Source organism: Eucalyptus grandis, chromosome 11 (genome assembly GCF_016545825.1).
Source record: "Eucalyptus grandis isolate ANBG69807.140 chromosome 11, ASM1654582v1, whole genome shotgun sequence".
NCBI classification, from domain to species: Eukaryota; Viridiplantae; Streptophyta; class Magnoliopsida; order Myrtales; family Myrtaceae; genus Eucalyptus; species Eucalyptus grandis.
In genome coordinates, this window is record NC_052622.1 from 21,256,855 (window position 1) to 21,328,943 (window position 72,089).

At 39.6% G+C, this 72,089-nt stretch overlaps 3 protein-coding genes and 1 long non-coding RNA gene across 4 annotated transcripts; 1 reads left to right on the plus strand and 3 right to left on the minus strand.

Annotated features, from left to right (window-relative positions):
* Positions 1–209: 209 nt before the first annotated feature.
* Positions 210–1,298, minus strand: LOC104425342 (probable calcium-binding protein CML35). Its single transcript, XM_010038028.3, has one exon. It carries the CDS (start codon positions 1,141–1,143, stop codon positions 466–468), a length of 678 nt encoding a protein of 225 aa, XP_010036330.2. The 5' UTR covers positions 1,144–1,298; the 3' UTR covers positions 210–465.
* A 7,967-nt stretch (positions 1,299–9,265) lies between these two features.
* Positions 9,266–14,058, minus strand: LOC104425341 (triacylglycerol lipase SDP1). Its single transcript, XM_010038027.3, has 3 exons — positions 11,667–14,058; positions 10,690–10,833; positions 9,266–10,474 (listed from the first exon to the last, which is right to left on the minus strand). The coding sequence occupies exons 1-3, from the start codon at positions 13,083–13,085 to the stop codon at positions 9,602–9,604; spliced, it is 2,436 nt and encodes an 811-aa protein (XP_010036329.2). The 5' UTR covers positions 13,086–14,058; the 3' UTR covers positions 9,266–9,601.
* Positions 14,059–32,742: 18,684 nt separating this feature from the next.
* On the plus strand, positions 32,743–39,558 carry LOC104427414 (calmodulin binding protein PICBP). Its single transcript, XM_018864860.2, has 3 exons — positions 32,743–33,374; positions 33,515–39,026; positions 39,183–39,558. The coding sequence occupies exons 1-2, from the start codon at positions 33,171–33,173 to the stop codon at positions 38,957–38,959; spliced, it is 5,649 nt and encodes a 1,882-aa protein (XP_018720405.2). The 5' UTR covers positions 32,743–33,170; the 3' UTR covers positions 38,960–39,026; positions 39,183–39,558.
* Positions 39,559–55,676: 16,118 nt separating this feature from the next.
* On the minus strand, positions 55,677–57,777 carry LOC120289317. The gene is made up of 2 exons (XR_005547243.1): positions 57,345–57,777; positions 55,677–56,052 (listed from the first exon to the last, which is right to left on the minus strand). It is a non-coding gene; the product is annotated as an uncharacterized LOC120289317 (long non-coding RNA).
* Between the last annotated feature and the right edge of the window lie 14,312 nt (positions 57,778–72,089).

The window sequence follows — 72,089 nt, forward strand, 5'->3', positions numbered from 1 at the left end:
TTTGCACCCCTTCTTCGTTGGTAAATTCCATCATATTTATATATTTATTTATTTATTTATTTGGGATTGGATCATATTTATATTAGTAGTGTGATTTATCGCGTCATATTTGGACCAACAGCATTTTAGTCGAAAAACCATTCTAACATATGCCCGAAGCATCCTCTGAGTGAAGAGCGCCAATAATCAATTCTTGATTTATCTGTACGGAAAAAAATCAAAATGCATCTTCGTTCTCCGAGATCATTTGATCTCAGCCGTCCGATAAATCAGACGGGTTTCATCAATTGTCTTACTTCGAGATCTCCAACAAGATTAAAAAAAAAAAAAAAGAGCAGGAAAAAAGGGCAAAAAAAAATATTTAAAAAGAAAAATAACCGCGGAATTTAAGCATTAGAAGTACTATGATGATCCAATCACATAATCACATCTTTTTCTCTTTTCTTGATAATTGAACTACAACGGTTAGATCTGCAGCTGCATCATACGGCTGAAGTCCTCGAAGCACACGAACCCGTCCCCGTTGCTATCCACCTTCGCTATCATGTGCCGGCACTCCCCCAGCGTGCACCGCCCGTCCCCCATCGCCTCGAACGCCCCCAGCAGCTCCTCCGCCGTGATCCGCCCGTCGCCGTTCCTGTCGAAGAACTCGAACGTCCGTCGCATCTCGACGTCGCAGCCCGCGTCCGCCTCCTCGTCCCCTCCCGCCGAGCCGACCCGGCTCACCAGGTCCTCGATCTTCACCCCGGCGACCTCACCGTCGTCGGCGCACCCGACCTCCCGCAGCATCAGCGCCTTCTCGTCGGCGCTCAGCGGCTCGGCCCCGAGCCGGCTCAACAGGGCCTCGAGGTCCTCCCGCGAGACGACCCCGTCGTTGTCGCCGTCGATGTACGTGAAGGCCCGGACGAGCTCGCCGTTCATCTCGGACGACGACGCCACGTCGGACCACTCCCCCGAGAGCTGCGGGGGGAGCACGCTGGTGGGCGTCGTCGCCTCTCCGCGCTTGTGCACCGACGACGCAGCCGAGGAGCAGGCCGACGACGACGACGACGACGACGACCGGTCCGACCGGTCCGACCGGTCCTTCTTGGACCCGAAGAGGCGTTTGGGGCTGAGCCGGTTGATCTTGACGATGAGCTTCATGGGGGGCGGCGAGGGAGGAATGGGTAGAGAGAGAAAGAGAGGGAGAGGGAGAGGGAGAGGGAGGAGAGAGAAGGGCGGTGGGAATGGGCTTGAGGGAAGCAGAGAGGAAGCGGGGCGGGGGTTAAATGGAGGAGACGGGGTGGGAGGGACAGACCGCCATAGCAGCTTCCGCGAAGCTTCCTTGCTCAGAATAACCAGGGAAACGGGTGCCACTTTTTGTTCCAGTGGCATATTTAAATAAATACTATAAAAAAAGGGTCATGGTAATTTGTTTGTAAGTTCCCGTCCGCATTATAATATTATCTTAGTTAACACTAGGAAGAATCCAAATTGGTATACACCTAATTGAAACTTAATTTTTTTAACTATCAAAACCCTAAATCGATATGTCTCTGATGATGTGATAAATTTATCCTCGGTAACTTTTTATTAAATCGAATTAATATCACGAAAAATTATAAATCAGTATAAATGTGATAAACGAAAGGAAAATAAATATGTTATAAATGTATTAATATGAGATTTTCGTGATATTAATTTTATTTTCTCCTGTTCATATGTTGTGCGGCTTCGACGACGGGGCAGGGGAAAAGCTTGTCTCGGTCGTCGCCATTGTTTCCAGGAGATTGGTTGGGGGAGATTGGGTCCGGATTTGACAGTGGGGGAGGGGTAAATTGGGAAGGATCTCGACTTTTCGCGGACCTTTCTGGCGATTATTCGCATCCTAGTTGGGGCCCAAGGAAATTGACGACGCCTTTAACAGAAGAAACAAGGAAGTGGGCATATTAGAAAAAGATTGGTAGGTTTTTTTTGTTCAGACGATTCCTGATGTTTCCGCGCAGCTTCCTTCCTTCCCAGTTGGAAATGGCCATCCCCAATCGCTTTCGGGTTTTGACTTAATTTTGATCTAGCAAGAGTTAGATCCGCCCGGAAAGACTTAGGCTCCGGAGCGGAAATATCGATGACGATGCCCGAGAGAAATGCCGAGACATACTAGTGTAGGGCATTGATTGATAGGTTGACTGAACTTGCGACTTTAACTTGACGTCTTAGGAGGGAACGCCGGGTTTTGATTCGGGCTCGACGCAGCTTCTTCTGGGAGGAAGTTTACCTTCTTGTGAATGTCCCGCGAGAAATACTGGGATGCACATGGGAGCACCACATTAGCACACGATCAAAGCAATCGAAGATCGGTAAAAAGAAGTTAGGGAAAAGCCACAAAAAATATCAAATTATACTTACTATACTACATTTATCCTAAAAAAAATTTGTGACATTACAAATCTCAAACTATGCCAACCGTTACACATTTACCCTAAAAAAAATCGTAACATAAAAAACCTTAAAGTATGCCCACTTTAATATATTTACCATAAACTTTTTCTTATGACGTGGAAAACCCCGAACTTCTACTTATGTAATACATTTACTATCCATCAATTTTAATTCAAATATTTTTCAGTTAAAACAACATCATTTTTATATCATTTAAGTTACGTGAGAGTGATGTTAATACAATTTGTTTTCCATGTCCATATATGTTAACGAACAAAAGATAAATGTGCCACACAAATATAAGTTTATGATTATTTTGTATCATTAAAAAAAATTAGAATAAATATACCACAGTGAATATAATTTGGGTTTTTTAGTAGTTTTTCCCAAGAAATTTAAGAAATCATAACTCTTGGGGCTCAATGACATGTTGGCATTAGTTTATGATTGGATCGGACTATTTCAAGTACGATCTTTTTCCATTTAAAAATTGTACTCAATCTCTCCAGTATATAGTAGTATATTGTGCTCCAAGAGCACCAAATGATTTTTATAGATGCTGATGGCTCGCCTCTAATGGATTCAAGAACTGATTCAACCTGGTGTGAAACTCGAAATATTGATATTATCAAAAAACAATGAAGAAATTAATTGTGGTCCCCAATTAATTAATTACTCAATGTGATCACATAATCAATAAGAAGATCAAAAGATTGAGGAAATGATTTGATTCATGCCCCTTATCAATAAAAACTAACACACATGCCGCCCACTTCTTCCCCCTCTATCGACCACGCATAGTCTATTCTATTCTCAAGGATAAATCCCCTAATCCCTTAAATGATTATAAATTCACGAGACTGCCATCGAGCATAGTTAAATCTCTTTTTTAGTTTTTTTCTTTTTTTGTATTGTCACCTCCTAATACTGATTAGAAATCCGATATTAATTTCTTATTCCAAATCTTTCTTTTTAATTTTATATCATGGAGCAGATTTGGCATATCTCATGGGCACATGGGGGATGGTGGCAATCATTGGGAAGAAGAATATTTGTTGGAATATTAATAATTTTTTAACTATTTTAATATTCTGTGGATATACATATTCTCAGAATTGGAAAAAAATGATTGGGTGGATGGGCTTCTCAGCAGATCGACTTTATTTACTCGCAAATCGAGCGTGGATCGATGTGGGTTTTAACTATACAGTTTTGACGGGTCAAAGCTATGATTAAAGTGAGTTCTTCTAGGTACTTTATATGTAAATTGTAATAAATCCAATCGGATTTCAATTATATATTTTTAATTATTTTTGTGCATTTATTAATTATTTGTGAGTTCCGCATATTCTAGTGAGCATGAGATTGGACCTACTCGAAGCAAGACAAGAGAGGGATCAGCACATCACATGGGGGGTTCTGCGCATATGAATTATAAAATCTGACCTAAGAATAGAATTACTTGCGACCCATGTTTCATCGGAGTGTAGTTTGTCCCACAGTTTGGAAAGAATAATTTAGCAGCAACTAGTGGAAACATATTGTTGCCGGGGAGATACCCGACGTTTTGTTTTTTTTTGTTTTTGTTTTTTTTTATAGCAAAGGGAGATACCGACGTTGACCAATCGCAAATTGGAACATCGCCGATGGTTAACGTTCACTTTCTCTGCTTTTGGTTAGGGGATGCATGTTAAGAGATTGATAGTACCTGCATGAGATTGAACATGCCCTACACATCTAACTGGTCCATGACAACGTGCTATCTTATGCTCTCGAGTCAACTGGATCTTCAGTAGATAAGGCATCTAAATTCGTGATCCAAATTGGAACTCCAATACTTTGAATCAATAGGCAGAAGAGAATGAGATGAATAAAGTTGATAGCTAGACCCAAATGAAGTCTCTCTCTTTGTCCCTCGTTTGTTAAGATTTGGCACAATCACGGGAAAATAGAGAGTAAAATACAAGAAAGAGAATTTGAAATATAAGATTTTATCTTGATTCGTCCTAAATTAAGACAACATCCAGCAAATGATTCAACTATAATTAACACATGGCACCACTCTATTACATCCCTTAATTATAAGAAAAAGAAATTATATATACCCAGTAACTATTCATAACTGCTGTCCTCGCGACTACCACCGTGGCAACTCCCAAACTCCTATCCGTTCACTGGAGAGCAAGATCCCCGTATTATCTTATTGATGAGAAGTATGAATCACACATCAATATCGCTCTCATCTTTCAATGCTTAAATTGATAGGTGGAAGAGAATAGAATGAAAAAAATATGATAACTAGACCCAAAATTTAGTCTCTCTTTCTTCGATATTGGATTATCTTGTTACGTAGATCCAACAACTCATTAAATTGGCCCTAAGACCCATTCAACACTATGGGCAATTGAATTTTTCCAAGACAAAGATCAAGCTGGTCAAGACAAAGATCAAGCTGGTCTAGCCCCATTCTTTGGGGCTGAGTTGACTTAACAGCACTCTAAAACGTGTTTGGGATTCTGCCTGGTCAGGATCAAATTGACTTGCAGTCTAAGTCCATTAGAGCTCTGTGAATAACCTGTTGCGACACGGGACCGTTCTACGGCCCGTCGGAAACGGATCCTCGGATCACGACGCACCGTAATTTGTGGCATTTTTTCTGGTTACTTTCTGTAAAAAGTATCCTATCCTACAAAATCTTAAAAATTTTATAATCAATGGACCTCCTTTTAAGGCAGGGATCATTTTCTTCCCCAAGCACGCCTTCGGAAAAAGTGTGACACCCCTCTGCCCAAAAGAAGAAAAGCGCGACGGCAGGTCCCACGCTTCAGGAATTTTGGTAGTAGACGACAAGTTAGCTTTCCCACTTTCACGTTCTCTCGCCAATACTGCTAATGATTGAATCTATATCATGCGTCTAATCTATAAGTAAACATCGATTGCTTAAAATCCTGATCTATACTTTCGTTTCTAACCAAAAAGAAGCACAGAAGCACAAACAATCCGACATTCAGTATCTCCCATGTTACTCGGCTTGTTGACTCAGCTTAACTTGCCTTTCATTGAGTCAAGATCCTCTCTTTAAAGTGGGATTGAGATTCTAACACTTTGCTAATTGCCCGATTGCGATATTGTAAATAGAAACTGGTTCCAAAGTGGTTTTACCAATTCGTCAAGATTCTTCTTAAGTAATGATTCTTCCCAAGAAGGGGAAAAGGTATTTTGCTTCTATACCACGTATTTCACCTGCGCATTAGTGCTAAATCGACCAAGCATTCCCGTCCGGTACCCATAGAATAATAATAAAAACAGTCTGATTCCCTTAAAAAGTACAAACTTCAGCTTTAGTCTTACTTTAATCCCTAATTTTGTTTTGTCTCGGAAAAAATCAACTTTTATGTCAAGTTTCAATTATAGCCTAAACCTTTTTTTTGTCTTACAAAAAGACACCAATTTTACCTCATGTCCCAATTATGGCTTACATTTTTTTTTTTTATCTCATTAAAAAGTATTAACTTTTATTTCATACCCAAATCTGGCCTTGTCAAGTTTTCATAGAGTACACATGAAATAACACATGCAAAATCCTACCGCCGTCTACGATGGCCACGATGGTTAGAGCTTTCTCCCCCACCAAGGGGGGAGGGATTCGAAACCCCACGTCCCCATTGCGCAACTCAAGGTGCGTGGTGGCGGCTTCCGTCCGAGTTTATCTCGTGAAACTTGATGGGTACGAGGGTTCAAAAAAAAAAAAAAAAAAACACATGCAAAATCCTTAACGACGTGATCGGATTGAAACTTGATGGGAGCCAGATTTAGATGCTGACTTAAAGTTTGTGCTCTTTTATGAGACAACAAAAAGTTTGGGCTACGGCTTGGACTCAACCTAAAATTGATGTTCTTTAATGAGATGAAAAAAAGTATAGGCCAGAGTTGAGGTTTGATTTAAAGTTAATGCTTTCTCATGAGACAAATTAAAAAGTTTGGATTAGAATTTAGACTTGAATTAAAGTTGGCACTTTTTAAGAGAAATAAGCCTAACAAAACCATGGGTTAAGGACATTACAAATATTAAAAGTTGCGTATGGCAATCACTTTAGTGCCAATTTTTTTTTTTTTGATCACTTAAGTGCTATTTAAAAAAAAAGATCATTTAAGTGCCAACTCCAATTTGGGTTACTGGAAATTTGACGTAGCAATTTTTTATTAATTTTTCAGTCCTATGTAGCTTGCTAGCATACTTAGTCGGCATATAACCTCTAAACCATGTTGTTTAAAGGTGACAAATAATGATTGTTTGAATACCAAATTTTGTTTAAAGTGATCACTTCAATACTATTTGTTAATAAAAAAAAAAGAATTACTTTAGTGCCTAGCATGCCATGTGAAAAAGTCACTGGACTGGATTTCTTAAATAATATACCAAGTCATATAAAAGTTTTAATTATAAAAGTCATGTCTTATTTTGGTCGGAATTTCTTGCCGTTGACACTAAAGTTATCATTTTTTTCTCAATTTGACACTTAAGTAATTTGACAAAAAATTTTGACACTAAATTAAGTACCATACACCACTAGTGATACTTCTAGTAATTTTTTTTATCCAAAACTGCACACACGGGGCAAATGAGAACACTTTATTATTTATGTCCGTATCAATGGTACGTTATGTGGTATAAGCATTACATATTAGGCTTTTTATCCGAACACTGGGGTCAATATTCAGAAGTTTTAGAGGGGCCCGTGGAAAAAGTTGTGCTCACATGAAGATCCTGTTAAATGTGTGAAAAGAAACGGGGCCCCTGACCCATTCAAAACACACTGTGTCAAATTGGAAAGAGTTTGCCCTTTTCTACTGTCATTATGATGTGCCAGTTGTTATCTATGGACACCATTGACAGGGAAATGATGTCTGACCAATTCGCATCCACTCCTTTTCTGCTCGTCCATTGCCGGTTTTGGTCTGCAAGTAGATCCACATTTATGGCCCAATTGAATTCAATTCATAGCTGCTTCCAGCTAATTTTAGGTCTCTTTTGACGTTTTATTCATTTCCATAAAAATACTAGAGAGGTACGATGCAATTTAACTGCAATTCAAGACGGATCATCAAAACAAAATAAGTGCCAAATAAAAAAATGAATCATCAAAATAAGACTAAGGATCACATGCTCAAATAGTAAATTTGTAATGTTTTCAAATCAAAATTAGTGGTCGATCATTGGATCCGTCTTTAGCAATGAGCATACATTGAAATATCCATTTATTATAACTGCTTTGCTTTTTGGTGCGCTTTGGTACAATGTCCCCAATATTATTTGCCATTTAGAATATAAAAAAAGGTCGAATGAGTATAAATGTAACACTTGTACACTAATGAAACTGATGGGAAGCGAAACTCCAAAATCATACATGCAAAAAATACTTAAGTCTAAACAAGATCGAGATAAAACCCTTCTCATAATTAGAGAGAGAAACTTCCAAATCTACACTAGATCGGAAGAAAAGCTCCCAAATGGGAGGAAAACAAGAAAAAGAAAATAGAGAATCAAAATAATCAATTTAGTCCTAAATCTTTTGAGAATTTGCGAATATAATACTTCTATCTAATTTTGACCGGAATCACTAATATAGACGTGGTGGCCAGTATTTCACCCCACTTTGGCAAGTGGCTAAGTTTTCTATTTTAATCACAAGGAAAAGGGTTCTGGCGGGGTCCAGACCTACCTCACCAGCTGTCGGAATGCTCAGTTTAAGGCACGACGAAATTGTACCTCAACATATGTCAAGACCGACATGTAGAGATAAATGTAAACAGAGTTATTACATGCCGACGAACTAATATCGATTTTCTAGCTTGTCCTTTTTATAATTTTTTATGAAGGTCGAGACTCAATGCATTTTTAATATAATTAGTTGGTCCCCTCAAGTTAGATAAACCAAGGTTCTTCGTTGAACAGTGGGGCGGCCCCTGCAGAAATTGAAGTCGGAAGAAATTGCTCGTTTTGCTTTGAAAAGTTTGGCCAAGGGCCATACAAGAAGCACCAAAGATTGGACCAAGAACATGTGTTTTGACGAGGGAAAAAGACGAAGATACTATCCGTTTGTCTTCTGGTCCGGATCAAAATGCTCCGTGAAGGTTCGTCTTTCATGCCAGTGAGTGTGTAATTGCCTCTAAGTTCCCACCTTGGCGGGCTCACAAAACATGCCGAAGTTCATACAAAAGTAAACAAATGGCTGTTCCCATTTTGATTTAGACTTTTTCCTTCATCCATTAGTTTTTGGTTTTTCTAGAAACGAGTTCTAGAGAAGTATCTGTTGTCGATTAAGACGATTAAGAAGTTATTGTTATTTTTGTCGACATGTGGTGTGCATATGGTTGGTGTTGTGATGTATTGAAATTGCATCATCTGTCGCATGTCAAGGTCTCCTCATGTATCGCCTTCATCGACCGATGGCGTATCAAACTCACTAAGATTACCCTATATGGTCGGAAATCTTTGTTCTGACCTTGCAGCGTGATCTCCATATGATGGATGCTAAACAAATAACTAAAGAGCGAAGCAATTCCCCCTTAATTTTACCTGCGGGGATTGCTTGGTAATAGATTGATGAAATGGGGGATTTAAGGATGAAGGTGACGCAAACTGGTCTCAAGAAAGATGGAAGTACAGGAGGGATAAGGGGAAGTGAAGACATGATGCTAGAAAAGTTACGCCGTCACTCGGGGATGAAGAAAATGAAAAATACGGACGGTCACTCGATAAAGTGCAACTTCTAATGCCATCGTAAAACTTATGTCACGTGCATGTGCGCCCGCAGGCTAGAGGGGGAGAGAGAGAGAGCCATCCTTGGCTGCACAGTGAAAACAAGATTACATATTGAACATGTTAACGTATTTACAAGCCAGGGCTTTTCCAGAGAACCGTGCCGTATCCTGGTCTAGAAACTCAGCCACAGCTAAATTACAATTCTATACAACGCTCTGATATGTAGTAAAGCTCCCCGTTCTCCTGTCAAAGGTAAGAGAAGTATTGGAACCACTAACTATTGTGAATGCTGAATAACAAAGGCGATGCAAAGTAGAAACCAAACTGTCAGGAGATTCTCTGGTCCTTTTCAGCTATACCTATACCAGAACCAATTTGAACCATAGCACTATGAATCCCTCCTCTCCTTTTATCGGCTTAAGCTGTTTCCACATGATCTCCGCCATCCCCGCATTCTGAATCCGAGCTACCGTCCATCTCCTTTTCTGGACAATCAAGTTGCAAACATTCGGCGACTTCATAGTTGTAACTCTCAGTATCATGACTCCTGTTTGGAAGGTTCTCTCTCCTGACAACATTAAACACGATACCCTCCTGAACCTTCTCAGCATGCAAGAGATCTCCCTCAGACACAGTGATGCTTGAGCTGCTTCTATTGCTCGAGTCCCGCAGGTCGAACTCCGTGTTTTCTGAAGTTCTATCAGGTGTTGTCACCCTTGAGCCCTGAGAGTGTGTTTCTCCTCCCATTTGAACAACATTTGAGTTTAAATTAACAATCTTACTTAGGTCAACTTGTAAGTCCAAGCTTTGGATGTAGTCAATGAACTTGTTAGCGGAGCTACTCCTCATCAAGGGCCCACCAGATCTTGTCCAAGAATGATCTACACTCTCGGATTCACTGTCACTTCCATCATGCCCACCACGATAAGGCCGGGAATTCTTACCTAAGGATCCTCCAACTCCTTGATGTGATGAGGAAGCGGCATCTGTCAGGAAATCTTCATCAAGAGACCCAGTTGAGTTCTCTCTAGCAAGGCAGTTCCATGAAGGGATCCTTCTAGACCCGCTGAATTTGGCAGTGGCGGCAAGGCCAAGAGAAGCAGCTGCAGCTCTCTTTGCACTCCTCTTGAGCCTGCGCATATGGTTGAGGATCGTAACACATTCATCAAGTGCAAGCTCAATGCCACAGTTTGCTTTGATGGCGGAGAGCTTCTCCCAAGTGCACCTTCTCCCCTGATTGGCAGCTTTCTGAAGCTCCATATGGGACGGGTTTTGGATGATCTTTGAGTACTATAATACAAACACCAATCGACAAATGCTTAAATCAGTTGCCACATAGATATAAATATAAAAAGGAGGTTGGCAATTCATGGGCAAGCAGAAGTGCAAATGGGCCAATCAATCCAGAAGCTTAGGGAAGAAGAAAGTCCATAGTTTACAAGCTCCTATCAAAAGTGCTTCGTAAGTTTTCACAAGGAGGTCTAGGGCCATTATATTGCACGTACCTGAGCAAGTGTGGCAGGCATAACAATAGTGACATCACCCTCCCATTCTTGCGCAAAGAGCTGAGCGATACCCCCAAGAGGAAAACCAAGCTCCAATACTTGGTTGCATCTATGTTTCACCTCCAGCTCAATTAATTGAGCAAGCTACAAAGTTCCACAAGAATTTAAAAAACAGATCATTCCTGTGCCTTTATATACAGAGAAGATTACATCATATAGCACAAGATATCCAGTTATCCACCATCAAAATCACAAACCTGAGTTCCCATTCCTTCCTTCTCATGAACCAACAAAAGATTAAAACAAGTCTTGGAAAGAGTAACAATCTAAACACCCGAAAAGAATTGTTCCAAGGTTGACATAAAAATGAGAAGAACACTCCATTGTTTGAATCAATCATAATCAGAATCCTTGAAACTTTCCTTTACTTGTTTCTTTCTTTCGTGAGGGAACCCCTATTGTACCATTTAGAAATGGTTTGTAACCGACTTTCAGATCAGCTAGTAGATAAACATTGTTTCATTTATATAGGTTACTTAGAAAATTTTGAAATAAAGATGTCAAGTTACAATCTCTCTGAAGCACACAACATTATCTTATGTTATACCCCAAGACAGGGGGACAACTGAACAACTGATGAGTAGAGGAAGCATTCTTCAATTTTAAATAGTACACAGGGCTTTCTTTACCTAGAGAGAGTTTAGGATGTTGAATTAAATATATCCAAAGTAAAACAGGTGCAAAAACATCTTCCTGTCAAACGTTAGAAGGCCTATCTCATATTTTTAGTAATCAGGAACTTTGATATTGTAACCGAACCTGCTAAACTTATCGCCTTGAACAATTTAAACCATTTGCTCAAAAAAAAAAAAAAATGGATCAACAACCACTAGAGCAAACCATTTAGGAGAAAGCGATAGAGATATGAATTAAAGATGGCATTAAAGAAAACTGCCAGTAGATCTTAGAGATGATACCTTGGCAGCAAAACTCCCGCCATAAGCTCTCACAAAGTCCTTCATTCTCAATAGTGGTGCGATATGAGGATTTGCTTGACTCACTATAAAGTGATTCACATTGAATAGTTCCTTTAGTTGCATCATGGGCAGATCAATTTCCAAGCTACCATCTCTCCATCGACGGCCAGGTGCCCCAGAGTTCTCCTCAGGGTCCAAATTGAATGGTGGATGATAGGGAACAATCTCTCCACTTCTATCCTTGGCCATTAGTTCCTGGGCTTCAAAAAGGCCAGGAAAGGCACAAGAAGCGGTCACCGCACTCCAAATGACAACATGAGGTGAGGTTAAGTAGTTAAGGCACCTAGGTGGCTCATGCTTCCGCGGAGAGCACACTGTTATCCCAAGAATGCGTCCTGTCATGTCATAAGCTTCTTGAAATGTAAGATTACTGGTAAGGTGCCTCAACATCCACTGCAATTGTCTGATCTCATGCACAGCTCCTTGCCTCATGACCCTCCTGACAATGGCAAAAATGCCTCCCAGCTGATCAAAAAACTGCAATGAGTGCCAAGAATCTTCGAAGAAGCTTTGAAGCTCGGGCCAAGACCTGGTGGCAACAACAGAGCACATTATGGATCCCACGCTGGAGCCAGCAATAATCCTAGGCAAAAGCTTAAGTTCAACCAGTGTTTTAACCACACCAACATGAGAGGCTCCCAGAGAAGCTCCCCCACTCAAAAGTAAAGCTGTCCTACCAAAGGCATGCCTAGTCTCATGCATGAAAGAAAGCTTCTCCTCCAAAGAGAGCTCATCAGAATCAGAGTTGCAGACCATTCTTAACTGAGTTGAGACCTCATCAATGTACTCCTTAATGAGCTTGGGCACCTGAAGTCTACCCTTGTGAAGCTGAGGGTTACACATATTCCCGAGATTCCTGACCAGATCAGCTCGCAAGTAAAAGATGATATCTCTAAGAGACCCCTCTTCGCGACGCTGGCGGAGCTCTTGAAGCTTGTTTCTAACCAGTTCCTCATCATAAAGGTCCGATTCATTCATCTTCAGTGTCTCTTTATCAAGCATCTTAGCAGCATGAGCCCATTCCTCATAAGTCAATGCAGCTCTCATCATGTTCCGCCAAAATTTCCTCCTATAAGCCATTTCGGCCCTCACTTTCACAGCGGTGTACCGTCTTAACAAGAATGCTATAACGGTGACCATTGCCAATATCCCTTGTGGATTCCTAGGATGAAACCACGATATCACGGTGGCAACAAAGTTCCCAGTCCTAAACGCATAATCTAACACCACATGAAAGAGCTGCCGCGACAGCTGTGACATAGACTGAGAACACAGGATTCTGAAAGCAATGGTGCGACCAAGAATGGTCGAAGGGCCGATGGAGAACGGATTAATGTTCGCCTCATTACTTATATCCATGTCTTGAGTAACAACCACCCTTGATCTCCAGATGCTCTGGTACGCCAAATTATCAAATGGGTTCCTAAGGAACGAAAGAATAAATTGCAGACTTCCACTACCCACAGCTAAAAAAGGTAGGGAAAAACCTCAATGAGCACAAGGCGCAAAGATGGTCCCGAGGGGACAATGGAATACCAAATGGAAGGGAATAAATCAATTTCACAGAAGACCAGAAAAAGACGCTATTTTAAGCAAATTAGCAGACCAAGATTCCAGAGACGGATCGTGCTTCTGAATGTCCAGCAAGAGTCGACAACATTGACCCAGACAACAGCATAATTATTCAAGCTGACCTGCAATTCGTGATATTTATCGAGTTATCATCAAGAACCAAGAAAGCTCCTAATCAGCAGAATCAAGGTGCCAAAGATCCTTCGAATCGCAAAAAGGCAGGGTCCTCTCAGGCAAAGGGATTCTCACTGCAATCCCCAGCTACAACTTCACAAGACACAGAGACTAAAGAAGGGCGCAAGATCAAATTCCAAGACGTGGGCCCGAAGTGGAAGAGGCGAGAGAGGCGAGAGAGGCGAGACCCAGAAGCTGAAGCCAAGAATTTAAACCAACCCAAGAACGATGGCGAATCCGGGAAGAGATAGGGATTCGCTCGACAACGGGTTGATGACGCGGAGCCGAATCAGCAGCGATGGCGACGGATCGCAATTAAGAAGATGGATAGGATAAGAGAGAGGGGAGAGAGAGGGAGAGATGGCGAGCGTCGCTACGGTACGGAGGAGCTTTCTCGGAAATTATGGCAGGGAGCGAAGACGGAATGGACGGGAAGAGAAGAGGAAGAAGAAGACAGGAGAAGGGTCGAGCGCTGTCATTATTATATCGCAGGAAAATCGGGAATTCGGCATTGTGGAAGTCGTGGGGTGCTGCGGGGAAGGCAGGGCAAGGTTTTCCGAACTCGTGTTTCTTGCTTTACTTGCGTCTTGTGTGTACGCAACCGCAAGTGTCCTTTTTGTTGCTTGGAAGGAAGACAACGAGATTGGTGGCGACAGGCGGAGGCGGCGGCGGCGGAGGAGTGGAGGAGGGGAGGAGGGCGGAGGAGGAGATGGCCCGGAGAAGAAACGACACGGATGAGGGAGATGTTCGAGCCCAATGGGCCTAGCAGTCGACCCGGGATTTGCTGACTCAGATCAACTGCATCGGTTTCGTCGTGTACTGGGCCCAAAAAGTTCCAGTCGCATCTTTCCTAGTTTGGGAAGGGAAGAAGTTGTGTTTGAAAGCAAGTGGAGAAGATTTCAATTCAATTCCGAAAGGGAAGCTGATTTCTTAAAAGGACGGTAGAGAGTGGGCTTTGTCTCGAAGAAGGGTCTGAAATGACAGGCTTGATCTCAAAAGGGCTCGAGCGCACTGGCCGGGCTTGATCTTTAGTTACATCCGGTTCGGCTTTTCCGAAGGAGTTTGGGCTATTGAAGCCCCTGGATTAAAAGGTGAGTCATCGGTAAAAAAAATTTGAAGAGCTTGAGTGAAAGCCAACATTGGCAATTCTAGAAAACTTGAATATGTGCCTTGACCTTTCAGCATTTTTGAAAGTCAACTTTCAAGCTTAATGAACTTTTTTAACTTCAGGCTTTGTCCCCACCGACATTTTCGAATTCCAATGTTGCTTTATCGTCTCTCTCAACATCCTTCGCTCCAGATTCCCATCGACGCGAGCCTAGAGTTGACGATCGCCAGGGGACAATCATTGAGAGTCGAGTATCCCCGGGGGTTGACGGTCGTCAAGATCGGGGGTTCAATTGAATTGGGTTCATCTTCTCCCTCACTAAACCCAAGTCTGGACGTCGGTTTGACACCCCTCATGCTGAGGGTCGTCGACAATCGCCGAGGGTTGCCAAGAGTCTACATTTGTGCTTCTGGGTCGACGGTCATCTAGGTTTGCGTGGGTCTGGGTCGCCGAAGTCAAGCGGGCCTTGGCATCACCTCTCTTAAAAATTCTCCAACATGTAGACTGCTTCCTTCTATATGCTCCATTAGAGAAAAGTTTAGTTTGTGTAGGCTTTCCTCTTCGTCTTCCCAAAACAAATGATATTTTGGGTCGGTTCGATTCTCTTTGCCCCTTTTTTAACCTGTAAATTTGATACCCTCAGAGTTTGCATGGACCGTTTCTTGTTTATGATTTTACTTTACCAGAGCTATGACAGTTTTGGTATGTTTTCCATTGATTGCGTACCCATTGAAGTGAAACCAAACAAGCCTTATACTTACAAGCGAGATGGGTTAAGGCTTCACGTCTCCCAGATAAAACTTTCTCTGTTCATTTATTTTGGTTCATTGCAACATGGAAAAGTCCGGATTTCATCTGGTTTTCATTGGTTTTCCTTTTAATTGGATGGGTTCGAGGAATTGGGTTTGGACAATTTGGTAAAACGTAGATGCGGTTGTGTGGATTTAGTGAATGAACTGGTGGGGAGGAAGAGAGGTTCTAGTGGTAATGATTGATGTCTTGATTTTGTCGGTTCAATTATGGCATTTTTGCTGTGGTAGTACTAGTAGAGGTTCCCATTTTGAGTGTTGGAATGAGCTTGGGAGAAGGTCAAAGATTTTCGTAGTGGAAGTCGTTGTCGAGAGATTTCTTGATCTCAAAGTGGCCTCACCCGGCCTCTTCGGCAGCTTGTTCCTCACCCGTCATTGTTTTTTTTTTTTTTTTTTGATCGAAAAAGCTGCATTTCATTTCAACTTAAGTAAAGGACATAGAACATGAACCCATATGGGCTTTAGAACGAAAAAAATCAAACAGTGGTTGCGGTGGACTCGAAACCCAATTGTTTGGGAGGCGATGGCTGAGCTGGGCTTTAACAACCCAATCGGCAATTTTGTTTTGTTCCCTAAAGCAATGGGTAATTTTTATGTGAGGCGAAGAAGACAGAGAAGCCCGGCCCATTTCGATTTGTGTTGCAATGTCCCACGGTACTTGTGCTTCCCCCAACAAAGCGTGAACTGCAACAGAGGAGTCAGATTCAACAATTGTACTTTCACTTTTGCCTTTTCCCTTCTCCCATTCGTGCGCAAGCTTCATCCCCTCAAGCAGAGCTAGGGTTTCGGCTTGGAGTGTAGATTGCACTCTAACTTGGCGTGCAAACCCTCCGAGAAGAACACCTTCCGCGTCCCTGCATACACCAGCAATCGATCCTTTGGTTTCGCCTACTCGGAGACCTCCATCGACGTTGATTTTCAGCGATTTCGGTGCAGGGGGTTCCAGTTCGTCGTGTAGGTACCGTCTCTCCCCTCACGCACATCCTATTTTGAGTTCCAGATTTTGAATTCTTCATGTTTTGCAAGGGCTTCCGAGATAACTCATTGCGGATCCAACGCTTTCCCTCTAAAAATGGCCTCATTTCTTGCTTTCCACATGAACCAGAGCAGTTCAGCAACTTGCTCGAGGGGTGGTGCTTCTGGTAAGGCTCGCTTATAGTGAAGGATCCACCGATCTATGCTTGTTAGTCCCTTTCTTTGAACCGGTATACTGATGCGTGGGTCTGACCAAATCTTGGTTGTCCAGGGGCAGAGCAAAAACATATGTTCCTCTGTTTCGGAGTTCTTTTTACAACGCTAGCAGGTCGACTCAGGTGCGATTTTCCTTCTACTTAAGTTTTCTGACGTAGGGAGCGCATTTTGACAAAGGGTCCACATAAAAACTTTTATTTTTGGGATAGTCCGCAAATTCCAAATTTTGCACCATAGTTCTCTTGGCTTCTGGTATGAAGTTGATGCTTCATTATGTGCTAAATTGATCTCTGCTCTCCTTAGTTGATTATACCCACTTTTGATTTGTGTAGTTGCTGATGTTGTTGCATTCCACACTAGTTTGTCTTTTACACTTGTAGCTGGGATGGGAATGGCCAGTATTTCATCTGTAATGCTGTCTTCGAAGGTGTTTTGTACTATATCCTCTTTCCATGAGCCAATCTGCCTATCAATCAACTCGTTAACACGCTCAGGGTCTTCTCTATTAGCAGGTCCGATTAGTATACCCCGCTTTAGCCATTTATCCTGCCGTATTCTGACTGATTGTCCATCACCTACAGACCATTGGGACGATTATGAGATAGCTTCCCTCCCAATTAGGAGACTTTTCCATCCCCATGAAGCTCTTTGACCCTGTTTTGCATGCCAGAAATCTGCATTAGGAAAATATAAGCCTTTAAAAAGTTGGATCCATAGTGTGGGAGAGTTTTTCACTAGACGCCATGCTTGTATTCCTAGCATGGCTTTGTTGAATGTAATGAGGTCTCTGAAACCCATACCGCCATGATCTTTCCTCATTTTCATTAGATGCCAAGTTTTCCAGTGAATTCCAGCTTTTCTTTCATTGTTTTTCCACCAAAAGGAGGCTATCTTTTGTTTTATTGCTTTACAAATAGATACTGGGATTTTGAATATCGACATTGCATATTGTGGGATAGCCTGAACTACTGCTTTCAAGAGGACTTCCTTTCCTGCTTTAGACAACAAGTTTTCCTTCCATCCTTCCAGCTTCATATTTACCCGTGCCAAAATCCATGCAAACATTTGTTTTTTTGAACTACCCCAATCAGAGGGGATACCCAAATATTTCCCTATTTTGTCGATTTCTGGGACTCACAGCTCCCTTGCCATATTCCTCCTTAAGCTCTGGGGACAGCCCGCACTAAAAAGGATTCCTGATTTGTTCAAATTCACTAGTTGCCCAGTAGCTACACAATATTGATTCAGCACCTTAGCTAGATTTTGGCACTCATTAATCTTGCCATCTAAAAAGAAAATAGAATCATCTGCGAACAGTAAGTGCGATAGTGTGGGCCAGTGAATGTTCAACTTAATACCTTTTAATCTTCCCTCATCAACTGTTTTTTTCAACATTAAAGATAAAACATTCGCCATAAGTATAAACAAGTAAGGGGATAGAGGGTCTCCTTGTCTAATACCTCGAGCTGGTTGAAAATAAGGTAGGGATTCTCCATTTAATTTCATGCTGAATGAGGTGGTTGTGACACATTGCATGATCTAAGTTACCCATGTAGTGCTAAAACCCATTTTCTTCATGCAAGCTTCAAAGAAGTCCCATTCAACTCGGTCATAGGCCTTCTTCATGTCTAGTTTGAGCACGACTTGGAATTTCTTCTTTTTATCCTGATTCTGAGTTGGTGAAGGACTTCTTGAACTATGAGGATGTTGTCTTGTATCTGTCTTCCACTTACAAAAGCGCTATGCTCTATTTCAATCAACTCAGGAAGCCATCTCTTAAGACGATTTGCCAACACTTTTGAGATAATTTTATAGGAAAAGTTGCAAAGGCTGATTAGTTGGAATTGGTCTAATTTTTCTGGGTTTGGGGCTTTAGGAACAAGTGCAATATGTGTTATGTTCAGATTTGGATTTAGGCATTTAGTCTCCAAGAAATCTTCTACCATTTCCATAATGTCTGTCTGAATATCTTTCCAGTGATGCTGATAAAACTGACCATTTAGTCCATCTGGTCCTAAGGCTTTTAACGCACCTAGTTGGAAGACTGCTTCTTTGACTTCCTGTAGCATAATTTTTGCTGTTAGAGCTGTGTTCATCTCTTCCATCACCATAATAGGGCATTGGTCAATGATGGGCTGGATATTGCGAGGTTCCACTGAGGTGTACAATTCAGTGAAAAAAGCTAAAGTTTCCTCTTTCAACCTTCCTTCATCCTGGGTCCACTCTCCACTGGAGATTTGGAGCATAGATATTCTGTTCCTTTGCCTGCGCTGTATAGTGGTAGCATGAAAATATTTAGAGTTCCTATCCCCCCATTTCAGTCATGAAACTCTCGATCTCATCCCGTAGAACATTTCTTCTTGCTTCCATAACAGTTCTATTTTTCCTTTTACCTCTTGTACCCTCTTTCTATCATGCTCAGCCTCTTGATTATTTGTGATGGCTTCAAGTTCTCTTTTTAAGTCTCTGATTTGAGTTTGTGCATTGGCAAATTTTTTGCTCCATACCTCCAAGGATGCCTTTATTTTCTGAGTCTTTGCCCCCTAGCTTAGATTTTTCACTCCAGGATCCTTCAACACCGTATTTACTATTTCCTCATATTCATGATCTTCCAACTAGAAAGCTTCAAACTTAAAGTACCTCTTTCTCTTCCTCCTTTCAACCATGAGTGATACTAATAAAGGACAGTGATCTGAACCTATTGCCGGAAGGGAAAATACTAGAGCTTCTAGGAAGGAAACCCTCCATTCAATGGTACATAGGACCCTGTCAAGTTTTTTTTATATAAATTCATCTCCACCCCGGTTGTTTGCCCACATGAACGCACAACCTTTGCCTTCTAATTCCATAAAAGAACACTCATTTACAATTTGTCTAAATGCTACCATTTTGTGATACTCAGCTAATCTTCCTCCTACTTTCTCCCAATCATATAGAATTTCATTAAAATCACCAATACAAATCCATGGTAGAGAATTGTGGGACTTAATATATTTCAATTCCTCCCATAACAACACCATTTTTTGGAAAGTATAAGGGGCATGCACAAAAGTACTTCGCATCACTATTCTATTTCCTTCCCATTTGCAAGTCGCATTTATAAAATCAGCAGAGTATGATTCAATTGATACCTGAATTTCAGCGTTCCACATTAAGGCTAGCCCGCCTGCAGTCCCAATTGGGTCCACCACAAAGTGGTTCTGAAACTTTAAGTTCTTCTTTAACCTCACAACCATCTGTTCTTTGTTCTTCGTCTCCATTAGGAATACTAGACTTGGCTTGTTTTGAGCCACTAAGGCTCTTAGTTCCTGAATTGTTAGAGGATTGCCCAGCCCCTGACAATTCCAGCTTAATATGTTCATTTGTACCCCGGTGGCTTATTAGGGCTAGCCACCAAAGCCCATGTGCCCTCTCCCTTCTCAATTTGGATTGGGGTCTCTAGGAGTTGAGTCTCATCCAAAATCTCCTGGTCTTGCTTCTCATTGCCATAAGGACTTAACCTTTTCTATTTTTTGCTTGTGTGCCTAGCTGCTTTCCCTTCTTTTCTTGGATACAATCCCTTCTGGATGTTATGGTTGAGAGGTGCAGAAGAGGGTTCGTTTTCTGGCCACGTTAATAACAGGAACGAAGAACTTGCCTTTCCTTGTACATCTCTTGGTTTTTCATTTTCCATCTCTTTTCTTTTTTCAGGTCTATCCATGCGGCTACTGTTTAAAGGGAGGTGCTGGACAATATCCATCTGGCTTGGATTCTCTTGAGTTTCAAGTACAACTTCTTCTTCTACACTATCCTTTTTCCAGATCTTCATAAAACATCTTACATATAGGGCTAAATTCTTTAGCTTCTGCCTTCAACCAATACCCAAATCGTAGCTCATTAATTCTCTCTAGGTTAACTTGGTTTTCAGCACACTAAGTAGTGTAATGTCCCAATTTTCCACATGCATAGCAGAAATGAGGAAGTCTTTCGTATTTGTATTCCGGCCAGATTTTTTGTCCCACTCGTTTAACCACACTTCCTTGTTTTAAAGGCGCAAAGAGATCCAACTCTACTTTCACTTTCCCTGATACAAAATTAGCGCCACCTTTGGGTTCCACTTTGATTTCTAACACCTCTCCCAGATCCTACGCAATTCTCCTAACAGCTTTCGCATTACGCCATTCCACCGGAAGGCCGAATATGTGGACCCAAAAAGCCTTTTTTGAGAAATTGTAGTAGCGAGAGGGGGTATTTGGTTCCCATGGTTTCAGTAACAGACAATGATTAGCAAAGGACCACAAACCGCCATTCAATACACGTTTTGAGTCCCCTTCTGTTTTGAAAGCAAATAAAAACTGTCCCTGCTCCAAGGGGGTAATATCAACACTTTCTATTTTCGAAGCCTTCTTCATAGTACTCTGAAAAGCTTGAACATTAACATTTGGGTTCATAAAGAGCTTTCCTATCAACATTGCACGACAATCTTTTTCCTGCTCACTAGTGTCGATATCCTCCAGATTGATTATATCATCTTCTGACCACATATCTCCCAACCTTTTGCAGAGAAGTTCCATCCGAGGATCTGCGCCTTTGTGTTCCATGGAGGCGAAACACTCTAGTAAGCAGTCCAAGAAGGTAGTAAAACAACCACAAGCTTGCTCGACGATGCCTTAAGACCCGTTCTTAATACTTTAAGGGAATAGACCAACCTGAGACAATGGATTGCGTTTGATACCAAGATGAAGATGGTGGGTGTGTTGCGCCTGTCTTATCATAACCATTTTGAAGTTGTATTGATCATCCCGACATCTTAGGCAACTTGCATAGAGCCGGTTTGAAGCGTGATCCAATAGTTGGGAAAGGGTTAGGGTTTTTGTAGTGTTGGATATGGGAACTGGATGATTTGTGGAAAGGGTTATTAAGGCTAATCTAGTGGATTTTGTAGATATTTGGTTTATGTTTTAGTGGAAAAAAGCTAAAAAAAAGGCTCATTTTGTGAGAAGGAGGATGGACACGCCATGGATGATAGCCCCAGTTGAATGGAACAGTGCTCAAAGAACTTCCATTTTCACAAGGAGGCTCATTCTGGGATGGAATCTCAGGGAATGGAAACTAGACGGAAATGGGACAGTGGGTGTTTCGGTTAGGGTTTTGATTTGGGAGTAAAGAAGCCATTACCACACCAAGCGTGGAGAAACTCTTCTTGCGAGAGAGAAGCTCCCAGATCGGGAGAGCGTAACCTCATGTAGGTGAGTCCTCACTCATCATCGTTTGCTTTGACGGGTTAGCTTCCGCAATGGAGATGATGAACAGTCGTCGTGCCCTTTGTTTTCTTTTTTTTTTTCTTTTCTAACTTCATAACTAATTTGTGAAAAACATACGGAAAGTCACTTAACAAATAGTATGTGTTTTTGACTAAATGCACCTTTGAGCCAAAGGTCTTTGGAAAAACTACTTTGCATTTCCCCAAAACTCACCAAATGCAACTCTCACCGGCCGGCTTACTTCGGGGCAATTTTGCTCCACATGTGCTGATTTGGCCCATATCGAAGCTAGGGTTCTTTGAGAGCATTTGTCATCCTAATATCACTGAAGTAGTTTCTATGTTCCAATCATGTCTATCATTTCTGGTTCCTCGATCTGACTAGGGTCAGATTTGTTCAACTCACCCAACAAGTTCATACGATTTTAGTGGATTGGGTTAAGTGAAATTGCTTAAATTTGGGGGCATCTTCAAATGGGAGAAAATTAGAACATTTTTGACAAATTTGCCCCTACTGTTGCCATCGGAATAAGCATGTGAGTCACACTCGAAATTTGAAATTAAATCAGCCACTTCAACCCCTTATTTAAGATGAAATTTATTCTATGCACTCTTTTGTGAAAACGATCTCACTTTAGATCCCTTTTTGAAATTTTTCCGAGCAACTATACTTGTACTTGTGTGTAGGATTGTATATACTGATCATTTACCAATCTTCTATCATTTGGCTCCAATTCTCTTGGTGTCGTTAATATCGTTTCTTGAAATAATATTACTTGGACGACAATATTTTGGCCTTTAGATTAGAATATTTCTAAGGGAGCAGTAGTGATTGGTGATTTGTGCGCGGCAACGGCAATTGGTGATCAAAGATCGGCAACAACTATTGAGGTCCAGAGATCAACGGTCGTGATTACAGTAAACAATGTGGCAATGATGGTGATGGAATTCGGTTGTTGATAATTTTGCAATTGTAGAAATTTGGTCTTATTAGGCAATCTAATCACACAATTTTCGAGGATTTCTATTTTATGCGAAATCCAAATCTATGGTTTGATTTCCCTTAACTATGAAAAATGTAGGAGTTGGAATCTCATTCTTGGAGGAATCTAATCCCGTCTTGAACTAAATAAAGTCTTTAATTTCATAGTTCATCACTTTTAGAAATTTTCCTATATTATAAAGAAACCATAGTTTCTAAACTGTTTTAAGTTGTTCAATCTAAGTTCCAAACTTTTCTTTTGTCTGATTGAGTCTCTGACCTTTTTTTTTGTTTTGTTTAATCGGGCCCTTCTATTCAAAATACACAAACGGTAATGCTGGCATGGCAGCCTTGTCAACTGGATGGGGGCAAATTCTCCCGCAAAAAGAACGGAGGAGGCAGAAGGTGATGCGACGAGACGGGAACATCACAGGGCAAGGCAGTAATCCTTGAACTAGACGAACCCTTTAATTTCTTAGTTGTCTCTTTTAAAATGTTCCTACCATTGGAGCTAGCACATGCAACGAAACCTATCAATGTTATGATTCGGAGCACAATACAAGAAAATAGAGTAAAAGTAATAAAAAGAATTTGAGTTACAAAATTTTATCCTATTTCATTCTTAAACTAGAGCTACATCTAGTAACTAATTCCACTATAATTAGCATCTTGTATCTATCTGTTACATTTCCCAATTATAAGAGAAAGAGACTATATATATCAAGTAGTTATTGCGAGCCCAAGTTCGAACTATTAATGATGACTTAGGGGTCCTACTCAGGGCTGTCCTTGGGCCCTTACCCACTCTCTTGGGAGGAGGACCTCCATCAACGGGGAAAATAAACCACACCCCAAAAATCAAGAGATGATAAAAGAAATCAGCACTTCTACCAGCTGAAGCATTGAAATTTGAATGGTCTTTTGAAATTCAGGTCTTTGTTATACTGTATATTCTACCATCATTCGCTCACCCCCGCCTTCTCTATCGCAGAAGTAAGCCACTTCAAGGAATTTAATAATCTATGGTCCCCGTTGGAACACAGGACTGCTCTTCTCGACTCCAAAGTCTTGAATCAACGTTGAAAGAATGTACAATATAAGCAATTGAATGGTTCGCTAGTGAACACGTCATATGTCGGATTTGACGTCAAAGTCAAAGTTGTCGCCGCTGTCGCCAGCCTTGTCCAGCCTTCTTCTTTCCTCCTCCTGTAATCCCCTGCGGTGGGATAAACCGGGAGAGGTGGGACGAGATTTGTACCCGGGCTCTTTTCTTGGTTCATGGCTGACACATGCCTTGTCCACTTGCACACGATTCTTGGGAGGACTTTCGTTGGGAATAACGGATCCCCGAAAACCGGATTCGACATTAAATCGAACCCCTAAATCAATGCGGAAGACAAAGCCCGGGAAAACACGTATCACCGATCGTAAAGCACACCACGGATTCGAGCGTACCTTGTTAGCCACAGATTAGACACCGACGCCGATAAGAGGAAGATATTTGGCCCTGTTCGATCCAATTAAGCCTTGATGGGAAGAAAAACGTGCCGTATGCTTTTTGTTTTTCTTTGGAGAGGGAGAGCGCGCGGGAGAGGAGAAGACGTACGTGAATTCTGATTTCCAACCGTTGTCTTCTCTCTCTCTCTCTCCTCCCTTTTATACCTTCCCCCATCCACGGGCCATATTCCCGTGGGCCGGGCCTTTTGGGCCCAGCATGGGCGGACGGGCCTTAAGCCCATCACCAATTAAAACCATCATCTCCCACTCGCACATGGTGGGCTGAACAGGATTCTCTTTACCTCTCTTCAACATTCATACCGGTGAATAATCCGTGTGACCAGCATACTTTGAGAGCTCGTTGCTATACATCTATTAGGAATATATATCAGCTCATAATGGGCATCACACTCCGAGTAAATTTAGTATGCAGTACCCTAGATCGATCGATCACATTTATATATCTCTTAATCTCTTTTAAACAATGATATATATATTGTATTCACAATTATGATTATCTCAAAGACAATCATAATTGGTTAACCGGTGAATACAAAACCACAATGTGATTCTCCAAATTCGATCTTCCTCTTCCCTTCAAACTCTCAATTTCAGTTCAGCTTGCTTTTCTAGAAATGCCCCATTAGATCGAATCAAACTCATGACCATTGGCAACATCCTAAGATAGCAAACACTAAATAGAAATCTTGAGAATAAGTAAAAGTCATGAGGGGACTAAAAATTGAGAAACTCTTTTCCTCAAGAGTCTCACACGTCATAAAAGTTGAGATCAAACTTTTTGCCACTCTTATTGGTCGTCTCATGCATACGTAGTATGAAATATGTATTACGGTATTAACTCCTTTCCCATGGAGCGTATGTCTACACCTTTCAATACCGTACAGATGATAGTTCAGACATACCCAATGTCTAACTTGAGTTCACGTATCTACTCTTTTACAAAAATCATCAGAACTCACATCTGGTATCTTAGACAGATAAAGTAAAATATGTGGGGTATTTTACTTTCGGACATAGTAAGTATTATGTCCTCATCTTAACACTCAGTTAAGGCGACATGCGTATTTTAAGCTTGAGCTCTCGATTATCACCTAGATAATAAGCTTAAAAACAGTCTCATCTTTATTTATCACATAGTAAATAGAGGCGATTACCCATGTGAGTGGGCTAATCTTATATCTGTTCGACATACTTCTTTTAACTTAAAGTAATGCACTGAGCATTAAGATGCATAAAGATCAAACAAAGATTCATAGGCATTAATGATGAAAACACAAATTCATCAAATATGAACACTTAGGGAAATTACAATATTCAGTACATCAGCCTCTACGCAATCCTAGAGATTTCATATGGCCACAAAACACATCTCTAGGTATTGGCTTTGTCATAGGATCTGCTACCATTCTATGCGTAGTATGTACTCTAAGTTCACATCTTTTCGTGCAATCATATTCTTGACAAAAGTATACTTTGTATCTATATGTTTGGTTTTGCCATGATATTTTGGATCTTTGGTGTACGTTTTTGCTGCTTGGCTATCACAGTTAACCAACAATGAATCTACAGCACTTCAAATAACATCTAAATGATCCAATAATCTCTTAAGCCAAACATCTTCTTTTATTGCTGCTGATAATGCCACGAACTCAGTTTCCATCGTGGACAAGGCTATACACTTTTGTTTCTTACTGCTCCAACATATGGTGCCATTATTCGGTAAGAAAACAAATCCAGAGGTAGATTTTCTTTCATTTAAATCTCCTCCCCAATCAACATCAAAATAGCTTTAAAGTCGCAAATTCTTTCCTTAATAACTCAACGTATGATCAGCAGTCCCCTTTAGATACCTTAGTATTCTCTTAACGGCTTTCCAACGTGCTAGACATATGTCAAGTCTTGTACACATCATAGCGTACATCAAGCTCCCAATAGCACTAGCATAAGGAACATGTTTCATTTGTTCCTTCTCTTGTGGAGTCCTAGGACACAGTCTATGGCTCAATCCTTCATCTTTTGCAATAGGAGTGTCAATGGGTTTACAATCCCATATCCTTTAATTCAAAATTGGAAGACAACCAACTTTTGACAGTATTGACAAGCTCCATATTACTTCCGGCAATTAGTATATTATCAACATATAATGATATGATCACAAATTGATCATTGGATCTTTTGATATATATATATATATATATTATATATATATATATAATGATCATCATCTATCATTGTAAAATCATATGCCATTATGGCATTATGAAATCGTATATACCATTAAGGCCATATATCGATCTCAAAAGTCGACATACCTTTTCTTCTTGGCCTTTCACTATGAAACCAGCAGGTTGTTCCATATATGTTCATTCATCTAATTCTCCATTGAGGAAAGCAGTCTTTACATCAATTTGATGTAACTCGAGATCCAGACTAGCCACTATTGCCAGAATAATGCGAATTGAGGTAAATCTCACTACAGGAGAAAACGTATCTTCATAATCAATTCATTCCTGTTGATTATACCCCTTCGCAACAAGGCGAGCCTTATGCCTTTCTATCGAGCCATCAGCCTTTCGCTTTATTTTGAGAACCCACTTGTTCCCAATAGCTCTCGTCCTTTTGGAAGATCAACCAGTTCCCAGACTTAGTTTGATTTCATTGACTCCATCTCCTCTTTCATTGCATAAATCAATTTTTCCTTATTAAAGCAATTTAGAGCCTCATTAATATTTCTTGGCTCATTCTCATCTCGTGGAGTAGTCATAAAAGTTTCCCCTTCAATGTTAAAATATCGACAGGGAATACTTTGGCGACTTGTTCGCTATATGGGAGATTGTACACTTAGCACATTATTCCCCATTATGCTCCCACTCGGATTAGATAATGACGATATCATCTCATCATGTGATTGTAATTGAGAATGAGTTGAATTCAATTCATCACTTCTCATATTACTCCCACTTGGACGAACTCCATTAATATCATTATCTTGATCCAAGGTTTCAAATAGGGGTAATCTTCCCCTATTTCGCCCTTCTTAGGAATTTCATCCACTAAGAATGTGACATCCCGTGATTCAAATTCAGTTATACTCCCACTTTCCTGCTCACCTACAAACACATACCCTTTCGAATGTTTGGAGTATCTCATGAAAATACTCTTCTTTCATTTGGGACCATATTTCCCAAATTTGTGAGAGGACTCATTAGTATAGGTAGCACAACCCCATGACTTAAGAAAACTTAAGTCTGGTTTTCTACCTGTCCACAACTTATATGGAGTGGAAGCAACTGATTTGGAAGGCACCCGGTTAAGTATATAGGCAGCAGTTAATAACGCATCACTCCAAAAAATGATATGTAAGTTAGCATGCGCCATCATGGACCTAACCATTTCTAGTAGGGTTCTGTTTCTTCTCTCTGTAACACCATTTTGTTGAGGAGTATATGGAATAGATAAATGTCTTTCTATTCTTTTTTCATCACATGATTTTCTGAACTCATCAGATAAATGTTCTTGACCTCGATCGGATCTAAATACTTTTATTTTCTTGTCTAATTGATTTTCTACCAAGTTCACTAAACCTTTTGAAACAACTTATGCTTCAGATTTATGAGAAATCAAATAGACACATCCGAATCGAGTATAATCATCTATTAAAAGTGATGAAGTAAACAGTCCCATGCCTTCCTCTCACATTCATTGAACCACAAACGTCAGAATGGATTAAATGCAGAGGAACGTCAGCTCTTTTACCTTTTCAAAATGGTTTCCTTGCCGTTTTCCCTTCTAGGCAATGCTTACATATGGACAAATCGATTTTTTCAATATTGCCCAACAAGCCCTCTTTGGCTAGTCTATTCATATGTTGTTGGCCAATATGACCAAGTCTAGCATGCCACATATTCACATCATTATCACATGAAGTAAAAGATGTGAAACAAGGGAATAACATATTGACATCACCACAGTCAACATTCAGTACAATGAAACCATCCAGAAAATGACCATAACCATAGTAGTTTGTATCCAAATACAAATCTACACCTCTATTATGGAAGTTCATATATATATAAAAAAAAAAATAAGTTTAACCAACACCAAAACAGACGTTAAATTTCAACGAATCTCTAGAGCATATGGAACGTCATGTAGGAACAAGATGCGTCCACCACGCATGTTCATTTGGCAGGTGCCAATCCCTTTAACTTCATTTCTGGAGTTATATCCCACATAGATCCACTTAGTTCCAGTCGGTATCGTTGGAATTCCACGAAGGATTCTCTATCCTTCGCTACATGGTCTGTCTTTCCTGAATCTACAGTCCACAAAGGATTGGTTCAGCCAATTATTCAGAACTTGACACATAATCAAAGTTCTCAAATGTACAAGAGGTGTTTACCTTCTTTGGCTCATGACAGTCGCGAGCATAGTGACCTCTATTGTCACAATTGTAACATCTCACCCTTGACATTTTCTTCACTTGAGGACGTTTTCCTCTCTTGTGTTGGTTAACTCTTGATCTTTTGCAATAAGGACTTGATCCTTTGCATTTCCACATATTGAACGAATCAATACGTTTGCGCTTAGAGCTCAAAGCCATTTCTGAGCTAGAACCAGCATTGCAAATATCTATTTTCGGCTCACATGTCGTCAAGCGGTCCTCTACCAGCTTAAGGTGGCGCACATCATCTTCAAGATCTTCCATAACATGGTCAAGAGCTTCTAGTGCTTCTTGCTTTTCCAGCACATATTGAATCTTCATATTCAATATTTCACAATTGTTGCCGTTCATATAAGCAATTACGTTCTCAGTTGCTGAAACCATTGATCTGAACACATTAGACATATATGCACGAATAATTAATGCCTATCATTTATGTATCAACTTTGCACAGACCCATCATATCAATGAATAATTTCAAGTAAGGTTTCAGAATCAAAAGGTCACTACGTTTCCAATCATCCTCCAAAAATCCTAACTTAAAACTATCATTAATATAATTGTCTTATGCAAAATAAATTCTATGAAGTTACAAAAACTTCTATAAATTACCCACAGCTAACTACCCACAGCAATCAGCAATAACAGAAAGCAACGGATAATTGATATCCAATAAAACAATAATGCTTTCAACACAATACAACAATCCATTACACTAAGTAATATACACAGAAGAAAATATCAACATAGAAAAAGATATTCACACTCAATAATATCTCAAACTAATCTAAAAAATAAATAGGGAATGTCATTTCTAATCTATTAGTCAAAACATCTGAGAAAACTGAAGGCACATTTGCCAACCATGGAAAAACTTTTGGAGAGCTCTCATGTCGCCACCAAGGCGCATTTACTCTACGCCATGTGGCGCTCAATCTAAGGGTTGAAGTTTTGGCCAACTCAATCCTATAGTACTCTCTTACAAAAGCTTCCACCAGCCCTTCTATAACCCGGGACCACGTTGACCTCCCATAGCCGATCTAACACCGCTTGCCATTCGGGTGGAAGAGTGTCCATCAAAACGGCACCTTCTCAAAGTCCGGCATAAGATAACCATTCCAGATGATTTCCTGTATCATATGATTGACCTTGACCATGTGTGATACTAAATCACCATCAAGCCACCGATAATCAGCTAACTCTTTCATCAGCCTTTTCAGTCTAGCTCTTCCTTCGTCCGTTCTCGGGATTGCGGTATCCGTGCATAACGCATCATAGTTCCTGCGCAACAAATGTAGAACTAAAATGGATCACTTTTAATCCACAATAAACAAAATGGAAAATTATACATAATTTTCCATGATTCATGCAACAAATGCAGAATAAAAATGGATTACCGCTAACCCATAAAAACATTTTTGAAAAAAGAAACAAATCCTTTTTTTTTTTTTTTTTTTTCGGGTCAACGGTCAAAGTCAACGGTCAAAGTCAACGGTCAACGGTCAGGTCGTCGGACCGGTCGGCCGGTTCGGGTGAACGGACGGCACGTGCCGTGCGCGTGCACGGGCTGACGTCACGCAGACGTCATCCGGCACGTGTGCGCGTGCGTGCCGGCGCCCGCGATTCGGGTTCGGGCCGGGTCGCCGGTCGGGTCGCCGGCGGTGACCGCCCGGCGAAACGTCGTCGTTGCCGACATCATCGATGACGTCACCCCAGTGGTTATTGACCGTTGGGTGACATCATGCCGTCCGTCGTCGACCAGCACGTGTCGGTCGCGTCGGCCGGTGGCTCACACGCGCGCCGGTTCGCCGACCGGGCGGCGCGCGCACGGCGGGCGAGCCGGCGCTTCCGGGCGCGTCGCGCCCACGCACAGCGCCTTCCGGCCACACGTGTGGGCGCGTGCGGCATCTCCTGGCGGCGCACAACCTGTCCCCGGACTCGTCTCGACGAGCCCTTTCTCCTATTTAATCAGAATTCGATTTCGACTTACGAAAACTCGGAAAAATGGGCGAACAGCGCTCGGGTGTCGGGATTTCTCGCCCCGATCCGTGCCGGCCGATTTTCTTCGCGAAAATTCAATCAAAAAACATGAAACAGGTCGGGAAAACGTGAACCTGGCTCTGATACCAATGTTGGGAATAACGGATCCCCGAAAACCGGATTCGACACTAAATCGAACCCCTAAATCAATGCGGAAGACGAAGCCCGGGAAAACACGTATCACCGATCGTAAAGACACCACGGATTCGAGCGTACCTTGTTAGCCACAGATTAGACACCGACGCCGATAAGAGGAAGATATTTGGCCATGTTCGATCCAATTAAGCCTTGATGGGAAGAAAAACGTGCCGTATGCTTTTTGTTTTTCTTTGGAGAGGGAGAGCGCGCGGGAGAGGAGAAGACGTACGTAAATTCTGATTTCCAACCGTTGTCTTCTCTCTCTCTCTCCTCCCTTTTATACCTTCCCCCATCCACGGGCCATATTCCCATGGGCTGGGCTTTTTGGGCCCAGCATGGGCGGACGGGCCTTAAGCCCATCACCAATTAAAACCATCAACTTTAAAAAAAAAAAAAAATTACACCAAAACAAGAGTACACCCATTGAGAGTCAGGCAATTGTCGTCATATTATGTGATTACTGTCATTTCAAAATATATATAATAAGGTTACATCTAAATTGAATGTAGCACATTTGATGAAAGTTGCCTTGACATAACTATGACACACTTAACAAATGGCCTCACATGGCACTATGATACGAGCGTGATTGCAAGACATGACAAGGGTGGCACCGTGTTTGGGGCCGATCAGACACGACAAGTTAATCGGTCTACAAATATACGTTAATACACCTAAAGTATGAATATACACGATAACTTATTTTAACATTTCTAACATCCCACGTGTCGGGCTGTGCCGCACAGAACAAAGCGAATCGAAGAATTGCTAATCCTAGCCTCTCCTCCTTTGCGGGTCCCACTTCAGACAAAATCATAGCACGAATTCAGACGTGTGGATCTGATTCCTGGACGGTGGCGCCGCGCGATCCCTCCTCCCCGGCCTTCACGCCATGCCTGGCCCCACACGCTTCGTCATCTTCAGTACAAAGTCGATGCAAATTCGGTGTCCCTTCTCTCCCTCTCTCCAATTCTGACTCTCCAGCTGGTCTTCGCACGCGTTCACGGACAAATTCTCTCGAAATTACGAAGTTCCTAAGAAGGAAAATGCTCTGGTGGAGTGAAAACTGCGGTAGGCCTTACCGGCCATCGTTAGTGACCAATAGGTTCGTCTTTCGGTGCTTCGATATGACCTAAGAGATATTGTTCATGGGTTCTTCTCCAGTCGGACCTTGGAGCTGACGGTATCACATGAACATCACGGATCAAAAGTAAACGCCTTAAAATATGAATTGGGTCTTGCCTGAAGTGGATGTTTCAAATGGATGTGGGCTGTTGTAGGCTGCATGAGAACCTGTGATGCATCTCTAACTGGGATTTTCTTTTGCCCAAACGAGGCCACAGCCTAGGGGAAGCTATCTCTCTCGTTCATGGGTCCACCTGCGTTCACAATTTGCAACTTCCCAGCAATTTTGCGGATCCGTCGGGAAAGAAATTCTGTAACATAACTAATCTTTTGTATCCTAAGTAAGGTGTCGAGCCGGAATTTGAGCTCTATAAAAATACTGTACTAATTAAGAAGGCGCAGAGTGTGTTGATATTGATACATTAAAATAAAAAGCGAATCATGGCAAATCATTTATTACATAAGGTTGTGTTTGTGACATAACTAACCTATGCACAGTGACTTCATCCCAATATTATATTTGATGACATGACGTGTGTGTGTTTAATGAGAAAATGCAGTCATAATCACCACCACCCGATTAGAACATGGGCCTCAGCAGCTTCTTCTTTTTTTTCTTTTTTCCCCATCTGAAGAATCCAAAATACAGGTCAGTTGAGAAAAGGAAGGCCTGGTCAAACAGCCTTTTCTTGTACAAAATCAGAGCATCCATTGAAGCTTTCCCAATGTCCTCATCGTCTCTCCCGATCCCGTGTTCCCCTGTGGTCAGCGCAGTCATGTCGCAGGAAAAATCAATGTCAAGCTGCCGAGCATAAGACCAACCACTACAGCCAACAGCCTACTTTGTGATCTCTGTTTCCTCCCGTTCACCAAGATCTTTCCCAGTCAAGATTTTCTTCCTTGCCCACAAGAAAACTAGAACACTTTTTTCTCTTACCTTCCCAACAAGCAAACTCCACATCGCACCTCCATGATTGAAGCAATCCTGACGCTGCTCCCGGGACTGCTTCTTGAATTTTGATCTGGGCCGTTTCCTGAACCAGAAAAAAGTTGACGGCCACTGAACCAGGGGAGGCAAAACTGAAATAAAGGTCTGAATAGATGGAGATGGATTCGCTCTCGGGCCGGCCGAGCATGGAGTCCTCGGGAAGATCGGGAGAGTCTCAATCTGGTCACGACAAGCTGCTCAACTGTTCCAGCGATGAAGCAGCCTTGGAATGGTCTACTTCCATTGAGACGTCGGATGCATCGCTGGATTGCGCAGAGGCACCGGCAGGTTCCGGTGTGAAGGCATATAATTTGCAGGTAATTCCACCAAATCCTCTTCCTTTAGCAATAATTACCAGACCAGTAATGAAGGGGGAAGGTATGATATCTGGGTGGTAAGATGAATATGGCAGTAACTTAATAGCTTACGGATATGTATTATTGCCTTCTATGAACAGAAACCACTGAGGACATTAACTAGGAGATCTAGTTTAAGGTTGGCTAAGGGATTGACAAGAATGTCCAGTTCAAAACTCAGAAGGTCTTCTTCGAAAAAGATCACTGTAGTAGGAGATCTTCAAAGGAAGAAATTGAGGAAGTTGTGGTCCGTTAGGCTTGCGGGGTTTCAGACCGCAAGGCCTTCTAGAAGAAAACCAAGTTTGCTATGTGACCAGCCTTTAAGTTCCTTGAGTGACCTGGATGCATTGCCAAATTATTTGAAGTCAACAAGATGTTCTGACGTGAAGAAGGTGAGTTCTCAAGCAAGTCATCGTGATTCTGAGCTGGCTGTCCGCAGCAGTAATCAGAATGGAAAATTCTCGACTGGCTTTAAGCCAAAGCAGAGTCCTTCCAGTAATAAATCTGTTAAAGGCTTTACAAGAACTCCTACCTTCAGACCTGTGAGGATTCTGACTAAAATGGCCAGTTTGAAACCGAAGAGGTCTTCTGTATGGAAAGAGCCGCAAATTTCTCAGTCCCCCGACTCGAGCATTCATAGACCTACCTGTTCGTCGGCTATTAGGAGGTCAAAGATTCCTGAGCAGCCAGAGGATCCACAAGAGGGTAATTCATCTGAAAGGATTTTGGTGAAGAAATTTTGTCCGTATAGCTACTGTTCTCTTCACGGTCATCACCGGCATGAGGAAGCTCCTACATTGAAGCGTCTGAAATCGGCAAGAAAGCGTGTGAATGCACAGCGAAGCAAGAAACTGGAAGGGCAGCCCTCTCAAAGAGTAAACAATACACGCAACTCGGTAGAGGGAACTGAGTTGAGCAAAATAGTCCCCCAGGGACAGCAAGCCATTGAAGAAAAAGGGAATGTCACTCCCACTGTTCAGGAACTCAAGAGGGAAGTTCCTGTAGAAATCTACACTGGGCCAAAAGCAGATCCAAATGGAGTTGCAGCTCAAGATGGAGGCAAAGTTAACTCTGATTCTCTGGGTCTAGTTGAAACAGAGTCTGTTGAGATTATGAGTCCTCATGAAAGTTCTAGAGAAAGTATTCAGAAAGCATGTCTTCACAGTGAGGAGCAGCATGTGGTGGTGCCTCCTCTGACCCTCAACGAGGAGACACATACGGAACTTCATCAAAGTGGAAGTGAATATGAAATGGGCATTACTGACTCTATAAATACACTAAAGCGTGAAGAGGAAAGTTCATTGGTTAATTGCAATACTGGACGAGGGAATGTTGCTTTTGATGAAGATCAAGCTACATCCCCAGCGGTCTGCCAACTGAAACCTGAAGATGGTGGTGGTTTGTCCCATTACCTGTCCTCCAAGTTGACTGATATCACAGAAACATGTCATTCAGAAGACCCACAGGATGTCAACATTGTCAGAGAAGTTGACGGAGAAGAGCCCTCATGTCTGGAGTCAGAACTTCACCTGACTGAATCAGCAATGAATGGTGAAAACACCACTGTATCAGATAGCATGGCTGATGAGCTACCATGCACATCAGATGTATGTATTAGCAGTACAGAATCTGCTGAGGCCTTAAAGGATGAATTATCTTTGGTGAGTGAAGCGAAGGGAGAAAACGCAGCAGCTCAATTTGGAGACTCTGAGCCGGATGATCCATTTGAGACTCCTCGGGGAATGAAGAAGTATAATGGGTTGTGGCACCTAATATATCAGCACATGGTCTCAGATATAGCTGGAAGCAAAGGGTCGCAGCCGTTCAATCTAGAAAATGAGAAAGAACGTGTGGAAGAGGGCAGTACACTGCCTGGAGTGGACGAAACTGACCGCTGTCAAGAGGTTTCTGAACGTGGTCAGGACACTGGGACGCCAACCAATGAGGAAGACCGGCAGCCAATGGAACTGCGCCAGAGTGATGCCATCAAACTGTTACAAGAAGCAATTAACAAAATTCTTCTTTCCCAAACCCCAGTTCAGAAGTTTGACAGCCAGTCAACTGGTAATGATACAGATACGGAGGAGCAGTGTCACTCTGATGGGAAGGATGGCAGCCGAGGTGCAATCGAATCATCAAGAGTCTCTACTTCGCCTGAACTTCAAAATGGTGTGGCCCCAGAATCTAAAGAAGAGCAGGTCAGATCTGAAAATCTCTATGCCAAGAAGGAACAAACGGAAACTAAGATTTGGAACAAGCCTAACCAGCCTACACTTAAGAGATGGAGCAATGTGAAAAAGTTAGTCCTTCTCAAGCGATTCGTCAAGGCATTGGAGAAAAATAGGAACTTCAAGCCAAGAATACCTAGAATCCCATCCTCAGACCTTTACTCAGAAGCAGAGAAGGTTAGCTTGAGACGGCAATCGACAGAAGAGAGGAAGAAATCTGAGGAATGGATGCTTGATTTTGCACTCCGGAAGGTCATTTCCAACCTGGATCCTGTGCAGAAAAGAAAAGTCACTCTCCTTGTAGAAGCCTTTGAAACTGTCGTCCCAGCACAAGGAGGTGAATCTCCCATTAGTCCACATTCATCATTTTCATCTCCTGTTCACTGTGCTAAAGCCAACACAAATTGCTTAGTCCCGGATGACAAACCAAGAGGCCCGGAGGATGGATACTCTTCTGGGACTTTGACTGGGAAGTCTTCAAGCACTTTACCAGTTGCCCAAGGCAGCAATTCCACAACTGAAGAACTAGAGAATTCAGTGGCATTCTCTGAGGCCAATATAACAGGTCAGGACTTTCGTACGATAAACAGGGAATTAAGCATGGCGAACTTCAATGAAAACACTATGAAAATTAGCTTTACAAGACCTGATGTGGTTATGACTGAGTCCACCATTCCGAGTGATCTATCTGATCAGTTCTTGAGTGCAGAAAACAGTGAAAATGAAATTGACATTGAATTATCAGGCAATGAAAATGTTCAGGAGGAGAGTGCAAGGAAAACTCCAAGTTCAAATTTAACACCTGAGGGTGCTGATGCTGGATCAAACAGAAAAAGCTCTGAGACTGAAGGTTTAATGGGTGAAACAGTGACAATATTCAATGATTCTAAAGGTGATTCGCCTGAAGATAAAGAAGTATTGGAGCCAGATGATCAATCTCCTGTTGGAAGAAAGAAGTATAATGGGTTGTGGCACCTAATATATCAGCACATGGTCTCGGACATAGCCGACAGTGGAGGATTGCAGACGTTCAATCTAGAAAATGAGAAAGAACATGTGAAAGATGGCAGCACACTGCCTGGTGTTGATGAAGCTGACCATCGTCAAGAGGTTTCTGAAGGGGGTCAGGACATTGAGGAAGCAACCGATGATGAAGATCGACAGCAGATGGAACTGTGCCAGAGCGATGCCATCAAACTGTTACAAGAAGCAATTAACAAAATTCTTCTTTCCCAAAGTGTACATCAGAAGTTTGATGGCCAGTCAGCAGCTAGTGATACGAAGTTGGAGGAGTGTTATCACTCTGATGAGAAGGATGGAAGCAGAGGTGAAACTGAGTCATCAGGCATCTCTACTTCCCTTGAACTTCAGAATAGTTCAGCATCAGATTCAAAAGAAGAGCAGGTCAGAACTGAAAATCTGCATACCGCGAAGGAACAGACAGAAACTAAGATTTGGCACAAGCCTAACCAGCCTACACTTAAGAGATGGAGCAGTGTGAAAAAGTTCATCCTTCTCAAGAAATTTGTCAAGGCATTGGAGAAAACTAGGAACTTCAAGCCAAGGGTGCCAAGAAGCCCGTCCTCAGAACTTTCCACAGAATCTGAGAAGGTTAGCTTGAGACAGCAATCTACAGAAGAGCGGAAGAAATCTGAGGAATGGATGCTTGATTATGCACTCCGAAAGGTCATTTCCAACCTGGATCCTGCACAGAAAAGAAAAGTTACTCTCCTTGTAGAAGCCTTTGAAACTGTTGTCCCAACGCAAGGAGGTGAATCTCCCATAAGTCCAAATATATCATTTTCATATCCTGTTCGCCGTGCTAAAGCCAACATGAATTGCTCAGTCCATGATGAAAAAATAATACCCAGTGAGGATGGATACTCTTCTGAGACTCTGACTGGGAAGTCATCAAGCACTTATCCAGTTGCCCAAAGCAGCAATTCCCCAACTAAAGAGCAACAGAATCCAGTGGCATTCTCTGAGACCAAAGGAACAGGTCAGGACTTTTGTAGAATCAGTAGAGAATTAAGCAGGGCGGTCACTGATGAAAGCCTCAGGAAAATAAGTTTCTCAAGTCCTAAAGAGGTTCTGAGTAAGTCTGTCATCCCAGGTGATCCATCTGATTGGTGCTTTAAGGCAGAAAACAGCAAATATGTACAGGAGCATGCAAGGAAAACTCCAAGTTTAAATTCGCCACCTGAGGGTGCTGATGCTGGATCAAACAGCCAAAGCTCCGAGACCAAAGGTTCTTTGGGCAAAACAGTGACAGTATTGAATAATTCTAAAGGCAATTCACCACAAGATAATAACGCAGAGTCCCCTTCGGCCTCAGTTGATGACACATTGGAGGAGCCCATGACAACAAGTCAAGAAGGTAAACATGGAACAAATCCCAAAGATGAGGTCCTCTCTGATTCATCTCCACTTGAGGATTCCATGCCTGTATGTGTCACTAATGCAGAACAGGAAGTACAGTTGGAGAACAAGAAGTACTCAAATCTTTGGTACTTGATACACAAGCATATGGTATCGGGTCTTAATACAGAAGATGGAAGCAGGTCACCTTTTGATGGATCCAGCAAGGAAGACGAAGAAAAGGAGAATAAATTGGACAGAAGGTACGATTCTTGTCCTCGTCGAGATTCACCAGAAGCAGAAGATCAGCAAGCATCTCTGGGTCAGAGGGCTGATTGTGAAAAGATGGAACTCAGAAAGATTGAGGCCATTAAGCTGGTACAAGAAGCAATTGACAATATCCTTCTTCCGGAAGCAGAGGAAAGTTCACCAGATGGTCAATATTCTGGTAAGAATATTCAATATGAGAAGACAGAATGTGCAGAGACTCTCATTTCAGCATCAAATAATTCAGCTGATTATGGAAGGGTGGAACCTGAAAGGACAGAACAACCCAGAGCTTCAGGTCAAGAAACACAGCTCCAATTTGTTACTGCTAGTGGTGCTTCCCAAGAAGAAGATAGAACAGAGCCCAAGGTGGCACGCAAATTTAGCCAAGGAGCAGTGAAAAATTGGAGTAATCTGAAGAAGGTAATTCTCCTTAATAGATTCGTCAAGGCATTAGAGAAGGTGAGGAACCTCAACCTACAGAAGCCGCAATATCTTCCCCCTCAGACAGACGATGAGCCAGAAAAAGTCAATTTGAGGCATCAGGACATGGATGGAAGGAAAAATACTGAGGAATGGATGTTGGATTATGCCCTTCAGCAAGTTGTCTCCAGATTAACTCCGACAAGGAGAAGAAAAGTTCACTTACTCATAGAAGCTTTCGAAACGGTTAGTCCTCCAGTTGGGAAGTGATCATGCTTCAGGCACAAGGAACAGCTTTGAGTCATGCAAATCTCTTTATTCCTCATTTATTATCGAGGTAAGGAACGTTTATATGATTCATCTGGACCAAATGGCACTTACCTGCAATTAGGACAACCGATTTCTGTCCATAATAAATCATGACGTACTTCTCATTGCAATTATTTTGGTAGAACAGTTCTAACTCTTTCCATTTCTAAATTTTTGCACACAGGTAAATAAGCGAAGTCTCTTCAGTGATGAGAATTCATGGTCATGACTTCAGAGTGTTACTGGATTCATCAAATTGGAATGTTTGGGCAATCCAAGGAGATATGCGGTTCATTTATTGTCCTTCAATAATTGTGTCATAACATGTAAGTGGGGGCTGTTAGCTCCTCTCACCTCAGATAGAGTCTTAATTTGCATAGATTAATATATGATTCCTATTTTGATATCACCAGGAGTCGATTTACAAGTCAATGTACAGATGAAATTGTGGTCATTGAGTTTCTTTCCCCAGCTAGAGATATAATGGAGTGTGATTATGAAAAAGGATTTCACATTTTTGACCATTTGTTACATACTTATGAATGAGGCAATCTTTTCTGGAGTGCGTTGAGGGTGTGGCTTTTTTCTGATGATTTTCTGCGTAGTTTATACCTTCCCTAGCAGCGTATCACTCCCTCTGGAATTTACTTACCTGCAGAAACGCAATCCTGTCAGTGAAGGTTGTTGCTCTTGCTCTTGTTCAATGTTTCAGCATACTCCAGAATCAGAAAGCCAGGGAAATGGAGCCCGCGGTGATACCTCAATATGGTTATCGTTTTTGTTGCCAACTTAGGTTTTTGTAGGACATGATACCTCGAATCTAAGGAAAAGTAATTCCTACAACTACAACCTTGATGAAAACCTAGGAAAGTTTTGAAAGAGCAAAAGAGTAGACAACAAACTGGCCTCGGAATGTTGTCGCACACTAAGGCCGGCGTGGGTGTGATGACTTCCGAATGGGGAAACGGTGCAAACCCATCGGCAGTCCCTTAATTTTCAACCCGAGTTTTCCAAAATGCATCCGCGTTGCTTCATGAATTAATAGTTACGAAAACGCACCATCGTTCATGGCGTAGAACATTGCCCCTGAAAGTGTTTCCAGCACTCACAATTTCTCATTTGAGCAAAAACTACCTGTAAAAGATAGGTTTGAAAAGTGAAAGAGGGATTGAAAAGAGAGAGAGAGAGAGAAAGGAGGAGGAGGAGGAGGAGTTTTGTGTCTTGAGATCTTCGCTAAGTTGACTCAACTACGTAACACAACACCCAATAAATATTCGCGCTCCTCATTTGTCTAATCAGGGTAGTCTTCAAAATTAGGTCATATATTGGAAGTTTTGTGAAAATCAAGCCGCGAAGTCCAATTTTTGAGTTGTCGAGTTTTGAAATTTCTTGGAACGGTGGATCATAACGTAGAGTTGTGGGGTTTGACTGTTGTTGATTTGAAACAACGGTTTTATGGAAGCAAGATTTTAGGGTTTCACATGCGAGTTCTGCATTATGTTTAAATTTGAATAAACACTTCGGGTAAGCGATTTGTTGACGCATGGAAGTTATTTTGGTAGAATTTAATCTTAGTTTAGCTAAGCCATAATTGAGATGGCATTTTACTTGGTTTTGATATTATTTCTGGTTTATATGATAGGATTGCGAATTCGTTGATTTGAGTGAGCCTCGTTATACATACATACATACATACATACATACATACATACATACATACATACATACATATTGAACTGAAAAGAACATTTTTATTGCATAAAGTGGGATGAGTATTCACTGTCTTTTTGTTATTTGAAAATGGTTTAAAAAACATATTATGAAATATGTCGTGATGTTTATGTATGTGTATTGTTTTATGGAAAGGTTTATGAATGATTTGAGAAATCAATGACAAATGGTAGATGGTTATGTTGCGAAAAGTTGTATGCTTAGTTTATTAGGTTGATTTCTAGATTTGATTTCTGATATTGGAGGATAGTTGTTTATGCTTAATATAATTATGAACCCAATGAGAGGTTTGGGCAATTACTATGTTTTGATAACTGTGAGTGTTTTAAGAAAGGTATTGCTAAATGATATATACACATATATAAAATTTGTGAACTTGGTTTATGATATGAGTTCTATAACAATTTGAGAAACGTTTTACGAAAGGTGTTTTGAAATGTTGCGAGATTATGAAAATGATGTGAGATGCACCATATGAAATGTATGGTTCAATGAAAGGTTTGTGAAATGATATATTTTGGGTTTGCAAAACTTTCTTGTGAAAGAATTACATTGACTTGGATTATGGTTTGATGAAAAGTGATTTGATTCTGTATGTGAAATTGATTTACATTGCGGATTCTAGATTGGTTTTGTGGCAAGAATTGATTTGTGAAAGGCTTGTGAAATCAATTGTGATATAAAAGAGGTAAAAGACTAAGTGCTATACGATAATTTAACTTCATAAGAGTCATTTCTAGAGTCTTACAGTCAAGGATTAAGTGCTATTATGATAACATAGTTTCATAAGAGCCACTTTTAGGGCTTTGTACTATTGATATATTTTCGTTAAGAACTAACTGCTACATGATAATGTAATTTCATGGAAGCCACATCTAAGGCCTTGTACTTGATATATGTTGTTCAAGAACTAAGTGTTACATGATAAAGTAATTTCGTGGGAGCTACTTCTAGGCCATTGTACAACTCAAGTGCTAAGTTCTACACAATGATGTTGTCTCATGGAAGTCACTTCTAGGGCTTTGAGATATGATGTGCTATGAGATTGATCAGATGGATTTTTGAAATGAGATAAATCATTGGATAAACCACTGATGTGTGATTTTGATGAAATTGATTAATGGATTTGATCATTGATATTTATGAATAATTTTAATAAGTATTTTCTGAATTGTATAAAGCTTGTTAAAATGAAATAACTAGTATATGATTTGATATGTACTACTCACTGAATTGTAGATGCATATCCCTATTTTTCCCTATCTTTTCAAGTTTGGGAGCTGAATGTTTGAGTGGTTAGAAGATGTGTCCTTTGGGTCAAAAGATGGCCGTGTCACCCCATCCCTATAGGATTCGGGGTGTGAGTGCTACCGGAACCCAATTATAAGCTCCTGAAGGTCACAAATCTTCAGTTGCAACTGTTCTATATTTCCTCATTCCTCAAATGAATTACAGCCCGAGTTGCCAGCAGTCCAATGAGCGTTCAGGCGAAGAGAAACGAAGAATTTTTTAAAACCCGTGACCGTTTGCAGGAAAAGAAGAGAGAGAAAGACGTTCATCAACAAGATCCGTCAAATACAAGTTGGGACATGTACAATCTGTCTGGTCAAACGTCAAAATACATTGTTCTTACTTTTGAAAATCAATTATCCAATAACAGTCTCAAAGACTTATATTTAAGTAGCATTGATGAAACAAATTGGCAAAATGACAAACCATAGGCTGTTTATTTCACATCAATCAAAGTAAATTTACTTATTCTTTCTTTTGCGCCAAAATAAGTATGGTAAGTCATTTATCAACATTTATAGCGTCTGGTGTTTCAGATGAAAATAAAAGCTTCAATGAACAAGATATTGACTAAGTAAATGGTAAAACTTTGAATTCCAATGAAATTTCGAAATAATAATATGTCAAACAATCAAAATTAACATAACAATTCTAAATTTGTATAGAAAGTCAGACATCTTATCTTATTTAAAACATGATATCTCCTTCGCCAGAAACTGTCAGATTAGGAAATTTGCTCGTTAATTGATGTTTATTTGCAAAGGCATAGTCGTCATTTTACTTTTAAGCATTGTATTGAAAAAAGAAAATGCTCGTGCATGCTGACCTCTCATTGATGAAGTGTTCCACGCCTCTCTTTAAATTAATTGGCCTTCTTCTTACCAGGAAGACATCATTCCCTTTGTACCACGTCATGCCACATCGCCACTAAGGAGCATAAAATAGGACCGATTGCTTGTGCCCACTCATTATAATCGAGTTTTGTAATCATGTCAAATCGTGTGCTTTTATTGACTACACTATAAACTTGTAGCTTAAAGTCATGTCATATTCAGATTTGTCCGATGATCGCATATAAAGGTGTTAATTCGAGTCCAAAATTGCCAACTCAATCCTGCAATGAAGTCGGTTTTTTTTTCTTTTTCTATTGTAATCTCCAAATAAATTCAGGTATTATGTGGCCCCCAGATCTTGTCCTCCCCCTTTTGATAATTAGGTGTTCACCTATTATATTCGTCCGGGACTTTCGTTCGGGCTTTGGTTGATTAATTAAAGCAAGATCGTCGACCGTCTCTGGCCTTCTTTTACGGGCCAACGTCGACCATTCCTTTTCATAAAGAATTAAGGAAGACCATGATTTCCATAAAGATACTTCTTTTTCTTTTTTTTCTTGACACCTCACCATATATTAGATTCGATGGTATTATTAACTTTTGCTTAGTGAGAGAGCGTAGTTACTCATATACCTTGAATACGGTAGAAGGGGAGAAAAGCACAAGAAAAATTGTTCAATCAATTTTAAATTTATTGTACATATATCAATTCAATCATAATTTTTTCAATTTTACCACTTTAATCCTAAACTTTTGTATGGAATTCTAATATAGTATTTCTGGCCAATTTTCATTGACAAATATTAACATAACGATGTATCACATAGGATGGATGTCGATGACTAGATCACCATGTTAGTAATTTCCGGCGAAAATTGACGGGAAGGACTACGTTGATTTATGATTAAATTGATAAAATTAAAAAGTTTATGATTAAATTGTTTATGACTGATCGGATAATTTTCACTGCAAAACTTATCTTATTGACATCAAGTGATTTCTAATTGGTATGGTAAAGGTTTGTTTTTGGACGTTTAACACATGTTGTGATATTTTCATAAGTGATTGTCTTGTTAATCAATATGGTAGCTAATCCCCAATGCAAAGTATCTATCTCTAGTCAAAGTGTAAATTTTACAATTTGGAATGCATATTGTACAATCATCTAACTTATATACGTGATCAAAGAATGTGTTTTTCATCCTTTTTTGTCAACTCTCAGTCTAAATTGGGTTGCAATGTAGAAGACTGTGTTTTTCGTTCATATAATCAACCTGCAAAAACTTGAAACTTGCAGATAGTATGAAGCTGATTTGAATGTAGCGACACAATTTCTCGACTCCATTATGTACGCATAAATTTAAAAATTCAATTATTTCAACGACTTCATAAGAAAGATAGTGTAAGTACTAGAGGTGATTGATTCCATAGTGAACTAATACCGGGCCAATCCTATGACTCCTAGTTCCAAAAGATTAAAATCAGGAACCAAATTGATATGTTTTGAAACCGGTAATCGGCTCACCCTATGTTTTGGTAAAAAATCAAATTCTTATAATAATAATATAAAAAAAACCGTTCTATTTCGCTTCAAATATCTATTGGTCAAATGATTAAATTGTTGTTTGTTCACGTTAAAACTTATTATTCAATTCTCAATGGCTGCAAAAGTATTTTTCTTATTTAATAGATGCTTGAAAGCCACTTCAGAATCAGGCGAAAGCGGTCCCAAATTGGTTGAACCGGTTCTCAGGGAAAACCAGTGGTTCCGGCCTTAGAACCAGACTTAGACTAGACCAAACCAGTTCTCCCAGGATTCGGCTTTGAACCTATTGTTCTTCTAGTTTCTGAGTCGAACCTAACCAAGTGCTCACCCCTAGTAAATATTATATACTCAAATTTCAACTATGGCGAATAACTTGGACGCATTCTTTCAATTTACGCAGCTTTCTTATTTATCCCCCATTTTTAAGGCTGCGGAGAACATGGCGCTTGTTGACCACACATTTTTCAAATATTGTTAAAAATTATGAGCCAATAAATTAACAAATTTGATGAAGTCATCTGAGCAACTTTAAGCCAAAAATAAATAAAAAATAAACAAATGGCCACATGATTCTCTTGCCATAGGTGAGCAACTTTGATCCGACGTACCGTATTCGTCAAACACAACATATATGTGTGTGTGTGTGTTGTATGTATGTATGTATGTATGTATGTATGTATGTATGTATGCATGTATGTATGTATGTGTAGACACGCATATAATAGATACTTTTAAGGAGTTATTCAAGTTCTGAAAACAAACTGAAGCTTTCTATTTTTATAAGAAAGCATGCTATTTTTTCAAGAAAGCATGCTGTCTCAGTCTCAAATTCAACTCGTGGAAACTTCCGCTTAATAATAATAATTAATCTTCGACAATTTTTTTTTTTTTTTTATTCCCATCAAGCGACACATGCGAGTTTCGCGTTTGTCCAAGCGCATGCTTCGATTGACTTTAAGCGAACCAAAGATTTTTTTTTTTTTTTTTAATTTCCTAATTTAAAAGTGAAAATCTTGAGGTAACTTGTTCTTAGGATAAGCAAAATTGATTCCGACCTTTAATTTGTGAAAGTCAAAATTATAACAAAACGCGAGCACTATAAAGCTAATCCATTATTTCCGTCTTTATCTATGTATTTAAGGCAAAATCGAGTTTTGTCTCAATTTTCTTTTTATTCAAATTTAACCCTAATATAGCGGATTTTCATACCTACACAATTTCTATTATTTACCTTGAATGACCTCTCAAAACCTTCTCCTCTCATTTTCGGTTTCCAATCTCACATTTCCCTCTCTTAAAATAACTTCATACTTACTCGATTACCTTATTAAAGTTGCTTTCTTCTTCATCTTTTGTATGGGAAGATTCAAAACATGGCAGTAAATTTCTGAGGAAAATGAAAAAGGAAATCTTTTTTTATTGACAAAGTTGATATCGAAGCCTTTTGAAATTAAACTAAAAGACCACGACTTATTAAACTATCTAAAGGAAATACCAGTTTCACTTTTCCCTCACTTATCTATTTGTATAAAAAAAAAAGGAAAAAAAAATGGAGAGAATCTGGCTAATGTCTAGATCTCTAACACCCTCTCATGTCAAAGAAATTATAAAATGGCAGTTTTCTTGAGTATCGATCACTATTTTAGAATCGTGCAAACGTGCATGCGCATATCACATGAATTCCAACATAAAGTTACATGATTTGTGAGTAAAAGTCTATATAACTTATCATATCCCAACCTATTCATAGAATAGAATATTATAAAGAGGAAAGAGATAAAGTGACCACTCCCTAAAGTCATTAGAGCACACGCAATTCAATTTACCAATTTTCATTTTGTTCTATAATTTTAGTTACATCACAATTCAAACTAGTCCCAAATCCTCAACTTTTCAACTTGGATTTCTTTAAACCCTTCAAATTGTTCACAAGTTTTTAAAATTTCTCCAAATACTCGAACTTACTATTCTACATGTTGAACTGTAGACCTTTCATTAGCCTGCTGGAAAGCCAAAATTGACTTGACCATAAAAGTTTCCACACAAGAGAAAAAGGAAAAAAATCGGATCCTGGTCCCGCCCAATGGGCATATTCCTCCCCCTTGGAGCTATAAAATGGCCAAGAAAGTCGGCCGAAAGGGCGGCGTGACAAGGTAAGACACGTATGACACCACGCGCGCGGCAAAGCCTGACGTAGTCCTCCGAGTCATCCGCCATTGTCTCCGCCTCCATAAAACCTCACGCCTCTCCAACACCACCAACAGCATTCGACATTTCGACAACTCCAAAGCTCGCTCTATTATATTCAGATTCGGTCTCCGATCACGACTCAATTCCATCCTTTGATCTTTACATGGCCGGTCTCCAGTACTACTTCTTCCCCACTGACTTCTTCTACCCTCGTGCCCCGTCGCCATCCCCCGCCGACGGTAGCGCCGCCGCCAAGGCCGTTCTTCCCGTGAAGGCTCTGAAAGGATTAGAGGGCGGAGACGACTTCGTTGGTCAGAAGAACCCTCCTCCCCAGCCCTCCTCGGCTTCTGCTTCTGCTTCCGCCGCATCATCGACGTCGCTGGTGCTGTCTCGGTCAACCATCGAGAGACAGCTCCGTCGTGGGCAGCCCATCATCGCCTCGGACACTCCGAAGCAAGCCTGACGCCGTTGGTGCGAACTGTGATTACCCAGAAGAGGCTTTATAAATAAGCGCTTCTTTTGTAGTATATTCGGATTGATTTCGCTTTTGAATTCTTGTTGGAAGATCGCTTGTGCTATGCTCACGGAGACTTCCGCATGTATCGCGTTGCGCTTACTTTTCTTGAATGTGTTTGAAGTTGTTAGTAGAAAAGAGGCCATTTCTCGTGGCCAACCGTTGTAAAAGTTTTTTTTTTTTTTTTTGGGGACGAAAACCGTTGTAAAAGTTAGCATGCCTCTTTCTAAAATGCAAAAGCTTTCGGACGGTAATTCTGACCATTGCATCACCTCTGACTTACTAGAACTGCGGGTACCACCTGTAACAATGGGCTGCTTAAGCCCTTATTTTGTTAGCCAAGCCCATTAACTTTGTGCGTGAGTATATCTCTCCGCGAGCGAGTATTACCGAGTAATTTAATGCATATTTTGGAAATAAAATCCTTATAATAAATCTTTAATCAATATACAGGAAATAATAGAGTTATGAATATTTTGGCAATAAACATTTAAAAATAATGATGGGAATTTCTGATTCTCAAAAACCGGATTCGACACTAAATCAAACTCATAAACTTGTGTGGAAGACGGGCCCGGGAAAAACACATGCATCACCGATCCTAAGGCATATTACAGAATCGAACGTACCTTGTTAGCCACAGATTAAGTACCGATGCCGATATGAGGAAGAGAATTTGGCCATATTCGATTCGATGACGCCAATTCGCCTTAAAGGGAAGATGGGTGTCGCATTTTGCTTACTGTTCTTTCTTTTAGAGCCTTTCAAGGGAGAGAGAGGGAGGAGGAACATACATTAAAACCAAAAGGTACGTTCCTCCCTCTTTATTTCCCCTTATATACGTCCCATCCAAAAAGAAACGTGTCCCTTCATCATATCCCTTTATCCATGGGCCTTAATCTTGTGGGCCGGGCTTTTAGGCCCAACATTGGCAGACGGGCCAATTTAGGCCCATCACATTAATAATTAAAACCATCATCTCCCACTCGCACATGGTGGGCCGAACAGGATCCTCTTTACCTCTCTTCAACATTCATACCGATGAAGAATTCGTGCGACCAGTATACTTTGAGAGTTCATTGCCATACATCTGTTAGGAATATATAGCAGCTCATAATGAGCATCACACTCTGAGTAGATTTACTATGCAGTACCCTAGATCGATTGATCACATTTATATCTCTCTTGATCTCTTTTAAACAATGATATATATATAAATATATATTGTATTCACAATTATGATTATCCTAAAGACAGTCATAATTGGTCGACCAGTGAATACAAAAACTACAATGTGATTATGCAAATTCGATCTTACTCTTTCATTCAAACTCTCAATTTCAGTTCAGCTTGCTTTTCTAGAAATATCCCATTAGATCGAATCAACTCATGACCATTGACAACATTCTAAGATAGCAAACACTAAATAGAAATCTTGAGAATAAGTAAGAGTCATGAGAGCACTCAAATTGAGGAACTCTTTTCCTCAAGAGTCTCACACAGCATAAAAGTTGAGATCAAACTTTTGCCACTCTTATTGGTCGTCTCATGCATACGTAGTATGAAATACGTATTATGGTATTAACTCCTTTCCCATGGAGCGTATGTCTACACCTTCAATACCGTACATATGATAGTTCAAACATACCCAATGTCTAACTTGAGTTCACGTATCTACTCATTCACAAAATTCATCATAACTCACATCTGACATCTTAGATAGATAAAGTAAAATATGTTAGGTATTTTACTTTCGGACATAGTACATATCATGTCCTCATCTTAACACTTAGTTAAGGTGACATATATATTTTAAACTTGAGCTCTCGATTATCACATAGATAATAAGATTAAAAACCGTTTCATTTCTATTTATCACATAGTAAATAGAGGTGATTACCCGTGTGAGTGGGCTAATCTTATATCTGTCTGACATACTTTCTCAACTTAAAGTAATGCACTGAGCATTAAGATGCACAAAGATCAAATAAAGATTCATAGGTATTAATAATGAAAAACACAAATTCATTAAATGTGAACAACTCAGGGAAATTATAATCCAGTACATCAGACTCTACGCAATCCTAGAGATTTTACATGACCACAAAACACATCTCTAGGTATTGGTTTTGTCATAGGATTTGCTACCATTATATGCATAGATATGTACTGTAAGCTCACATCCTTTCGTGCAACCATATCTTTGACAAAATTATATTTGGTATCTATATGTTTGGTCTTACCATGATATTTTGGATCTTTGGTGTATGCTATAGCTGCTTGGCTATCACAGTTAACCAATAATGGATTTGCAGCTTTCTCAATAACATCTAAATGATCCAAAAATCTCTTAAGCCAAACTCCTTCTTGTACCGCTGTTGATAATGCCACGAACTCAACTTCCATCGTGGACAAGGCTATACCCGTTTGCTTCTTACTGCTCCATGATATGGCGCCATTGTTCAGTAAGAAAGCAAATCTAGAGGTAGATTTTCTTTCATCTAAATCTCATCCCCAACCAGCATCTGAATAGCCTTCAAGTCGCAGATCATTTCCTTGGTAATTCAGCTTGTAATCAGCAGTTCCCTTCAGATACCTCAATATTCTTTTAATGGCTTTCCAATATGCTTGACCTGGGTTGGATTAGTATCTACTCACCATTCCAACTGCAAAACATATGTTAGGTCTTGTACACATCATAGCGTACATCAAGCTCCTAATAGCACTAGCATAAGGAACATGTTTCATTTGTTCTTTCTCTTGTGGAGTCCTTGGACACAGTCTATGGCTCAATCCTTCACCTTTTGCAATAAGAATGTCTATGTGTTTATAATCTTGCATACAAAATCGTTCAAGAACATTATTTATATATGTTTCTTGCGAAAGAGATAACGATCTCTTCGAACGATCTCTTGAAATCTCAACTCCAAGAATGTATGTAGCCTCACTCATATCCTTCATCTCAAAGTTAGAAGACAACCAACTCTTGACAGTATTAACAAACTCCATATTGCTTCCGGCAATTAGTATATCAACAACATATAATGATATGATCACAAATTGATCTTTGGATCTTTTGATATATACACAATGATCCTCATCTATCATTGTAAAATTATATGCCATTATGGCATTATGAAAACATATATACCATTGTCTCGACGATTGCTTAAGACCGTATATCGATCTCAAAAGTCGACATAATTTTCCTTCTTAGCCTTCTTTAATGAAACCAGTAGGTTGTTCTATGTATATTTTTTTCCTCTAATTCTCCATTGAGGAAAGCAGTCTTTACATCCATTTGATATAACTCAAGATCCATACTAACCACTATTGCCAGAATAATGCGAATCGAGGTAAATCTCATTACAAAATAAAATGTTTTTTCATAATCAATTCCTTCATGTTGGTTATACCCCTTCGCCACAAGGTGAGCCTTATGTCTTTCTATCGAGCCATCAGTTTTTCGCTTTATTTTGAGAACCCACTTGTTCCCAATAGCTTTGCGTCCTTTTGGAAGATCAACCAGTTCCTAAACTTGGTTTGACTTCATTGACTCAATCTCCTCTTCCATTACATGAATCCATTTTTCCTTACTAGGGCAATTTATAGCCTCATTAATATTTCTTGGCGCATCCTCATCTTGCGGAGCAATCATAAAAGTTTCCCCTTCAATGTCAAAACGTCGACGGGGAATACTTTTGCGACTTGTTCGCCGTATGGGAGATTGTACACTTTGAACATCATTCCCCATCATGCTCCCACTCAGATTAGATAATGATGATGTCGTCTCATCATGTGGTTGTAATTGAGAATGAGTTGAGTTCAATTTATCACTTCTCATATTACTCCCACTTGGACGAACTCCACTAATATCATTATCTTGATCCAAGGTTTCAAATATGGAGTAATCTTCACCTATTTCGCCCTTCTTAGGAAATTCATTCTCTAAGAATATGATATCCCGTGATTCAAATTCAGTTATACTTCCACTTTCCTGCTCACCTATGAACACATACCCTTTCGAGTGTTTATAGTATCTTATGAAAATACTCTTCTTTCCTCTGAGACCCAATTTCTCAAACTTGTGATAGGGCTCATGAGTATAGGTAGCACAACCCCATGGCTTAAGAAAACTTAAGTCCGATTTTCTACCTGTCCATAACTCATATGGAGTGGAAGTAACTGATTTGGAAGGCACTCGGTTAAGTATATAGGCAGTAGTTAATAACGCATCACTCCAAAAAGTAATAGGTAAGTTAGCATGCGCCATCATGGACCTAACCATTTCCAGTATGGTTCTGTTTCTTCTTTTCGCAACACCATTTTGTTGAGAAGTATATGGAATAGACAATTGTCTTTCTATTTTTTTTTCATCACATAATTTTCTGAACTCATCAGATAAATATTCTCGACCTTGATCAGATCTTAATACTTTCATTTTCTTGTATAATCGATTTTCTACCAAGTTCATAAATATTTTGAAACAACTTAATGCTTTAGATTTATGAGAAATCAAATAGACATATCTGAATCGAGTATAATCATCTATAAAAGTGATGAAATAAATAGCCCCATGCCTTCCTCTCACATTCATTGGACCATAGACATCAGAATGGATTAAATGCAGAGGAAATTCAGTTCTTTTTCCTTTTTCCAAATGATTTCCTTGTCATTTTCCCTACTAGGCAATGTTCACATATGGGCAAATCGACTTTTTCAATATTGCCCAACAAGCACTCTTTGGCTAGTCTATTAATACGTTATTGGCCAATATGACCAAGTCTAGCATGCCACACATTCACATCATTATCATATGAATTATGAGACGTGAGAAGGGAATAACAAACATTTGCATTAACATAGTGAATATCCAATACAATGAAACCATCCAGAAAATAACCACAACCATAGTAATTTGTATCAAAAAAAAATCCACACCTCTATTATGGAAGTTCATATTAAAACCTAGCTTGACTAATACTAAAACAGATACTAAATTCCGACGAATCTCCGAAGTATACAATACATCATGTAGGAATAAAGTGCGTCCACCACGCATGTTCAGTTGGTAGGTGCCAATTCCTTTTACTTCAGCTCTGTAGTTGTTTCCCACATAGATCCACTTAGTTCTAGTTGGTACTTGTCGGAATTCCACAAATGATTCCCTATCCTTCGCTACATGGTCTATTGCTTTTGAATCCACAGTCCACAAATGATTAGATTCAGTGAAGAATACATAACTCGACACATAAGCAAAGTTCTGAAAAGTACAAAGGGTATATACCTTCTTTGGCTCACGACAGTCGCGAGCATAGTGACCCTTCTTGTCACAATTGTAACACTTCACCCTTGTAAGCTTCTTCATTTGAGGACACTTTCCTCTTTTTCTTCCCTGAAGGACCTCCTTCCTTGCCTTTCCCTTTATCAAACCAGTTAGGACGTTTGCGCTTGGAGCTCGAAGCTCCATGTGAGCTAGAACCAGCATGATAGATTTCAGTTTCCGACTTAGCTGCCAAGAGGCGGTCCTCTTCCAGCTCAAGATGGCACACTGCATTCTCAAAGGTTTTGATATTTTCATTATGAGTCAGGTGCACATTCATATGCTCCCAACTCTGAGGCAATGAACGAATCACTGCCTGCACTTGCTGTTCATCAATCAGGACATGACCAGCATCTTTTAGCTCATTAATCATGTTTGACATCTTTCTAAGATGTTGCTTCATGGTCTGACCATGAGACTTCTTATAAGAGTCAACTTAATAGTAAGCTGCCTCAGTCTGGTCACCGAAGTATGACCAAATCTTGCTGCCAATGCTTCCTACATTTTCTTGGCATTCTCAAAACGTCTAAATTCTCGCATGACGTCATTTTCCATGCTACTCAGCAACATAATGCGAGCAAGAGAATTTTTTCTTTTCCATGTAGCAAATGCTTCCTTATCTCTCTTGTGTTGTGCAGTGTTTCCTTCTTCAGGTTCTACCATGGTCAGGTTAAGAGCTTCTAGTGCCTCTTGCTCTTCCAACACATATTGGATTTTCATGTGACATATTTCATAGTTATCGCCATTGAGCTTTTCACCTTTGTTCAGCTCGGCAACTATGCTCTTTGTGGCTGAAGCCATTGATTTGAACATATTAGACATATATGCAATAATTATTAATGCCTATCATTTATGCATTCATTTTGCACAGACCCATCATATTAATGAACAATTTCAAGTAAGGTTTCAGAATCAAAATGTCAATATGTTTCCAATCATCCTCCAAAAATCCTAACTTAAAACTATCATTAATATAATTGTTTTATGCAAAATAAATTCTATGAAGCTACACAAAACTTCTATGAACTACCCACGACAGTCAACAATAATAGAAAGCAAATAATATTTGACATCCAATAAAATAATAATGATTTCACATAATACAACTAACATATCAGTTGCCACACCAATAATAACTAGGTAGAAAAACATTACATAAGATGTCCACAAAGCACAATAAACAAAGACCAGTCAATATATCTAACACCAAGTCAGTACACGAACTGGGAAAGATTCTCTTTTGTTCAATTTCTTGATCTTTTCCCTTGTAACAATTCAGTAATAATCATCTATAAAATCCATCACAATTTTCCTATATGAAGCGGCTTTATTGACATCCCATATGCGATTCAACACTCCTTGCCATTCTGGTGGAAGAGTGTTCATGAAAAATCGAACCATCTTAGATTGTGGCATATGACAACCATTCCATATGACCTTTTGAATTTTCCCATTGACTTCAAGAATGTGATCAATTAAGTCACCACTCTCCCATCGATGATCAGTTAGATCAATTATCAACTTAGAAAGCATTTCCTTTTGTTCATCGATAATTGCGCGAACAGGTGTGCGTAATCTAAGGGGAGGCATTGTTTCTACAACAAATGCAAAACAAATAAGGGATCACATATAATCCACATAGACTTAATTGGAAAAAGAAACACATTCTTTTCCTCTCTTTTCTTTGGGTCAACGGTCAACGGTCAGCTGAATTGAGGTCAACGGGCGGTCGGGTCGGACCGGACGGGCCAGGTCAGACCGGTCGGGCAAACCGACTGGCATGTGCGGCACGCATGGGTAGCTGACGTCAGCTGGCGCGTGCCTCGCACGCGCTAGCGACGGCACATTCGCACGTGCGTCGCACGTGCACGCGTCGGCCGTGCAGGCGCGTGCATCGCACGTGCGCGCGTTGGCTGTGCACGTGCGTGCGATGCACGCGCCTGCCCTACGAATTGGCGCGTGCAACGTTTGCTCCGGCTGCGCGTGGGGGCGTGTCCGGCGGCCTTTGGCGGCGTTCCGCCACTCATCGCGCTCGTCTCGACGAGACCTTCCATCTAACACCATCAGAAATAGATTTCAACTTACAAAAACTCGAAAAAAATGGATAAATAGTGCTCGGGTGTTGGGATTTTTCCGCCCCAATCGGTGTCGGCCAATGAATTTCATGAAAATTTATAAGAAATCATCCATAAACATGAAAGGGGTTGGGAAAAACATGGAAAAGGATTGGGAAACAAGAACTACGGCTTTGATACCAATGATGGGAATTTCTGATTCCCAAAAACCGGATTCGACACTAAATCAAACCCCTAAACTTGTGCGGAAGACAAGCTCGAGAAAAACACATGCATCACCGATCCTAAGGCACATCACAGAATCGAACGTACCTTGTTAGCCACAGATTAAGCACCGACGCCGATATGAGGAAGAGAATTTGGCCATATTTGATCCGATGACGCCAATTCGCCTTGAAGGGAAGATGAGTGTCGCATTTTGCTTACTGTTCTTTCTTTTGGAGCGTTTCAAGGGAGAGAGAGGGAGGAGGAACGTACATTAAAACCAAAAGGTATGTTCCTCCCTCTTTATTTCCTCTTATATACGTCCCCTCCAAAAAGAAATGTGTCCCTTCATCATATCCCTTCACCCATAGGTCCTAATCTTGTGGGCCGAGCTTTTAGGCCCAACATGGGCGGACGGGCCAACTTAAGCCCATCACATTAATAATTAAAACCATCAACTAATATTGTATATATAAATTTTAATCAGATGATGACAGATAAAATTCTATATCGCGTTCAAATATCTTTTTTTATTTATAGAATTTAAGTTACATTATATGATAATTCTTATCGCTTAAATGAGAATTATAGATGGTAAAAAGAGATTGCTTTCTTCCTTTAATAATTTACAACGAGATGATGAGTGTATGTACACTTGCAAAGAATCTATATAACAAAATTCAGTTTGTGTTTAAATGGGTTTGAATGAGTTATAGATATAGATTTCGTGTTGAAGAATAGGAAGATCCAAACTGCTTGGGTGGCGTGGTAACTCGATCTGGGTTGGAAATTGATGTGGACTAATTTGACCTATTCAACATCCCCGCAAGCTGATGGGACAGAACAAACCGTCAGCTTGGAGAGCAGAAGTTGAAAACGTGCAAAGAAGAGTCCTTAAGTGAAAATGTCAACAGGCTGATCTAGGTAGTTAATGAAGTGAAGATAGAGCTACCCACGAGCTAGTCGTTCACGAGAAAATGATAATCAATCTCAGCGTGCTTTGTGCAAGCATGAAATTCGAGATTAGTCGTTGGCTGATAAATTATCGCACCAAAGAGTCGGTGGATGGGGTGGAAGAGCATTTAGATCTCTCAAGAATATACAGTCCACATAAGCTCTGCGGTAGTGTTAGCTAAACACCTGTGTGCAGCTTCTGTACTGGAACGTTCTACAGTTCGTTGCTTGCGAGAGCTCCAAGAAGTAAGAGTTTGACCACGGAAAATGCACAAACCTCCAATAGAGCGCCATCTCACAATCACCAGCGTAGCCTACGTTTGAAAAGGCATAGAGAGTAGCTGATGACCCGCGAGTAAATAGAATATCAAGTTGAGGAGTGTATGCAAGATAGCTGCCAAGATTCATCAATGAAATAAGCGGCCAAATAGAAGTGTCAAACATCATCAGAACCAGCCCAAGCAGAGGTTAATTCTACCAGGCAACTTATCCAAGACCTCAGAAATCTTTTGCTTCTCTTTTTTGTAGATTTCCAAGCAGTCGGCCTTTATTTTGTTCGTTGTCACAAGCTAAAAAAGAGGCTGCAAATTCTTGACAAACACCTTGAACCCAATTCCACCAAAGCAAACAATTCAAACATGACCAAAAATTCATGAAATACAGCACATCGGCCTCAAGAATTATGAAAGTTCATGCATTTCTCAAGACTTTGGCTTTATATTCAGTCGGAATTTTCCATTTAACTTCAACGTCTCTAATGATGCACAAAGCAGATGTTAGAAACAAAATCAATTTCATCTTGAGCATAAGCAAATGACATCAGTAAAAAGAAAAATAAATAAATAACATATGCTTGCATTTTCGTATGGCATCAGTGTAAAGGAAGTGCATATGTAGAGGCTGAAGCAAAACAGACCACTTTGTCATGCAGAGTAAGAAAGCAAGTGTGTAAGTTACGTAACAAAAATCAAAGCAAATTCCAAGTTAATCATTAATTTGTAACAAAATCAATTTCATCTTGAGCATAAGCAAATGACATCAGTAAAAAGAAAAAAATAAATAACAGATGCTTGCATTTTTGTATGGCATCAGTGTAGAGGAAGTGCATATGTAGAGGCTGAAGCAAAACAGACCACTTTGTCATGCAGAGTAAGAAAGCAAGTGACGTATAAGTTACATAACAAAAATCAAAGCAAATTCCAAGTTAATCATTAATTTGTCAATATAACCTGGAAGATCTTTCACTAAGAGCAATATTCTAATCAGATAACGGTAAAGGAAAAACAAACCCAGTATTAAGAAGAAATCTGAATAGGGTTATCGATATAAACCATGCATTCAAAAGAAAAAAACCAGATCGAAAGTTCAGAACCTAAAAGTTGTATGCGCGATAAGACATGAATTATACCAAAATCTACTTCTACTATGATAGTGTTGCAATGCACCGATTGCTTTTTCCATACAGTTTACACAAAGACAAATTCAATCCAAGCGACTACTGTTACAGCAGCTAATAACCTCTGAGAGAGGCTCGTTGTGAATGGAAAATACATGCATGAACTTGCTACCTCGTACAAATGTGGCATCTAGCAAGTCCTTTTATAATTTAGCAAGCATTGGCATTGTAAGAATCATCGAATCATTACCAATCTAAGACCGTTAGACAAGATGGTGCAGAGATTGGACCTGCAATTGAGGCAGCGGTGGAGGAGGCGTAGTCTTTTGAGGGCGGTGAGTGGTGTCGAGCTGCGTTAAGGGGTCTAGCGGGTGTCGAGCGGCGTTGAGGGGGAGAGCGGCATCCAGCCGGGGGGGGTGGGGGAGTGGCGGGCCGAGCGGCTTCGAGGGCAGCAAGCGGCGGGGTGTCGTCATCGAGGGGGCGAGCGGTGTCCAATGGGGGGCCGAGCAGCATCTAGAGACGGGGCCAGCGGGGCCCAAGCGGTGGCGAGGGCGACAAGCAGCGGGGCGTCGTTGCCGAGGCGTCGTCGAGGGAGTTGAGGATAAGGTATGGAGGAGTTGGGGACAGGGCGTCGTTGCCGAGGCATCGTCCAGGGAGTTGAGGACAGGGTATGGAGGAGTTGGGGACAGGGTGAGTTTTGGCTTGGGGTTTCAAAGCAACAGAGTCGAGGACAGAGGTTGGGCGGAGAAGGATAAACAAATTGAAGTATAATTAGGATTTTTAGGTTTAGGAACCGGAATCAGCCTCTCTAGAATCGGAAATCAAACCGGACCCATCGGTCCAGTTCTACAGTTCTCCAATTCCCGGTTCTAGCTGGAACCGGGCTTACCCCTAGTGTCTATGCCCCCATTTTTTTTTTATGCAAAGTACGAAACCCCCACCAAGAAAAGAAAGTGTTATAAATGTCATATAATTTTTGTCCTTTTCTTGACTTTCTTCGCTTTTGTCTTTCTTTCCTTTTTGAGAGCGTCTACAATCTTTCTTGTCTTCCAAAAAAGGATATATATCACGCCATATGTGATCCTTGCCGACTGACTATGCCTTAACACACTTTCCTTTTATTTTTCTATCCTCATTTTTCGATATATTGCATGAATATATGAAACATCGACCGTCATATCATCCTTTCTTTTTGTTTCTTTTCATTGGCCAAATTTTCCTTTTTTGCTCGTGAACAAATATTAGAAGAATAATATAAATCTTTTTCAGAAATATATTAATCCTCATTTTATCTGATGTGTACTTCAATTCCCTCCAAGTTTGTCCGAATACGGAGGAGTTCGAGGGATTTGTTTTTACCCAACAAATTTTCTTTTTTCCCATTTATGTCCTTATTTTTTGCAAATTATGTAATGAAAATGACATTAACATCATAATTTATATTCATTTCTCTTGCTAGATCAGTTTTCGTTCCTTGTTTCATTGTTGGAAAGCAATCTGACGAAATTCTGCCGGAAATCCCTTTTTTTATCACCATCAGATGGGGACAAATTGATTGCTTGCTGATTTACTTTATTCGTGGAATATCCTACTAAGGAAGCTTCCAAAACTACAATCGAATCCTTAAGAGGGCCATGAACACAAGCACACAAATCAAATTAAGGCAGTGATTTCAAAAAAAAGTAGCAAGCGGTTTTAGAAAGGAAAAAAATAAAAACAGCCATTAGCTTTACGAACTTTCCCTGAGTCTTTAGATTCAAATAGTCTCTTTCCTTTCGATGTTGCCTCGTACAAGCCATATAATCAACCCCCAGGATCAGATCACATCCAGACACGGCATCGTCTTCTCCACAACACGGTCGGCTCTCCTATCTATCTTTGACCCGACACACTTTGCTAAGATGGCCAAGATTTCGTTAGCGCAATTCTTCATCGGAGCCCTCCTTTTTCCAGGTTTTTGTATACGAGTTTTTCTGTGGCGATCTTGCTCGGCAAGACATGAAGAGAATGTACGCTGCTTTGTCACTGACATTTCTTGGTCGATCGAAAACTGCAGCCAAGTCCGTGTGTCCTCTTGCAGAAGCGCAGAATTTGTGCAGCGAGTTACTAACATTCAAGAAGTGTAATGACCAGGCTTGTGTGGCGAAATGTAAGAGCAATCATGGCAACTTCTTCACCAAAGCGATCTGCGCGTTTGACTACTTCAGCCCTCAGATATTCTGCCATTGCTTCTATAACTGTTGACTGCTTCATTGTCCAGATGCCCTGAAAGAAGGCGAATTAAAGGTATCGCCACTTGAATTCTTGAGTTGATCAAGTAATATTTGGTCTTTGGACCTTGTTTGTATCTCTACAGTCAATAACTCTTTGATTACCCTGTGAAGACGATCGACTGCAATTTGGGATTTTTTTTCATTTCTAGAGATGATAATTAACTAAGACAAGGCAGTCTATTGCAGTCGCAATTGATTAATAGAACGACAACCCAAATCGAGTTAATTACACATAGCTAGTGTCAGCAAGACCTCAATTGGAAAGGTGATAGTACTTTGCATATCTTCTCATCGTGAGACTTACGATGATGGATTGGTACTTTATAGTAATGTAACAATACAAGACTCTAATTTTTTTTTCTTTTTCCATTGGAGAAGGACTAATAATAGTCCAACACACGATCAACTATGCTAGATGTGCGATTTTCGTTTATGACCGAATATTAAAAATAGTCTAATCAAGATGGACGTAAAAGATCAGGCGTGTATTTGGTTAGGGATGATTAGAATGGTACTCTAGGAAATTTTCCTAAGTTAGAGTTAATTAGAATATTTTTGTTGGTTTATTGTATCTTTCAAAATTGTGTGTATAACTCTATTTAATTGTGCATATCTTGATTGATATATATACTCTCTTTTTTGTCATAAATGGGTGACTTCTTTCATTCATTAATATGATAATTACAAGATAAAGGTAGACATACTTCCGAACATAAAATATCCCGAAGAAATTGGGGATGGGAAGACTCCCGGTTGAGAGAGTTTTTTGCAACGGTGGGCTTTTACTACCCAATCGGCGGCGTGGTTTCCTTCCCCAGGCAATGAGTCGGCTTTACCAGCAACAATGGAACATCTGCTCCTCATCTGTGGTTGGACAGGGGAAATATGGTGAGACCCAACTATGAAGAAACATAACAGCTTGCTAAATGTCACCAAATCAGACAAATGGCTACTGGATGTCTTCGAAGAAAATGACAACCCATCTTTGCGGGGACCCATCGGTTCATATGGAAGGTTAGGAATAATGCCGTGTTTCGAGGACGGCAACCTAATCGTCAAGCCATATTAGAAGAGGTGCGCGCATAGGCCAATAGCTACCTTTGATGGAACCCACAAAGCAGCAAATCAAAAACTAGATCTAGAACGAAAGAAACAAAGTGGAAACCCCCAACAGACACAAACCTGAAGCTAAATGTGGATGTGTCGTGGGTGGGTTGTCATTTTCTTAGCATAAATCCTTAGCATCCGATAAAGTAGCATTGACGATGGCGTATGTATGGATGTATGGTACCCAGTTAAAACCATACATGGTTTCATGTCAATATATAAAGGAGATGTCACTTTGCTTTGAGCAAGACATAATGGTCACCGTGGGAAATAGATGACTAATGTAGTACGGATAATCTCCTTATGCACTGAAATTAGATGCCATTGACTAGTGGAGAGGGGAGAACAGTCGCTCTTTTGCAGCCCGACATTGGCCTGCCTATAAATATAGTATCGCTACCGTGTGATTATTTTCACATGCTAGCCCAACCCTTGAAGTGACGAAGATGTCGGTAACATAATAAATGGAATAAAACACACTTCGAGTGGTATTAGCTAGTAGAATAGGGGTTTGAGGGCTATTTGCTAGTAGAACATGATGTATAGATTTGGTGTTTTTCATATTGCAGATTGATTATGCTACGTGGATCCGTGGTTTTTCGCTTTTGCAAATTTCATCAATGGCTAGAGGTATGTTGATCTTTACGATTTCCGCAAATCAATCCATTTTGAATTCTGTATGAATTTTTTTGTGATTGATAAATCAGAATCGTCAGCTTTTAGTTTATATTTAATCTAACAGTTGGTATCAGAGCATGTTTACAATCTCTATCTTGGTGAAATTTTTGGAATTTCTATTTATTTTCATTGAATTATGTATGGGTAAATTCGGGCGACCCATCACGTGATAATGGATCCGCATGATCACACCGCTATTAGGAAGGAAAACCCTTAAATTTTTTGGCATATTACTAATCGTCGGAGGTTAATCGAGCGGTGAAATTTTGGTTGTTAGGGTTTTCTAGGGTAGATCGTTTTAGGCTTAATTCCGGTCAATACGTTGGTTGTTTTTTGCCGGTTCTTGAAATTATTCATTCGTCCCAACATTCTCTTCGAAACCCATAAGTCAATTTGGTCGGATATGGGCTGTGGGAGGAGACCCTGGTGACGGAACAAAGCTGGTCGCAGCGGAAGAACGACAAAAAAAAAAAGGCCCGATCGCGTGGCCTAGTCGCCAAAACTCAAGCGTCACGCGACCCAGGCAATGGTCACGTGATCCAAGATTTCTGAATTATTATGTCAGAAAAAGAGGCATCCAAAGGTGTCTCTGGCTTAAGAAGAGCTCCTACACAGATGACTACATCCGGTCTCGTGGAAAGCATATGAGCTGAGCCATCGCAAACCCGTCGGACCAGCTGAGCCGCCACCATCGACCTCTTCCCCCCCCCGTTTTCTCCTTCCTATTTTTGCTCCAGCTGACCTTTCTCCAAAAGCCCGAGAAGAAGCCTCGGGCGTGTGGCATGCACGCCTAAGAATTCTCAATTTCACCCTTTGCCTTTTGTAGATTTGCAGTTCTGCCCCTCCGCATTTAGGAAAATTGCGATTCTGCCCTTGCCCGCATAAAATTATGATTTTTCCCTTTGTGCGTAAACTTTCTATTTTACCCCTTTTGCATGTGATTTTACTGTTTTACCCTTACATGCAATTTTATGAATATTTTCTCATAAAATTAAATGTCTAGTGATCCATATATATTTAATTAATTAAAGATTAGCCACATCATCTTTAATTATATTAAATTATGTGCATTAAGAGCCTTTGGATAACATATAGTTAATGACAATAATTGTGATTAGTCACATTAATATTATGAATTTTATCCCATAGGAATTTTCAATATATTAATGTGATTAATTAGGATGAAATATTATTTTATCTTTCTTAATTTACCCACAGGGATTAAGGAAGGGAATATAATTTGATAGTTTCATCATGAAGTAATTATGAATCAATTTAAATTAGAAACTTAGCCCACAGACAATTTTTAATTTTATGTGATTCATATTCTATAACATGTTTTACATTGGCAAAATATGATTTAAGTCTATTTACCTAAAATATATTGATACATAAGTTTTCTTTAATTATGATGTAGTCTTACCACCTACGATTAGTTTTGGTATAATTGTTCCCAAGCTTAATGGAAATAACTATAAAGAATAGAGAGAATTAGTTCTTCTTTAGTTGGGGTGCATGGATCTTGATTATGCTCTAAGGTTAGATGAACCACATGAACCTACTGAGAAAAGTACTCATGCTGAGCATACTCATTATGCACAATGGGAGCGGTCCAACCGTCTCAGTGTGATGTACATAAAGAAAAAACTATACAACTATTAGATTAAATATAAACTAAAACCTGATGATCCCGATTTATCAATCACATATAAATTCATACAGAATTCAGGATCGATTTGCGGAAATGTAAAGATCAACATGCTTCCATCCATTGATGAAATCTACAAAAAGCAGAAAACCTCAAATCCTCGGACGGATCCATGTAGCACGATTGATCTGCAATGTGGGGAACACCGGATCTGTACGTCCTGTTCTACTAGCCAATACCCCTCAAACCTGTTAGTGTGTTTTTGTAGTGATAGGGTTTGAACTAGACGATCTGACGTTTTATTATGTTTCTTATGTTACCGACATCTTTCATCAAGATTGCTGTGGTAACATATTAACGGGTAAATATCATGTAATAGATGTGGGTGATAAATTAGGCAATAAATCGGAACTAATTGGGAATATAATATTGGGATCATATTTAGAATAATAAATATATTATAACATTCTCTCACTTGATCCCAATATTCCATCAAATAAAATATTAACTCAAATCCACATAAACTTCATACTGAAATGAAATACATGAATGACGATGATGAGTCCTCTTAGAGTGAGTATTATCTTTCGTATATCACAATGCTCATAAGCTCATATGTGATCAAATGACTTAATGAATAAACTTTATGTTTACTCCAGGTCAAACGTAACTGTTTTTCTTATAGAATGTGTTAAAGAGAAAAAGTGGTCATAGAACAAGTAAGCACTGGATTGATGATAGTTTATTCTTTAACTAAAGACATGCCACTAATAAGTTATAAGAATCATTTATTCAGAATGGGCATTGGTCCAATCATGTAAATTTTTCTTTATATGGAAAAATTTATGAGACTTTTATTCATTTATAATGTTTTTCTCAATACAGTTGTATACATTCAGTTATTCTAAGAAAAACAATTATGTTTGACCTAAAGTAAACATAAGGTTTATTTATTAAGTTATTTGATCACATATGTGATCGGCTGATGAAATGCATTGTGATACACGAAAGATAATATTTGCTCTAAGAGGACTCATCGCTATGATTCATGTATTTTATTTCAGTATGAAGTTTATGTGGGTTTGGGTTAATATTTCATTTGATGGAATATTGTGATCAAGTGGGAAAATGTTATAATATATTTATTATATTATTCTAAATATGATTCCAATATTGTATTCCCAACTAGTTCCGATTTATTGCGTAATTTATCAACCACATCTATTACGTGATATTTGCCCGTTAATATGTTACCATAACGGTCTTGATGGAAGATGTCGGTAATATAAGAAACGGAATAAAGCGTTAGGTTGTCTAGTTCAAACCTATCACTACAGACAAACACACCATCATGTTTGAGGAATATTGGCTAGTAAAACAGGACATACAGATCTGGTGTTCCCCATATTGCAGATCGATCGTGCTACGTGGATCCGTTCGAGGTTTTGAGGTTTTCCACTTTTGCAGATTTCATCAATGGCTGGAGATATGTTTTTTTTTTTTTTTTTTTTTTTTTTTTTTTTTGGTGCTAGAGGAACCGCTACTGGGCCGACAGCCATTCCCGTAAACCCCTAGGCGACGCTAGCAAGGAAACCATTACCCCGACGTCACGCTTAAGTCACCATATAGTAGCTAGACTGCCTCCCTGCTTCGCAGGGGATTCGAACCTTGGCCTCCACCGGGGAGGTCCAAGGCCCTACCATCCATGCCACCTTGGTCGGTGGTATGGCTGGAGATATGTTGATCTTTACATTTCCGCAAATTGATCCCAAATTCTATATGAATTTATCTGTAATTAATAAATCAGGATCGTGAGGTTTTAATTTGTATTTAATCTAACGGTTGTCCCTCAATTGAAACTGATAGTATGTTATAAGTCATAATTTAAGTCCTTACCTAGAAATTCAAAATCAAAAGGATTAGATCTTCATGATACATTCATGATAAGAGGGATAAAGATATACATTTATCCATGACAAAAACCTTGAAAAGAATGATTGTTGAAGAAATCCGATTCATATCTCTTAACCAACTTTTTCTTAATACTTTTTATTTGATGAATGATAGAATACAACCATTGGTCATCTTGGGTGCAGAGAGGACCTAACTCTATTTATACAGGGCTATTAACTAGTGTATTTATTAATGCTTTCAATGGGTACCTTCCATCAATACACATTCCTTCTTCATCATAATCGTATCTTTTCATGAAACTATAATTTCTCGTAAGAATTGCACATTTTCATAAGAGTTGCAACTTTTCATAGAAACTGTAACTTCTCATAAGAATTGCACTCTTTCATAAGAGTTGCAACTTCTCAAAGCTAATTTTCTTTTATATCATTTAAATAATTATTAAACTATTGATTAACAACATCATGAGGGCTACGATAATTCTTACATTCTTCCACTCAACCCATGTGACCTTTCTTTCATGGTTTGATAAATACCATAACGTGCACAATAACATTATGTTGACATCTTAATAATTACAATTAAGTAAAGAAAACTATTGTGAGTCATAGCGATTGTATGTAACTACTCGACGTAGTCCCTTCCATGTATTATAACTATAGCTCTCTACTTACATGATCTATAAATGAGAAGCATAATAATGGTCTAGCTATAATGTCACTATTAGAGATTATCCTCTTAAACATTCACTCATTTCAATGATGTGTACTTAATAAAAAATAAGAAATATCAGAAACACATATATGAGGTCAAAGAGTCAAACATATAAATTTAATGTAACCATAATACAATCATCAATAACATCTAATAATAACAACTAATCCCAGCTTGTATTACGAGAAAAAAGGAGCAATAGGAAAGGCTCCATTCGGTACCTGATGTTGAGACAATTTGTGCGATGGAATGATTTTTGTTCGGCTTTGGTTATTGGGTAGAGAAGAAGCTCCATATAAAAAAGGGATGCACTCAAAGAGGCGTGTCCTGATTGAGGTTCATGAGATATATGTCTTTTGAAAAGCACAAGTCAAGCAATGACCCAGCCAGAGCCGCCCAAAGTCAAGATAGTGGAGCTACCTATGTGATGGAACGTGTGTGGCTCGAACCAGAGGTTATCGCATCGATCATAGCTCAACCATTTATTAATGAATTTGCTTGTCAGGCAAGACCAAGGGCCATATTTTTCTCTCACCACTTATATGATTGGTTCGTTTCAGACACCGACATTATCTACATTTATATTAAGTCAAATTAGGAATATGGTTGATATACACAACTTGTAATCCCTCATCTAAAAAAGTCATTTGATAAAATTTTCTTTAATTAGGATTAGAGAAAAATTAAGCTAATTACACTCATGTGTTTTAAAATCATCAAAATAGACTACTCAAATTATAAGCATCGGGATTTCTATTTTTAAATATTTATTATCAAAGTAAGTGATTTTCTTTGAAAAGCCTAAGAAATGTCATGACCAGAGAAGATAGATATTTCCATTACTTGTTTCAAATTGTCTGAAGAATTGTCATGACCACTAGAATTACGGTGAAGATTGTATACCAAGAAAAAGTCACCTTGTTGCTATGCGATGGGAATGTTTTGTTGGGAAAAAGTAACAAAAAATCACAAACTTTACACAGATTGACACATTTACCATTAATTATTTTTTGTGACACTAAAAACTCTAAATTTTGTCACTGTGACGCATTTATTTCAAACATTTTTATGTGATACCAACAACCCCAAACTTTTGCCTATGTGACATATTTACCTTGTGAAATCAAAAATCTCATTTTTTTTCTATGACACTAAATTTTTGAGATAAATGTATCGCACATACACAAATTTGGGTTTTTTCTTCTATCACCGAAAAAAGTTTGGAGTTTTTGTGTCACAACAAATAAGTTGAAATACTTTACAAAAAAAAAAAACAAATAAGTTGAAATAAATATGTTACACTGTATAAGTTTGGGGTAAATGTGTTATATGAGTATAAATTTGGAGTTTTTTGTGTCACAAAAAAAAGTTTGGAATAAATGTATTATAATAGGCAAAATTTGAGAATTTTGGGGGCTTTATCCTATTTTATTTTGTTAATCTTACATGTTTAATTTACGAATAAACAAGAGGAATGGACTTGTTCCTTTCAAAAGCATGATTAGCGAGTGTCTTAATTTATTTGAAGTGCAATCCAGGTGTAAAATTTTTAGAAAGTACAATCATAGTTTAAAAATTGTCAAATTGATGTGGTTGACGACATCCATTTAGCTCCATCAAATTTGGAAGAGAGAAAATATTGATACGACTTTATTTATTTATTTATATATATATACTCTAAAAACATGTAGGTGTCACATAAAAAAAATCCACATAAAACTCCCATTTTTCTCTCCTTTCCTTAAACATTTTTTGGTTCCTAACCAAGAAAAGAAAAAACAGGAAAAAAATTCATTTATTGCACCCACGTACTTTAGTTTAAATGGAATTTGAAAGACTTGGATTTTTCAAAGTTTCTATGTTCGCAGAAACCAAAGAAAAGAAACAGAATGTTTCTCAGCTTCAATTCATCAGTTTACTCACACAAGAGCCGAATTCAAAAGAGCCACAAACAGCAGCAAATGTGCTCAGCAACACCATTGAAATGGAACAACTACTTTCGACACTCTCGTCTCTTTCACTGTCTTCATAACTCACAACCTTTTTCTCCAGCTTAACCAAAGTCTCCTGAAGGTCTTTAAGGCCTTGGTTATCACCATTCTCAACATTTTTCTACTGATCAATGGCCATCTCTCTAATAGCAGAGGAGACTACCAATCTAAATGTGTCAAAATGATAAAAAAAGAAAAGAAAACAAAAAAACAAACAAAGAGGAGAAGAAGGAAAAAATAAGTCTTAAAGATACCAATGACCAATGGGTACAAGAAGCACGGTCACTTGAGGGGGGTATGTATACATATGGAACTTGGCAGCTAGATATTTGTTTACTTTGTCTTGTTCAATTGATTGGGGTTATCAAAATCATATATCATTACTGATGACTTGGCACAGCTAGCGCTGACGTGGCATGATCAGTGCTGATGTGTACAACTTTTTTCGATTTACCTCGACCTCGTCAGCCCTCGCCTCTAGTTAGTCGCCTGGCCAGTGATCGGCCGGAGGAAGGACGAGGAGAGAGAAAAAAAAAAAGGAAAAGGAAAAGGAAAAAGAAATAAAGAAAAGAAATAAATATAGCGAAAAAATATTAAAATATTATTAAAAATTATATATGTCAACATTAGCCGTACCACATCAGCATTGGCCGTACCGCGTTGGCACTAATTATCCACATCAACAATATTCGGCTAAAATTAACCGGAATGACTGAATTGACCCTAGTTAAGAGTTTTAGGATTAAATTGGCATTAAATCAAATGTTTTGGTACTAAATTGACATCGATGTAAAAGGTTTGAGACTTTATTAACACTTTTCCCATTATTGGCATGTAGGTTAAAGCTATCATTGATGTTGGCATGAGTATAACTTATAAGCTTGCTCATGCTCAAGGAAAAAGATCAGAAGCATAATTCTATCGTAATATTATGCATTTTAAAATTACTATGGAAAAAGCTCTCTCTTCACTGGAAGAGTTCTCTATCCCTTATGGTAATAGTACTTCCGAAACCCTAAAATCCCATAAAACCTAACCATTTCCAACTAACCCTAAAATCCCATAAAACCTAACCATTTCCAGCTTCATTACCTCCCCATCTAAGCTCTCTTATCCATAGCTTACCAAATTTCCCAAATCCTAACTCCCACTACTCTTCACCCAGTTCTCCTCAGTAGGGGTGTGCAACTAGACCGGGTATACCCGGTTTCAGGACTGGCCCACTCGAAAAATAGGGTCGGGAACTAGTTCCCGTTGAAACTGGTCCAGGAACCGGTTCCCAAAATTCGGAACCGGTTTAAACCGATCTGGAAACAGGTTCCGAGTGATTACCCACCCGAAAACCGGTTCCCAGCCCGGTTTTGTAAGTAGAGTTCCAAAACCTTTTTTTTTCTCCCGATTTCTATTCTTACTCCCGCAATTCATCTTGGCTCTTTCAAACACACACGACACTCCTCCTTTGTCATTCCTCTTCCTCACTTACTTCCCTCCCTCACCAGCTCCCTCTCGCACCGTTTGATAGACGGACGATATTCGTCTCTGCTAAATTCTTATGTATCACATAGATTGACTCGCCTAATTTCTTTTTTGTATGAGGAGTTATGCTTGCATAAATGAGTAGTTTCATGTAATAGTTGTGGGAATAAAACTAATATTAGACCCATGTGTGTTGTTAATTCTTTGTCTTATGATTTTATTTATTATAATTAGCCTAGTTGATCTTTAATTTTTCATTTAGTCAGAAATTTTATGTATTTATTTATTACAAGTGCTTAATGTTTCAATACAAATTATGAGAATTATGTTATTTTCTCGCGTATTAATTTAAAATTCGAAGTTGTATAGGATATCGAGATATTACAAAACAGGTTCCAGTGGAAACAGGGTTGATCCTGAAACCGGATCGGAAAAATAGGGTGGGTCGGGTACAGGATCAAATACAAATAGCGTCGAGTATAGGGTCCAGAAAAGAGGAACCGGTTATAATAGGATCGGGTATAAAGTCGAGGTCTAGACCCTATCTACCCTAGACCCGATCACCCCTACTCCTTAGTCCCGTAGCTCGATCTTTCTTCATTTCTTAGCCACACTCACTTCACATCGTCTCACCCTTCTCACTCAGCATGCTACACACCTAGCAATCTTCACAGTATCTTTAACTTCTCTCGCCCCTTCCTTTTCTTTCAATATACATAATTGTGTCTTTCCGTACAAGCCTAGACCATCTTTTGCTTAGAGCTCCCTTCATCCGTCATCCCCCATTTCTATTTTGACGTGACATCCTGTAGGGTCTGTCGGAGTGAAGCTTCAGCGACTGAGTCAAAGCTCTTGGTGGTACAGGGTATTTTCCAGCGAGGTTCATTCTCTGGTAATTCGGTTTCTGGTTTCATCCCTGTTCAGAAAATCGCAACAATGATAGTAGGCCTGATCTTCGAGGGTGTCTTCCAGTTTCTTACGGCGTTCTGGTGCTTTCTATTTTAGTTTCCTGTTGTAATCTGGTAATTTACCGTTGGCTGTCCCTTGTTGGTTGATTTTTGAGTTGATTAGTATCTGGCTTTCGTTCTGATAGTACTGTGGTGGTTCTTGCTGTTGCTTCTGAGACTCCCAGTATTTTACTGCCCTGTTCAGGAATTTTCAGTGTGGCAAGAATCAGAAATTCTGATGGAGAAGGGATTTGATTTTATTCCTTGCTCCAATTCTAATTGATTTAGTCACGGATATCCAAAAATAAAAATAGGAATCGTAATCATCTTTATTCTTTCATTAATTTCCTTTTGCACTATAAATATGAATGTATACACGTACAAGATATAGAATGAAGGAATACAATCACACCATATCTCCAAATACTTTTTCCCTTCATTTCGTGTTATGGTATCAGCGTAATCAGCTCTGATATAGCTTCCGCAATGTCATTTGAATTGCTCTCGTAGTTTTCAATTTCGTTGTCACAACTCTCGTCCTGCAAAATAAATGGACGCACCGATAAAGAATTCCTTCGCCCAATATTTTGGACTCCATATCCGAAAAAATCAGAACAGAAAACCAAGAATTCAATGGAGGAATCATCCAACAGTTCCCTTCAAAACCAGACTTCAGATCAGATTAACCCGATGCAAGAAGAGCAAGAACAGCAACCTTCGGCTCCATCACCCACTCTAGTTACACTTTAGCTTCACTATCCACTCCAGTCCAAACCTCTGGCCTAGCTCAGTGGCCACAATGCAAAGTACGAAACCCAACCCCTAGAGGAAAGAAAGTGTCATAAAATATCATTTAATTTTTGTCCTTTTCTTCACTTTCTTCGCTTTTGTCTTTCTTTCCTCTCTGAGCGTGTGCTCGAAATCTACAATCTTTCTTATCTTCAAACAAAGGATATATATCACGCCATATATGATCCTTGCCGACCGACTATGCCTTAACACACTTTCCTTTTATTTTTCTATCCTCATCTTTCGATATTTGCATCAATATACAAAACATCGACCGTCATATCATCCTTTCTTCTTCTTCTTCTTTTCTTTTCATTAGCCAAATTTTCCTTTTTTGCTTGTGAACAAATATTGAAAGAATAATATAAATCATTTTTTAGAAATATACTAATCTTCCAACTCGTCATTACTTATAAGTTAATTTTCGGCTATTGAAGAATAACAGACTTGGACCAATTCTCTCTGTCCGTGGGCTTAATCCAACTTGTCAAATCAAAACTCAAAGCAATAATCCAAACCAACGCATTACTAATCCAATGCAAATGCAATAAATAAATAACTCCTGAAGCTACATGCTATGCAATTTAATTTTAATATTTTGTTTATAGGTTAAAAATTAATCCCTAATTTTCTATGTAATAAATGAAGGACCAGGTCGCCAAAATTTAGGTGTCAACCGGAGATCACAACACCAACTCTCCTCTAACTTCATCAAGAATGTGGGAGGGGATGTCAAGACCTACACCAATCCTTGGTGTAGGTTGTCATAACCTCAGTTTTAATGAGGCTACAACCATCATGTGGAATTTTGTAGAATCATGTCAGTTGTTATAAAAACTTAAACTATTAACTAAATATGTGATTTAATCTTTATATATTTTAATACTTCCTCTCACACTTAGTTTGGTTCTTTTTTTGCTTTGTACTAAATGTGAAAATTTAATTGGGAAAGCAAATAGAGCTTGGAAAGATTTAAACTTAGCATTTTCTACTTTGATACCGTGTGAGATCTTATGAGATTACTATCAATTATCTTGAAAATTTAAACTATTAAATGAATGCGTGGTTTAATATTTATATATTCTAACACACCAAGCCACGCACAGAGAAGGAAGATTAGAGAGAGAGAGAGAGAGAGAGAGAGAGAGAGAGAGGTTGCTGGAGGCTCGGGCCACTAAAGGCATGAGTTTCGACAAGACAAAGTGTAATAGTGACATAATTGGAGGGCTTTGCGATGGTGGAGTCAATGGTAGAGTTGAGAAAGGGAGAGACATAAGCTTGAGTACGTTTTGGCATTTTGGCTAACATAGAGGTATTTTTTTCGCGGTAATTTTATCTAGTAAATTTGGCTTTTAATATGAGAGGATTCCAAACCTTTCTTTTTGGTGAAGCAATTCCATCAATTGGTCACTAATAATGCAATCTTTCAGGATCTAAAGTGGCCATGTCTAATATGTTGTAATCATACATGAAATCTCAAAGTAAATTTGATCATCAG

Coding starts and splice junctions, on each gene's coding strand:
- LOC104425342 (XM_010038028.3), bottom strand. CDS start 1,143: ATGAAGCTCATCGTCAAGATCAACCGGCTCAGCCCCAAACGCCTCTTC.
- LOC104425341 (XM_010038027.3), bottom strand. CDS start 13,085: ATGGATATAAGTAATGAGGCGAACATTAATCCGTTCTCCATCGGCCCT. Junction 10,834..11,666: donor GCGGGAGTTTTGCTGCCAAG/GTATCATCTCTA, acceptor GGAACTTTGTAG/CTTGCTCAATTAATTGAGCT. Junction 10,475..10,689: donor TGCCTGCCACACTTGCTCAG/GTACGTGCAATA, acceptor TTTGTATTATAG/TACTCAAAGATCATCCAAAA.
- LOC104427414 (XM_018864860.2), top strand. CDS start 33,171: ATGGAGATGGATTCGCTCTCGGGCCGGCCGAGCATGGAGTCCTCGGGA. Junction 33,375..33,514: donor TGAAGGCATATAATTTGCAG/GTAATTCCACCA, acceptor TTCTATGAACAG/AAACCACTGAGGACATTAAC.